This window comes from Schistocerca gregaria, chromosome 5, assembly GCF_023897955.1.
Source record: "Schistocerca gregaria isolate iqSchGreg1 chromosome 5, iqSchGreg1.2, whole genome shotgun sequence".
In the NCBI taxonomy this organism is placed as follows: domain Eukaryota; kingdom Metazoa; phylum Arthropoda; class Insecta; order Orthoptera; family Acrididae; genus Schistocerca; species Schistocerca gregaria.
Window position 1 is genome coordinate 334,407,938 of NC_064924.1, and position 72,089 is coordinate 334,480,026.

Genomic DNA, 72,089 nt, shown 5'->3' on the forward strand with positions numbered 1-72,089 from the left:
ATTTAAATTGTATATTCAAAAAAACAAATAGCAGAAGAAGTTGCATAATATATAATATTCAGGTAATTTTACACAATAAGTCTCTAGACATCTCGTTGCATTCTACTCAGAAAAGAAAGAAAAAAAATTTGATTGGCTCTCAGCACTATGGGACTTAACATTTGAGGTCATCAGTCCCCTAGAACTGAGAACTACTTAAACCTAACTAAGCAAAGGACATCACACGCATCCGATGCAGGATTCGAACCTGCGACCGTAGCAGTCACGCGGTTCCGGACTGAGCGCCTAGAACAGCTCGGCCACAGCGGCCGGTCCAGTCTGCTCACACGTAGGACGTAAGGTTTTCACTACCCAACACTAATCAGGTAATAACAGCTCGAGATTAAATCAAACAACTATAAATTCCTTCACAATATGAAAAAGCATCCTTATTTCGTAAAAACATCACGGAATGATCCATCATCTGATAAGACAAAGGACCCAGTGGTCACTAGACACGATGTAATACGCGGCATCTCCAATTTACAGAGACAGATTGCTCTTAAAATGTTCCGAGTCTACTACATGTTTCAAAATAGCAAATTCCTAATAAGTTACGACGCACATGGCTGAGAAGTGGCAACAATAACGGCATTTGAATTCGTAGAGCAGGACATTGCAAGAAACTCCAACACACATCTTGGCACAAAACATTACGCATACAGAAAAGGATTACAGTAAAATACTGCAAAGCAAGGCATTTATATGATGCAAAAGCAAGACAGTCTAGTAACTAACTTGTTGGCCACATAGATTAGGAAGAAGTACTAGTCAACGAGAGATCCTAGTCACTAATTTCAGAAGTTAAATTTACAAAACATTACACAATCGTACACTAACATTACAATTATTGGTAAGATTTAAAAACGCTGTGTAGTTGCTTAAAAACGTCGCTGATTTTCTCTGAATTTGGTTATTAACTATTATGACGCATTTCTGGTTTAACCCATCATCTGACGACCTACTATAAACATGCAAAAGTAACAGATGTTACGTTACGAAATTTACAGAAACGCAAGTTTCTTATAAAATCCAGTTCTAAATGTAAAACAGTGAAGAACAAAAGGCTTTTTGATACAAAACAACGTGCCATTTACGATACAAATACATGGGACTGTAATTATATTAATAATTGTTGCAAGCCCAATGAAGGACTTTCAGTCTGATTTAGAACGCACTAACATCGCCGCATTTAATCTGAGATGTGATTTGTTGTGTTTAAGGTAATTCTTAGCCGGCCGCGGTGGTCTCGCGGTTCTAGGCGCGCAGTCCGGAACCGTGCGACTGCTACGGTCGCAGGTTCGAATCCTGCCTCGAGCATGGATGTGTGTGTTGTCCTTAGGTTAGTTAGGTTTAAGTAGTTCTAAGTCCTAGGGGACTGATGACCACAGCAGTTGAGTCTCATAGTGCTCAGAGCCATTTGAACCATTTTTTAGTAATTCTAACTCAATGGTTTCTCTCTCTCTCTCTCCCTCCCTCTCTCTCTCTCTCTCTCTCTCTCTCTCTCTCTCTCTCTCTCTTTCTCCCTCCCTCTCTTTCCCTCCCCTCTCCATCACAAGTAAATTTAGAATGGCATAGCAAACGTCACTGAAGTACTCCGTAACAGAGTCAGTATGGTCCGTCTAAAGCAGCATCTGCTACGCAGGAGTCTGTGAGACAACAGTTCCTTTCTTCACCTTTCTCTGCTGAGTAACCAAGATAAACCACTTCTGCTGTAGTCACAGACTCTGCTTACACTGACCGTCAGTTGTCTTACTGACCCAGTGACATTGTGACCAACAGGATTGCCAGAATACACGCAGGAAATGAAAACCTGTTTACGAGAAACGGGAAGCTCTCTCTCCCTCTCTATACACATACAGAATGTACAGGCGACTTGTTATTAAAATAAATGCGAACACTAATAAGCATCCTAAAAGCCCGATTATTCGCTGTTATTGAGCCAGCTTCATCGTGCTCGCCCCGGATCGAGCCTACCCAACGGTTTAACTACAGGAACTGGTGGGCTGGCCAGCCTGGATGTAATCTTTCGGCGGTTTCCCGCATCCATATAGATAATTAGTGGGGTGGTACCCACGTACTGCTTCAGATCCACGCTACGCAAACGTTTAAATACGTTCTCACACTTCCAATGATATTTAGACGACGAAAAGCAGGGGACATGAATTGTGTTCATGTGGAAGGGGGAGGAGGGGGAATTTCATGAACGGCATTCGGCCTCCAACTATCATTAATATTGCCGCAATCCACCTAAGTATAACAATGACGGCCATATAGGGATACGGCAAACAATAAGCCAGACTCCCTGGATGAACGTTTCATATTGTGTCTCTCTGTAGTGTAGCCGCAGACTACGATAGTTAAAAGGAAGTGTTCTTTAGGGCGAACAATATATGGAATCCACCTACAACAGAGTCGATGGGGTATTGAAACGTCCCCTTAGCGCAATTATACAAGACTGTGCTTAAACTGACACAATATTTTTTTAGCGCAACGCAATCTGAATTTCAGTAATCCCTACAAAAGAATGGCCCTGACTAACATTAACCTATACCTTTCACAAGCCACTTACCTCACAAAAATCTTCGTTACTCGAACTATTGCAATACAGCGAGCGCCACTACTGCCAGCTAAATAAAATATTCAAACTACTGAAGGCACTAACTACTGATAGGCATAGTTAGCAAATGAAAGATTTTAATAGAGAACAAACAAAGTATTTACCTTAATAGTCATAATATATATAGCAGTTCATGACATCCATTCTTACAAATGTACTGTTTCTGTCCAGATCATCCGCTCTAAAAAATCTGCCGTCTCACTTCCCCACATCCACCACTGCTGGCGGCTCACCTCCAACTGCGCAACGCTACGCGTTAACAGCCAACAGCTCAACACTACAATGGCAGACAACAATGCAAACTAGCCACAGACTGCACACAGCACAGCCAGTGATTTTTATACAGAGCGCTACGTGGCGTTACCAATAAGAAAACCTAAACAGTCTACTTACAGTATTGTTATTCAATAGAACAATCCCTACAGCACTGTGAGTTAGTAGTCAGACTGTAACAAGCTAAGGTAGGTCTGTGGGCGGCGCAGTCATTGTATCTTTTTTGTATTTAAGAGCGGTTAGTTAGTTTCCTAACACTGCAGGGCCACTCATTTTACATAATTCACAAAACGTTTCTTAGCGACCTGTACAGTTTCCAGCAAAGTTACATTATTTCTATCTCCGATATGTATATCTAAAATTGGAAGTTATTATAACAAAGAAATCATCTGTCAATAAGGAAGATACCCGTACTATAAATTTGTCTCCCGAACTTACTGATCTGTGCATAACTAACTATTTTATCAGAAATGGTTTGAGGTAATTTGCCATTAACCGCTATTTGCACACATTAAAAAGTTTTCATCACCTCGCTTCCTAGAGTGTAGAAAATTGGAATAGAGATCAACATAAACATCATTTTCGCCTGTTTTATTGCTCATGAAAACCACACATTGCATGTTGTACCACCATACAGCGAGACCTTCAGAGGTGGTGGTCCAGACTGCTGTACATACCGGTACCTCTAATACCGAGTACCACGTCCTTTGGAATTGGTGCATGCCTGTATTGGTCGTGGCATACTATCCACAAGTTCATCAAGGCACTGTTGATCCAGATTGTCCCACTCCTCAACGGCGATTCGGCGTAGATCCCTCAGAATGGTTGGTGGGTCACGTCACCCATAAACATCCCTTTTCAGTCTATCCCAGGCATGTTTGATAGGATTCATGTCTGGAGAACATGCTGGCCACTCTAGTCGCGCGATGTCGTTATCCTGAAGGAAGTAATCCACAAGATGTTCACGATGGGGGCGCGAATTGTCGTCCATGAAGACGAATGCCTCAACAATATGCTGCCGATATGGTCGCACTATCGGTCGGAGGATGGCATTCATGTATCGTGCAGCCGTTACGGTGCCTTCCATGACCACCAGTGGCCTACGTCGGCCCCACATAATGCCAGCCCAAAACATCAGGGATCCTCCACCTCGCTGCACTCGCTGGACAGTGAGTCTAAGGTGTTAAGCTTGACCGGGTTGTCTCCACACACGCCTCCGACGATTGTCTGACTGAAGGCATACGCGAGACTCATCGGTAAAGAGAACGTGATGTCAATTCTGAGCGGTCCATTCGGCGTGTTGTTGGGCCCATCTGTACCGCACTGCATGGTGTCGTGGTTGCAAAGATGGACCTCGCGATGGACGTCGGGAGTGAAGCTGCACATCATGCAGCCTATTGCACACAGTTTGAGTCGTAACACGACGTCCTGGGTCTGCACGGAAATCATTATTCAACATGATGGTGTTGCTGTCAAGGTTCCTCCGAGCCATAATCCTTAGGCAGCGGTTATCCACTGCAGTAGTAACCATAGAGCGGCCTGAAAGAGGCATGTAAGCGATAGTTTCTCTGTATCTCCTCCATATCCGAACAGCATCGCTTTGGTTCACTCCGAGACGCCTGGACCCTTCCCTTGTTGAGAGCCCTTCCTGGCACGAAGTAACAATGCGGACGCTATCGAACAGCGGTATTGACCGTATAGGCATGGTCGACCTTCCCGGTGGAATAACTGTAACTTATCGGCTGTCGGACCCCCTCCGTCTAATAGGTGCTGCTCATGCATGGTTGCTTACGTCTTTGGACGGGTTTAGTGACTTCTCTGAACAGTCAAAGGGACTGTGTCTGTGATACAACATCCACAGTCAACGTCTATCTTCAGGAGTTCAGGGAACCGGGGTGATGTTCGTATTTTACCAATAAGTTCGTTGACTAATTTGAAATTTGTGTGAGAGAATTCACATACTTATGCTTGTAAGTCAGCTGAGGTTACTAAACTCTGAACTATGTTTCATTAATGGTTTATGAAAAGAACGTTACCTGCAATTGTTGTAACAAGAAAACGTTGTCTAATTTCATATTTTTCTTCAGAGTTTTTCTGTTTCGTAATTCTACTGATTTTTTCAATTCTGTTAACTGAAATAAATTCAAATCCTCTATCATAATTGTCAACAGCAGATTAGGTAAAGATTGATTTACGTAAACTCTACAGTGAGGTGGCACGACGGACTTAATCATAAACGCTGCAGCTGTGAATTTATTCATATTGAGTGATCAATTTTATGGTCTGTATTTAAATTAATTTAAATTGGTAGGTGAATTTTACTGGCCGCTTAAGTACTAAAGATGAAATTGTTACGGCAAGTGTAAGAATGGATACTATGTAAGATAATAATGTAACTAACCTGTCGGCTCTCAAAGGTGTTTGACGTTCAGAACAAATGACCGTAAAATGTTAATATGGCACATATATTTCTGTTAAGCTCGTTTCTGCCATACCAATTTTGTTATTCAGTGTACGTTTGATTGGTCTTAGAACTAAATTATTTCTTATCCAATTGGAGGAGTGGCGGTAGATACGAGTACTATGGCAATAGTTGTACAGTTTCTCATTTTGCCTGAGGATTTATCCATTTCCGTATGAGGTACGGCAGGCAAATTTATACGCACTCAACTGTGACAGGCAATCGAAGTGGGCTGCAACATTCCGAATTATTAAAATTTTTCGGGTTATTAAGCGGTCATCGAAACGATTTTCAAGGTGAATCTAACATTTCATTCCCGCCCTCTGAGGAAATTTTCAAGTCGGGAGGGGAGAAAGGAGTAATATGATTTTACTCGACACAGTAACTTGCTGTTGGCTGAAGTGAAATTACGCAGCGACGAACATTCTCAGCTCTAGTGCAGTTGGCGTTGTATGTCGTCATAACCACTGCTACTGTCGCGCTGTAAGAGAGTGATAAAATTACCGTCATTACTGATTCTGATTCAAATTATTTTCCTATTTGATAATATTTATTGCCTCTCTGTACACCAATAATAGCATCCCTTGGTGTCTGTCTGAACTTCAATCTTAACTAATTGAATCCTGTGACTTCTTGACTGCAAGTGTGTTTCCCTGTAGTTGATCCTTCCGTTTACCCCGTTCGACAATTGTCTTTTCCACCAGTGTCTTCTGACTGCTCAAGTACAGCTGTCGACAACTATACTGTTACAGGTATAATTCAGTTTTTTTTTCGTAGCGGTTGGTAAGCATCCTTGCCCGATCTTAAGAATTCTCGTGTCTTACTCGTGGCTTATTAATGCTGCAGTGGAACCTCGTTTCTCGTAATCTCTCCCATAACATTGGTAACATCTTTAATGAATGTTAAAAATAGAATTTTTCAGACGGCTGTATGCTGTTGTGACTTTCCGTGATGATCATAACGTCGTTCGTTTGTCCGTGGAAAAATACTCATTCTTCAACAGTTCGCTGGTGAAGTATTACATTTCTTCCCCAAACAATTCTTTTCTGTCGCCGGCCGTTAAAAAACAAAGGAAGCAGGAAGATTAGGTAATTAGAAACGCAGCGCAATTTAGAATCGGATGAGGGTATCAGCCGAATCCTTTCAAAGCAACCATCTGGCATTCATCTTAAGAGTTTAGGGAAGTCACAGAAAACGTAAATCAGAATGTCCGGACAGGATCTGAACTGCTATACTCGCGAAAAGTTGGTTTTCTTCTCACTACGCCATCACAATCGATCTCTCCGCTAAGGCGTTCATAATTTTGCGCTCTCGCCGTGGATGGTGATTTAAGACTCGAGGTAAGTAACCTTCGGCGTGTGTGGGTTTTCGATTCAGTTTGCGGTCCAAGCTGCTATTTCATTTCATGAAACGATGCGTTCCAGGCTCATGGATGTAGTCTGGCGTCTAACTTCAACTCCTTGCTGATTTCTACCTTTAGATTAATTTTATTGAAGTGTCAGTGAAAAAGACCTGTGTCAGGTTTTCACGTCTTTTTATGGGCGGTACCCCGTGCCTGTTGGTTTATTCATTTTCTTTGATGATGTTTGAAATGAATGAATTTTAAAAGACCTCCCGTTATGACGCTGTCCATGTGTTCAAAAAAATAGTTGTTCCACTTGAAGTATGTGCCAGTGAAAAAATCTGCACTATCGTCAGAGAAAAATCGATTAGCGTAGTTGCTTCAGAAAGTAAATTGCCATGTTGTCTCACGATAAGAGCATTAAGCAGCAAGCGTGGTGCATTGTCAAAAGACAATTCGTGTTTCAGGTGTTCTGCAAACACGGAACGAATAACAGTTTCGTCACAGCTTGCGAGTGGAGGAGCGTGACAAATGGAACCGCACTCCAGAACTGAAGTACGTGAGACAGTACACTTCTCGTGGAACAAAACGCTTCAGTTATACATTGATTTACTGTGAAATTTTGTTGGTGCACGGACCAAATGCAATGTCGCGTCGACTCATATTGAATTGGAGCCAACAATTTGACCAAGGCCTCACGGAAGTGGGTGATGCTGATCAGCCATACTCTTGAGACCGTGTACCATGCGATTTCCATTTTCTCCACCAGCTGATACAACATACGAAGAGAAAGAGATCTTCCAAGTATAAGGACTCCCACACAGCAGTTCTCGAATGGATCAGAAACCGAGGAGTGGATTTCTATCGTCAAGAAACTGAACGATTGGGCAAAGTGTTCCGATCGTTCTCTTCGGAGACTTGGTGCCTTTATTGAAAGATAGTGTCAACTACTGTCTCACTTTGAAGTGTAGTGCAGTATTCAGTCAAACTTACTTGGCTTGGCGTGACAGTGAGTAACAAACTTTTTGAAGTCCCTCGTATCTTTCTCCACAGATTGAGACAAACATCATATAGAAGCTAACCAACATGTTTTCTGGCTGCACCATTATGTTGTTTAGTTTATTAACGAAATTTACTGATTCCTTGATGTAGGAGACCGATTAACAAATAGCGCACTTCCAAAGACGTACGACCTCCGATTGTCAGTCTTAACATGAATACCCTGTTATCAGTCAGACACGCAGACCGCTAAATTGCTGCTTAATTGATGAATGGAAGTGCAAGGGCAGTACAGAGTTCGTGGAAAGAAGCAACGTAGTCCTTAATTCTTGCAACAAACAATCAGGGTGAGTGGGAGTGAGGCCACGTGGCTGCCACCTTCGTCTTCATGCACAGACACTCTCCTGAATTTCGCTGTCTTGTAATTTACCTTTTCTTAAGGTCTGATGGCTAAGGACATCTTCCACAAACTCTCTTCTTTGTAGCTCTACTTCATGGCAGGTGGCTTAGTATATCCATTGTGCTTTAGTCCGGCCACAGAGGAAACAACTCTAGGCCGGCTGCCTCTTACCGTCTCTGTTATTCTGCATTGACCCTGTTAGAATTCTAATTCCCTTCCAATATCCTTGGCATCGACTCCCGTCGACCATGTGACTAGAACTCGATACATATCCATTTATTTTTCTGGAGAATCCCTCTGTAAAGTGCAACAGTGCAATAACTGCCGACTTTTTGGACTGTCTTCATCTTCGACTGACTTCCATGACACTCAGTCGCCCTGCATACGACCACTTAATTCATCCTACACGTAATACTCTCTGCATCCTGTGCGTTAGTACTGTGAAAAGCGTTGTGATTGAGTACGTGAACGAAACAGTTGCACCCACTACGGATCTTAGCGGAACCTTTTGTCCGTGCTCTTACACAACTCTTTTGTCCTCTTTGACAGAGCAACTGACGTAAAAAGTCGCTCTTTAGTTACAAGTATAACTGCAGATATTGCCTCCAGTTGATAGGTAATCATGGTACGGTAGTTGTACCCATTTAACTCTACCGTTACTTCCCCCTAATACTCTTATAGGCTCTGTGTGGATTTCTTCAAACGTCACCAGTTTAACACCACAAATTCCAACTGCTATACTATGAGGTAGCTAGCTATGCTCAGTAGATACAAATAGCCACGTAACGGGAAAATTTCTGCCCTTGGTAAGCACAGATACCTTGTCATCACAAAATGCATGGTAACTAATAACTAATAATTTGATAACTGTATGGAAATTATCCAGCCACTGCTTTTTCTGAAAGGGTTACAGTATTTTACACTTCATCTTCGTTCTGTTTAACTTAAGTAGCATACGTTTCGCTATAGTAACATGCATTTGTTTGTTAATTTTACTCAAGTCGCCATTCACATTGGTGACTTCTACAAATATGTAGAGACATCAGCTTACATTTTGTAGTTGCAAATTTCACTATCTTAGCTGGTATTTTTCTAACCAAGTCAATATTGAGACAGATGTGTTTATGATTGAAAGTCTCGGCGGAATAAAGTGCTAATCCTCTATTTAGTGATATTTAGTCAGATCAAAAATCTGTCATGGTTTCAGCAGTAACAAGTAGATCCATGTATTTGTCTACACTGTTTTGCCTTCAATAGTTATGTTCTTGTCTTTGGATGAAAACAATGTCGTATGAACGTGGCAGTGATGTCGAACTCTTGTAATCCAGTAGTGATATGGATGTTTGAAGACGTTGTTAATAAGAACTGTGATCCATTTTCCGATGACAGTGATGCAGAACACGCACCGGGAGAGAACAATTACCTATTTTTTGATGACAGTGATGCAAATGACAAACCAGGAAATTCATCAGTTTTCGATGTCTTGTTGTCATGCAGCTTAGCATCAAATTACCATCAATATAATTTCTTTAAGTTTAGAGTTAGCATATGTTAAAATGTTGGTGAATTCTTTTTAATGTTAGCCTGTAAGGTTGTTACAGTCACTGGCTTGCTTTACTCCTAACAACAGAAAAACTTATAACAAATGTGTCTGAGGATTAACATTGTTTTGGCCCTAGAGTTAAATTTGTGACGTAACACTATTTTTATCTTCTTTCATTTTTGTACAAATGTATGAAGACATCAAATGAAACTATATGGTTCGGCAGAACTTTTCTAGTGTCAAGCATCTACGATGTATGTACATAAACTGAGCTGACAAATGAAAATTTCTGCTGTAGTGACATTCCATTTCAGCTGTAGAGCCACTCCAGTGCTGTTTGGGTTAGGGTGAATACCACGTGGACTGAGACGAGGATGGGAATTTGGACTGAAGAGGGAGCCGTGCTAGGGTAGTCCATGCCGTTGTGCAAAGCCACTGTGCAGGATAGCATAGTGGTTAGCGCATTTGCATCCTGGCAGTCGTAGAGGACACTGCTCTGGCCCTCGATAGTATTTACTTTCAGGAAATAACTCGATGTACATCCACTGAAAAAGAAGTAGGAAGCAACGGACCTTGTCAGTGAAGATCAAACGTCGAGAGAACGCAGATATTTAAATGTCTCATTACAAAAAGGAGCTAAAGAGGCAATTCCTACCACCTTAGAAATATAAATAAAACATGATGACCTACATCCTATTAACAACAAAAAAATGTTGCTGACGACACAACTCATTTTTTAAAACTATTCAAGTGAATAATGAAGAAAACTCCGAATTGGTTTATTAGTCTTGTGACTACACTTAAGAAAAGCTCACATAGTTTCTTCTCGAGAGTTTCACACACAATGAATTGTAATTTGTTGATTTGAGAAGTTTTGTTTCTTCAGTATTCTGTTTTCTAATACAAAAGAAAACTAACAAATACCAGAAAATCCTTCGTGTATTTATCCAACCACAACAGACAACCTGACTGTAACTTTGTGAAAGGTACTGTAACAGTTTTCTTCTTTCTCCTGTTTAGCGTCTCTGACATACTATTCTCTTATGTGAGATACTGAAAGTCACAGTTCTGCTCTCAAAACTTTTCCAGGTAATTTTTGATGGAGCCTGTACTAATCCACAACAGCAGGAATAATGTTGAAAGCCAAAAATCTTCTTGTTTATTAACGATTTTTGTACCCGTAAGTCAGATACCAGAGCTAGAAAAGGTACAAATAAGTGCATTGTGGTTTACAATTTACAGATTTATCCAAACATATTACTCAGAACTATGAACTCGTGGGTTAACAATTTCTTCCGTTGACGCCATCAATTCCTCTTTCTTTTAATAACAAGATAGTTATTCATCTTGTAAGACAGTGTAACAATTGTAAGTGTAGGTTTGAAAAGATTTCCTCAATACTATTTACTTTCATAAAATAAAGAATGAAGTCTGAACTATGTACTGACACTAGAGGTAACATTGTGCTCTAGTATTGTTATAAAAAGTATTCTATTGCTGTTTAAACTGTTCTGTTTCACTCAGTGAATTACTACGAAGCTGAAACACCGACCACTCCAGCAAGAAGCGTAAAAACAAAGTAAAACCAGTACTTGTGTTTCAGGTCTGTGCAACGAATATTCTCTCTTTTATAGACCGCTTGCTTTGAGAATTCTTGATGACTGTAACATCTCTTACAAAAAGGTGGAAAATATAACAAGCTGCAAGGACTATGAGGAGTAGTTCTGATGTTTTTTAATTTGTGAAATGTGCTGAGACAACAAAAACTAAAAACAGAATTCTAAAATGGGCATTACGCCTTTCAAAGGTATTCGCAAGTGCCTTATCGTACGCGTTCTTATCCTACGTAATCGCAGAAGACTCGAGTAAAGGGCCACTGTGTACAATGACGTACATTTGTCTCTCGTTGTCACTCAACATTTGTAACTGTTCTGTGTCTTATTACTCCGAACGTCTTGAACGATAACGTACCAAAAATAGTTGACACATTTCCAAGGTGTTCCTGCAGGCTTACTAATGGGACAATTAATTTAATTATGGATTTTTGATATATATAATTTCTTTGCGTAGTTACAAGTCAACAATAGGTTTTAATGGCGTGGTTCGGTAGTGTCATCTTTTGCTGTGAAACCCATACTGTACCACCCGTAGTTAAAATGCGTAAAGACAAGCGACACAACATTACATTGTCTGACCAAAACATCCGTGTTATCACGAGAGGCGGACCCACCATTATAAAAGGAAGCGGGGAATATTTTGTTGTCAGCAGAGAAGCAGAAGACAGAATGTGTCGCTCAGAATAGCTCAGTGACTTCGAACATGGACTAGTCACTTGAAGCCACCTGAATAAAACTCCATCAGAGACATTTCAATCCTTCTAACGCTACCCAATTCGACTGTTGGTAATGTGAATGTAACTTGGAAAAGTGAAGGAACAACCACAACTAAGAGAAGACCAGAGAGACCTCATGTTTTGATGGGCAGGAGCCGTCGAGCATTGCAGAGGTTTATTATAAAGAATTGTACGAAATCACCAGAATGACTGGGTGACGGCAAACAAGTGATTTAGAGAGGTGACTCACGCTATAACATGTGGCAGTTCGCTAGAAGATTTCGAGTTTAGCGAATGCATGGAGACCTTCACCCGTCATTGTGTGTAGTGGTCGAAACATGGTGTAGTTGGTGTTGTTCTGTGGGGCTGTTTTTCGTTCTTAGGATATCTCCCATTTATTTCTACGTCTGCAGCAATATTTCGAAAGTCACTCGACGGTTTGTAGCGGAGGGTACTCCAAGTACTCTTAAGAAAATGCTAAATGCGGAAGGATATCACTGAAAGTTTCCCAAACAGAGTTCAAGTCGTCATAAATTCGAAGGGTGGACACAATCCATTTTAACGTCTAGTGATAGGTGTCTAGATACTTTTGATGAGCCACTATGTATCTTAACTGTTGTTGTTGTTGTTGTGGTAGTGCTCAGTTTGAAGTCTGATTTGAGGAAGCTACTGTCAATTATTCTGAGCAGACCTTTTACCTTGCACACTTCTCTTTATTACCAAATTGACAATTTCTTGGTACCTCGGGATATGTCCTATCAACTGGTAGTTTCTTTCAGTATGTTGTGCCATAATTTATTTTACATATCACTCGTTCCAGCACATCCTCTTTAGCTATGCGATCTACTCATCTAAACTACAGCATTCTGCAATGGAACAATAATTATTAAGCTTTTATTCGTTTTCGTCTAAACTGTTTATCGTCACGTTTAACTTTCGTACAAAGGTGCATTCTAGACAAATATCTCAGAAAATATTTCCCAACACTTAAATTTATGTCCGTCGTTAACAAATTTCTCTTCTTCAGAAATTATTATTATTATTTTTTTGCTGTTGCTAGTCTGCATTTTATATTTTCTCTACGTCAGCATCAGCAGCTATTTTGCTGCCACAATAGCAAAACTTGTCTACTGCATTTAGTGTCTCACTTCCTAATCTAATACCCTCGGCATCGCCTGATTTAATTCAGCAACATTCCATTACCACTCTTTTACTTTCGTTGACATTCATTTTATAACTGCTTTTCAAGACATTATGTTTATCGTTCAACTGATATTCTTAATTCTTTGCCATCTCTTAAGGAATTGCAATATTACCAACAAGTCTCGAAATTTTAAATTCTTTTCATGATATTTAGCTTCCCTTTCAAATTACTCCTTGGTTTCTCTTATATTCTTGCCGCCAATCTGTTGTGTCCAATGAAGTTGTAAATTTTGTTGGCTCACTGAGGCTACTCTGGCAAGCCTTCTAGAATTATAGCTACAGAAGAAACAGTGCACTATTCCAATGACACGCTTTACTGAAAGAATACAAGTACTCAACTTATAGTTTGGTGTACCACGGAAGTTACAAACAGTCCCGTCGAGGTTGAAATCTACTGGTACGATGCAGTCTCTCTCCTGCCGAACAGTACCCTCTCCTGTCTGATGGACAATATGGCTGGAACTGGCGTGTTCGGCAGCGGATCAATTCGACTGTTATTAGACTCACTCCGAGAGAGCAAAATCGATGAATAGCAACCGTGAACCCCGAACCGTGAACTGCCAGCTAAGCCGTGGGAGCGACATCAGTAGCAGCACAGAGTGACACAAGGTCTCCTTGCTATTGGTTGCTCAGTGACGTGACGCCATGTCTCCCTTTCAATTGGCCGCTACGCAGCGTCGTAACACGACACGGCTCCATTGGCTGCACGTGAGGTGACGTGCAACATGGTCCATCGCCGTTGGCGACCTCTCTAGGGAACCGCAGGAAATCAGATGTGATGCTTTCGCCTAATGCATATACCGCCCGCTCACCAGTCACGACAGAAGACTGGACTAGACCACAGGGACTGTGACTCGGGATACCGTAATTGCATTCACAGTTTGCTCAATGTACAGACTGAATAACACAGGAGATAGACCACAACGCTCTCTCATTCCCCTTTCAAATACTGCTTCCAATTCATGATTTCTAATTCTTATGTCTGGAGTACGTTTTGTGTACAAGTTGTAGGTGCCCTTCCACTTCCTGTATTTTATACTCGCTACCTTCAGAATTTCAAATACTGTATTCCAGTCAACAATGTGAAAAGTCTCTAAATCTACAAGTGTTGTAAACGTGGATTTGCTTTTCTTTCGCCTCCAGTCTTAAGATATATCACAGGCCAAGCAACACCTCACGTTTTCTTGTGTTTCTCTGGACTACAAACTGATCTTCCCCAAGATTGGCTCCTACCAATTTTCCCATTCTTTTGCAAATATCTCGTATCAGTATTTTGCAACGGTGACTTATGTATTAAACTGATGGTTAGGTAATATTCACACTTGTCAACATCCCTATTGTTCGAAATAGAAATTATTACATTCTTGTTGAAGACTGATGTTATTTCTCCTGTCTCACAAATCTTGCATACCTATTGGAATAGTTTTGTAGTGTTATGTTCTCTAAAGGGGTTCAATAATTCTAAGGGATGGCTTTCACTGCCTTCTATCGCGTTTGGCCTTTCAGAGCTCTGTCAAATTTTTCTTGCAGTATGATATCTGCCACCTCAGTTTCATCTACTCTCCCACCTTCCGTTCTATAATATTGTTCCAATTCGGTTCGTTTATATAGCTATTACTTCTATATATTTCTATCACCTTTCAGCCATTGCTTCTTGATTTACCATCCGACCACTTAAGGATTACACAACTGTTCCTTTTTCCTCCAAATGTCTCATAAATTTTCCTATAGGCAGCATCAATCTTTCTCATAATCAGGAATACTTCAGCGACTTTGTATTTCTCCTCTAGCTGTTCGTACTATACCATTTTGCACTGTCAGTCTCATGTTTTAGCCGTCTGTATTTCGTTTTCCCTGTTTCATTTTCTTCTTTCTTCTACTTGTTTTATCCTTTCATTCAATTCGTTTCAAAAATTACGGTGTTATTCACGGACTGCTACAGGATCACTTTTCTGTGTTTGACGTTTTCAGTATTTCTTCTTTCATATTTACCCATTCAGATTCTATTGTATTCCTTTCCCCTGTTTCAGATAATCGTTGCCTAATGCCCACTTTCACTTGATGTCCTTAGATCTATTTCAATTATCCAGCTCACATTTCCTTAATTCCCTACCTTTCCCCAGTTTATTTATTTTTAGTCTTCAATTCATCACAAATTTTGCCATCTGTGTCATGCTATTATGTTATCTGTTTGAAACCTTCCGATGTCTCCAGATCTGTTTCACAAATGAAACTACCACGTCTTTTAAAGCAAGTGTTTGCAGTGATTAAATTATGTTCTTCTCAAAATTCTGCCTTGCGGCTTCCCATTTCGTTCGTTCCCCTCTGTTTTCATTCCCTTACTATTGTTTCCATTCCTTTTCCTCCTATCAGATTCTAATACCCCACTGCAATTAAACTTTTGTCTCCCATATCTATCTGGATAATTTCTTTCATTTAATAGTGGCGAATCTGTTTATGGAGAAATTCGAGGATGAGGCACTTACAACTGCTGCCCACCAGCCGACGTGTTTCTTCAGAGACTTTTATGACACATTCGTCATTTCGCCACAAGGCAGGAGAAGACTCGATGAGTTCCTGGACCATCTGAACACAAGACATCCTAACATCAAGTTGACCATGGAACTAGAGAGTGATGGTCAGCTCCCATTCCTCGATGTCCTGGTAAAGAGGAAGGCAGACGGCACCTTAGGCCACAGTGTGTACAGGAAACCAACACACACTGACTTATATCTACAGGCTGACAGCTGCCATCACCCAGCACAGAAGCAAGGAGTGTTGAGAACACTCGTACACCGAGTCAAATCACTCTCTGACCCAGACAGCCTGACAGCGAAATTAGGACATCTACAAAAAGTGTTCACAGACAACGGTTACTCCACCAGGGACATCCGCAAAGCTCTCCAACCCAGCAGCGACCTGAGGCAACAGGAGAGGAGCAGGAAGAACAGACCAGGAAATAAGCCTTTCTGCCATGCTGGGCCTATATCTGCCAAGATCAGCAGAATCTTGAAGAAACACAATATCAAGAGTGTGTGGTGCCCATCTAACAAGATAAAGACGCTCCTTGGAACAGTCAAGGATGGTTTGGGGTTAAGGAAACCTGGTGTGTACCATATACCCTGTGAATGTGGGATGTCTTACATCGGTACACCAGAGGCATACCAGGCTAACAGGTAACTAAATCTGCAGTAGCAGAGCATTGCCTGGACCTTGAGCACACCTGGCTCAGACCCCCCCGATTCTGGGCTAGTGTCATTAATGAATCGATTGAAATCAAGATGGCGGAGAACTTGATCAACCGGAAAGCAGGATATCAGCTTAGTACTGCGTGTAATCCTGCTTTGGAACTACTACAGAAACAACAGAAGAAAGTTCCCTCTTCCAGGAATGAACTATAGACGTCCAAGGGCGTAAGTAACGGAACAGAACGACATACGCGATACCAGGCTCCACCAAGCTCCGTGAAGGATGGCCATTATAATATGCAGCTCCAACAGCAGCCGGATGCTGCAGGAAGCGTACCTCAATGGCACGTACCGGGTTCAGAAGGCCAGGCGAATGTCTCGGCCACGAGAGAAACTCGCCGCGGTCGCAGCATACGGAACTTCAACAGAGCCGTGATAGTGGTAGGATCGCGCCTATCGGGCACGCCTTGGGAACGCCTTGGGATGTCCGGTACCTCAGAAGAGAGCCGCAACGGGCGCGGACCGAAGATGGAGGGCCTAGAGCAGAGATCGGCAACAGGCGGACCCAGGTACGTATACGGACCGCGGAAGGTCGAACCTCGGATCGCCAAATATTCTAAAATACAGTCCGACGTCCAACTAAGTATCCTAGCCCCTCGTTCGCACTAGGCTAGTAATTTAGTCGAGTACTGAGTAATTTAGTAACCAAACGTGTCTCAAAAACAGCTGTGGCTTTTCTGAAGGATATTCTGAAGTATTTAAATGCGCTCAAAACAGAGTTACAAGGGAATGGAAAATTAATATGTGATCTGATACAAAGCGTCTCTGCTTTTCGTCGTAAGCTCGATAATTTTGAAAAAGATATTGCAAGGCACGAATTTATTCTTTTCCCAACGATTCTTGAATATAAAAAAGAGAACTCTGAAGAAGACATTGCAGTGATTCTAAGATTTCTGTTCAAACTAAGGGACGAATTTGCTACAAGATTTCAAGACTTTGCAGAAATTGCAAATCGTCTCAATTCCTAAACTATCCTTATGAAGTTGATGCATCGGCAGAATGGACTGATGTGGCTGCTAAGTTGTTCAGCGTTTCAAAGTCTTCACTTCAAGTGTAGATAATCGACTTGCAAGAAGATATTTCTTTGCAAATGTATAAAACTGTATCCACTGAAGAATTTTGGGGTAAACATGTTTCATAAAAATATGAAAATTGTAAGAAAGTAGCTATCAATCTGGCCACAATGTTCTGTTCAACATATATATTCGAATCGTCGTTCTCGAAAATGAATTTTTCGAACACATATCGGTCAAGGTTGACGGACGCACACGTCGAAGACGTTCTCCGCATTTGCTGTATCCCTCGTACACTGAACTGTAAAAAACTGGCTCAAGAATGTCGATGTAATTTCTCACATTGAATATATTACAATATTAACTGAGAACTACTTGTTTTACTTGGTTTACCCTTTTTTTTTGGAAACTAACTCGACTTAAAAACAAAAAAAGCAGTACCTTTTAATTATTAGTTTTTTTTCTGGACCTCTATAAAATTTATTATACCGAATCTGGACCCCGCTGAAAACTACTTGCCGACCCCTGGCGTAGAGGCTGATAAGACCGCCAGAAATGGCCACAGTGGGCGCGGAGGGCATAGAGAGCGCCACACACCGCCTACGCATAAATGTGGGGAGGTCAGCTCGTCAACCAGTCTCAGGGAACATCTGATGAAGACGCCGAGTTACGACGTCGAAATATCGCATTGGGAAGACGCAGACCATCGGCAGTACACACAATTATACGAGATGGCAACAAATCGCCGGGGAAGTCTTAGAAATTAAAGACGGTTTTCTTTGCGGCAAGATCTATTTACGAAATTTCAATCACCATTCTTCCGAATGCGAAAATATTTTGTTGACATCCACCTACGTAGGGAGAAACGATCATCATTACAAATTAAGAGAAATCAGAGCTCGAACGGAAAGATTTAGGTGTTCCTTTTTCCCACGCGCCATTCGAGGGTGGAATGGTAGAGAAGGAGCATGAAAATGGTTCGATTAACCCTCTGTCAGGCATTTAAGTGTGAATTGCAGAGTAACTATGTAGCGTAGATTCTTTGTCGATCCATACACTTAGTTTTTTTATTAGAGGGGACAGATAACTCTCTGACCGAACACGCTGAGTTACGGTGCCGCCACTTGATCACAAGTGGAAAGCATTCCAGTGAAAAGAAAGTGGGAGATATGTTAAATGATATTTTTATAAAGGTAGTTGCAGTATCTGTCTCGAAGACCGGATTCCTATACAAAAGCTGTATGCACTTCCTCGGAACGACGGCTAGCGCACCTAGCGGTTATCGTGCAAACTTATGCATTTCGCAAGCCCATCGCGCGACAGCACGCGCGTGCCATCTGGTCACGAGTGAAGTAACTGTCGACACTAATGTGTTTCGTGATTCTGTGCCTTCTCGTGAGAGATATCTATTCCGCCGTGCCATGTGCTCATGGGTCACGTTATAGCCACTACGTGTGTCTGCGAGCTGGTGAGACATTGTCTATAGCTTTCTGCATAAGGGCTGGAAAGAAACTATAATGCAGAAACGAAAAAAAAACTTTTCAGCAAATAATCCAGCAGGATGGCTAGAAGATGCATTTTGTAATTGATAGACAGTTTCTGGTGCTGAAACTGCAGCCTTTGTTTGAAATGGCTGGTTAATCTACCTCTTCCACCATGGAAGTCGCGATTACCACCAATCTACCAGGTAAGTGTCTGAAGTGCTACTCTGCACGTTGGGCATCACACCAGTGCAGTGATATGCTGAAGTAAAAACATAGACAACCACTGAGCAGGAGAACCAGAATTCTCCATGGCATCATCCTGCAGGTGCAAACCGGCTTGGTTGTAAGTTTACGATCCATAATGTCTTCTGTGCGATAACGAGAGCTATGTAACTTAATCTAGAAAGGTCTGTCACAGCTATTTTGCCATGCAATGTGTGTATTCCCTCCCACCTTTAACAAACGTTCCTTTAAAGCTATAGTCTTCCATGTCATATACACGTGTGTAGGCTTCATCCTAATTTGTAAATGTACTTTACTTATGAAGAAGAAGAAAAAGAAACAGCAGTCATGTGGCGCAATGAAATCAGATGCATGTAACATAGGTTCCCAAACCATTTTAACGGCTATAGCGATGCTGTCTAAGGTATTCCATTCCATCATTAAAAATATTCCATTGAAGCTACTGTCTTCTGCACCATATACATCCCATACCGATTTTTGAAATGTACCCCTGCATCGCTAGCATTTAGAGGGGATCAAACTCAGGCAGCACATTTCAATAGCTATAAATGAGAGTTTAAAAACCAAGTTCCTTTTAGCGGAGGAAGATGTAAACCTTATGTCATCGCACATATCCATTCTGATAAGAAAAAGATCTTGCATTTTATCCGAGTCCATAGGGTGGTAGTCATCTATAGAAGACATTGTAATAGTACAGCCTGACGGTGCATTTCAACTAAAACCAGTTCTGCTGTAGATGGATCTTTTATATCCCCACTGCATCCATACAATTTATTCAAATATGCATCATGCACCTGACTGTGGAATGTGGTATAAAGTCTCTAGAGACCATGGTCTTCCCCTTATTAAAGTACTGATATATGACATCATCCTTCCATCTGACACATAGTGCATACATTAAGAAACCAAGCACCTTGAACTGATAATTCAGATTATATCCCCTCCCCTTCCCCCCTCCCCAAACACACACACAGTGCAGCACCTGCTGTATTGATGGTAATCGCTTTTTGTGTAGTGAAAGTGGTACATCGACTAGCCATTTCAAACAAGGTCAGCAGTTCGAGCCCCAGCAACCAATTAAAAGCTGTATCTTCAAGTCATCCCACTACATCACAATAATTTGCTGAAAAATATTCTTTTTACGCTCCTTCATTACCTTTTATATCCAGTCCTTACGCGGAAAGCTATGGGCACAGCCCTTGGCTGCATGGTTTCACATAAATCAGTTATTAAAGATCACTCTATCTGACACCAGTGTCATCAACTGAACACACTGCACACACACAACTGCTTTCATACCACCAGCTCAGCAGACTGACCTTTTTCCACCAATTTCCAGGTGGACGAAGAGAGAGGAGAGGATGTGGGGGGGGGGGGGGGGGGGGAGGGTAAGGATGGTATAGGGGCGGGCGGAGGGTAGAGCTGGGGATTATCCAATTCTGCAGGTCAATGACAGATTTGGTGGGAACTAATAGGAACCCTTCTACAGAGTAGTAACATATGAAAATCCAGGTCTGCAAAAACAAATACATATGGAATGGAGTGGTTCAGAATATCAGCATTTCCGGCGTTTTTCGGTCTGCAGAATGCATTTCACTCAGCGTCCAGGTGTTCCAGGAATATCTGTGAAACTATTGCTACAAGCCCAAACTCTTAACCGTTTGCAGGTGTTCGCAAGATGTTCTATGTAGGAATATTGTTTACGAAGAAAAATAGTGTTTAGGGGAGGTGAACTGTTTGCTTTCGACAATTTGGGGCAGGTATTAACTCTTTCATAGCTGCAGGTGCAGTTTATGAGAGAGAAATCAAACAGTTCGCAAAGCAATTATGTTGATCCTGTGTGGGGATTCGCTTAAAATGTAGCGCTAGCTTGGAGTCGTAAGATATGGTACAAAATCCTATGGCTGGTTGACCAATAATCTAAGAAATGTTGCCTGTAACTTGGCATCGGAAGTGATGAATTCAATCACACGCTTGCATTGGATCATATGTCGAGATCTGACCAGCTTTCGCACCAATGCAGTGGCTATCAGATGTTTCAGGACAGACGAGAGGTATAACACACTACTCTCGATAAGTAAGTGTTCAGTGTTGTGCTTTCCCCTTCTTTAAGTGTTGCGAACGGACACCATACTAGGTGTGTTTTTTACCTTTAACATAACGCAGCGCTTCATCAACCGTGAATTGTTCAGAGAATAAGAAATTCAGCCTTCAGTTGCAAGGTAATTTTCTTTTAGTTTAGCTAGATTTCGATGCCTATAATGGTATCTTCTTTAGAATCTATAAATTAACCCATACGGACGTATATTAAACATTGAAATACATCATTAATCTAATGATTTTATAATAAGGAGAATCATGAGACTTACGAAAATTATTCCTTTACATGGCCAAAGTTTGGCCCACAAAATAATTTGATTTTTGTTAGTGCCACGATTTTCCTTATCATGAAATCATTAGATTGATGATGTATTTCAATGTTTAATGTATGTAAGCATGGGTTAATTTATAGGTTCTGAAGAAGATACCATTATTGGCATCGAAACCTAGGTAAACTAAAATTACCTTGCAACTGAAGGCTGAATTTCTTACTGCCTGTTTTTTACCTCTTGAAAACAGGAACCAGACTGTCACCAAGTTTTTTAATTGTGATTGTCTAATTTCTGTGTGTTTTGATCAGCACCACCAACCCTTTGTTTTTATTTTCTCTTCCGCAACTTCTCGCCGTGTTACATTTATAAATAGTCACCGTTTTATGGCCTGTTTTATTTGTTGTTATCTTCTCATTATGTTTTTAACTCATCTGTAGGCTGCAGAGCAGCATATTACACTGCTGCCAGCCCGAAATTCAATAAAGAAAAAAAAATCAGAGTAGCACCCATATGGTGGCTATTTTTGCAAGTGAGAGAGTGGGGCGACATCATCAGGTGACTTCTACAGTGCGACATTTTCATATCTACCACCGCCATCTTAGATAAATTTGGCAACAATGCACACTGCGCCAGCTCTCTTCTGATCTGTGTGCCGTGGTAAACTGACTGAATTCCTATTGAAAGAATAAATTACAGTGGTAATACCCGAATTAGAGGTAATACCATTAGACATCACTATATCACAGGATGAACGAAATGTCGCAAATTTGATAGAGACATGTATGCACAGTTTTAATTATTCATTAGTTGCCGTTGTTCTACATGACTTAAAGCAAGAAGATGCTTCAGTCCATATTTCACTGTTATTTTTGCTATTAAAATCCTGAGTACCATACAAACTCTAAGACAATTCGTAGATATAGTACCTTCAAAAGTCATTAGATGGCTGGCCGATCAAAACATCGAACCGAACTCGAGATTTGCTGAACTGTGACATAAACTGTTCAAGCAGTTCAAGTTGTGCTCGAACACAGCGCTACTTGTAACAGTGAAAACTGGACTGAAACGATAGAAGACAAATTCTCCAAAAACACAATGGGATACTTATCGCAAACTGTAACAAGAGACAGAACAACTAATCATCTTTTCATATTGGTGAAGGCGCATTCATTCGTCGCATTCCATTGACACCTCATGATTCAAATATGCCCTTAACTTTAAAGCGATTACAGTTTCCTATGCTGGTAGCATTCACTATCATTACCAGAAAGACACAGGACGAATCACTTTGTGTGGCGTAGTACGACTCTACTGGTCGACGTCGGACCCATTACCTTTGGTGCATCAATAGGCTCCCCGTCATCCTTCTTCCTGTGGACTGCATCCTTCAGATGGGAGTCGAAAAGTGGGATCTCTGGGCTGCAGGGCTATCAAAATCACGAGCTGGATGGAGGTCCCTAGCCACGAGGCTCCAACGTCCCGATTGGGAAGGTATTCGGCGACTTTGTTGGCTAAGGCAGTGTTTGGCATGGATGAAGAGAAGCAATGGAAACCCTCGATTTGTGCGGAGGGCATTATATTGCTGTAATGTGAGCCCAGGATGGCATCCCATGAACGGCAACAAAACGGGGCGTAGAATATAGTTGACGTACCACTGTGTTGTAAGATTACCGCAGATGACCACCAAAAGGATACGTCTGTGAAAAGAAATTTCATCCGGACTATCACTCCTGGTTGTTGGGGGTGGGGGGGGGGGGGGGGGTAACAGGTTAGCTTCATGCCATGGAGCGTCTCCAGTCACATCTTCGCTAGTCATTGTGTTTCATTTCGATGCAGAACTCATCACTGAAGACAACTCCTCTCTAAGCTGACAGACCTATGTGGAGACACCCTGGACTGTGGTGGGGTGACCGTATCGCCTGACAACCATGGGTGATGGTCTGGGGTGCCACCTCATTTGATAGGAGGACATGCACAACGGCATGTTTTGTTGCCCTTTGTGGCTGGCCGTCCTTGCCTTACGTTTCAACAAGATAATGCCCACGTGCACTCGGCGAGGGTTTCTACGTCTTGTCTTCGTGCTTGGCCAACAACGTTGCCACATATCTTCCTTGCCGGATATCTCCCCAACTGAAAACGTTAGGAGCATTATGGACAGTGTCCTCCAACGAGCTATGGATTTTGACGATCTAACGCACCTCTTGGACAGAATCTTGGACGATATCCGTCAGAAGGATATTCAATAACTCCGTCAATCAATGCCAAGCCGGATAACTGCTTGCATAAGGGCCAGACGAGGACCAACGTGCTACTGATTTGCAAACTTTGTGAAGCACACTTGAATAAATCATCCAAAGTACATCGCGTCTGCCGCGCGGGACTAGCAAGCGGTCTCGGGCGCTGCAGCCATGGACAGTGCAGCTGGTCCCGGCGGAGGTTCGAGTCCTCCCTCGGGCATGGGTGTGAGTGTTTGTCCTTGGGATAATTTAGGTTAAGTAGTGTGTAAGCTTAGGGACTGATGACCTTAGCAGTTAACTCCCATAAGATTTCACACACATTTGAATTTGAGCATCGCGTGTACCGATTTCGGAGCCATGAGGACAATTCCTTCATAGTACTTTTTTTCTTTTTTCTTTTTTAAGAAGAGCGTATTTAATGCAATAATCTCTTTTATAAATTCTTTAGTTGAGTACAGCTTAGATACTCGTGAACGTCTGTACAAACTTTCAATCTAAATCTACATGATATTTCCACCGTACGGTACATGTCGAAGGCTACCTTGTAACACTACTTGCCCTTTCCTTTACTAACCTACTCGCAAAGTGAGTAAGGGAAAAACGACCATATAGATGCCTCCGTAGGAGCTCTAATTTCTCTCATCTTCGTGATCTTTACGCGAAATGTACGTTGGTGGCAACAGAGTCGTTCTGTAGTCAGTTCAAATAGCAGTCCTCTAAATTTTTCAGTAGTGCCTCAAGAAAAAACGTCATCTTTCTTCGAACGATTTCCCCATGATTTCACAAGGCAGCTCCGTAATACTTGCATGTTTATCGACCCTACCGGTAACAACCGTGGCAGATAGCCTGTGAATCCCTTTAATCCGACCTAATTGCGTTACACCCATTCGAGCAGTACTGGAGAATGGATCGCGCTAGTGTTCTACACGCCATCTCTTTATAGACGAGCTGCACTTTCTCAAAATTTTCCGTATAAACCGAAGTCGACCATTCCCCTTCCCACTACAGCCCTTCGCTGTAGTCCTTATATTCTCATTCCATTTCATATTGCTTTGCAACGTTATGTCTAGATATTCCACCGACAAGACTGTATCGGGTGATACACTATTAATGGTGTACTGGAACATTAAGGGATTGTTTTCTCTACTCGTATGCATTAACTTACATTTTTCTACACTTAGAGTAAGCTGCCATTCATCACACCGACTACAATATTTGTTTAAGTCATCTTGCAGCCTCCAAGAGTCACTTAACGACGATACCACCCAGTATTCTACAGAATCATCAGCAAATAGCCGGGGATTTCTGCTCACCGTGTGCATCAGAACAATAACGTATATACAGAATAATAGCGCTCTTATCATACTTATGTGGGGCACTCTTGACGTTACCCTTGTCTCTGTTGAACACTCTTCGTATTTCTATTATTTAAGGAGTCTTCGGGCCACTCACGTATCCGGGAACCTAGTCCGTAGTTTCGTACCTTCGTTCATTGTCTGAAGTGGGATTCCATGTCAAATACTTTCTAGACATCTGGGTATACGGAATCTGGCTGTAGCCCTTCATCCATGGTTTTCAGGCTGCCATGCATAAAAGGGAAAGCGGTTTTGCATGAGCGATACTTTCTAAATCCACGCTCATTTGTGGACAGAACCTTTTACGTCACGAGGAATTTTTTTTATATTAGAACTCAGAATATGTACAAGAATCCTCTAGCGAACAGATGAAGGAGTTTGGTCCGTAATTATGCAGGTCCGTTCTTCTTCGATTCTTGTATACGGAAGGTATCTGTGCTTTTTTCCAGTCGCTTGGGGTTTGCGCTTGGTGAGAGATTCGCGATAAACGCAAGCGTACTGTCTGTAAAACAGAAGTGATATTCCATCAGGACTTGGCGACGTATTTATTTTCAATTCTCTCAGCTGCTTCTCCACGCCAGGGATGCCTGTTTCAGTGACCTCTATGCGGGATTATGTGCGACTGTCAAACGACGGTATATTTGTTCGATCTTCCAGCGTGAATTATTTCTTAAAAGTAAACTTTAGAACATCACCTTTCCTTTTGCTGTCTTCTACAGCCACGCCAGATTTGTCGACAAGTAACTGGATAGGAGCCTCCGAACCGCTGAGTGATTTTACGGAGGACTAGGAAACGGTATCTACAGTAAAATATATAGGTGTAACTACCCAGAACGACCTTAAATGGAACAAGCGGTTCTTGAGCACTGTTCATCAATATCTGGTCCTTACCAGATAGAACTGATAGAGAAGATCCAACGAAGAGCGTCGCTTTTCGTCACGGGATTGTTTAGTCGGCAAGAGAGCGTCACGCACATGCTCAATAAATTCCACTGCCAATCGTTACAAGAGAGAGGTTTTGCATTACGGAGAGATTTGCTTTTGAAATTTCGAGGCAACAATTTCCAGGAAGGCTCGAACTGCATATTACTTCCTACCACATACATCCAGCGTAATGAGCACGAAGAGTAGAGGGGCTTACCGAGAATCATTCTTCCCACGCGCCAATCGCTAATGGAACAGAGTAGGCGGATTAGTTTATGGTACCAGAAATACCTTTCGCCACACACCATTAGGTGGCCTGCGGATCATGATACACATGTACATGCAGATGGACGGCATCGCGCATCCGTCTTTTAACAGACTGTGTACATACTTTTGCTTGTCGAGACTTTCGTGTTTTTTACCAGCCGAGAACGTAACAATATCTGCTTCCACAGCAAGTTTATAGTTTTCGTACTAAACCAAGGTCCTGATCTTTCTAGCATAAATCTCTCCTAGTCTTCTTGATGGATTGTAAATATACGCGGTGATTCCATGATCGTGTCAGAAAATTTCAGGGATGACGTCGGATATGTGTCGGAAACGACCAAGTCGAAAGGTATAACCGAAACTCTACTCAAGTTCCGCCTCAGTCTTCGGGAGCGCTCAATCTAATGGGCTTCAGCTTCCGAACCCTGAGCATGACTTACAGAATTTCCGCTGAATACTCCCCAGTGCCTCCAGGTAACTTCCTGTGTTGGTGGGCTATAGTCTGCGACATCGTTATGACCTCTACACCGGGAATGCGCAGTAGATAGCTGCGGAGATGGCCTATCAGCATTCAATCCGTTTCCAAGTTCCGTAAAGTGTAAACTTTCGTCGCATTTGAGCGTTATCGTGTTTTAAGTGCGGGAAACTGCCACTAACTGATTTATGTGTTTCTTGTGTCTTTACATACTGGCTGAAACATCAAGAAGGCGCCCATTGTAAATAGGCAACGGACATTAGTTTAAATGTGTACTCTTTCTTCAAACGCGAGGCAGATTCAGGTGAGCCGGCCTGCGAGGTTGTCAAAGCGCAGGAAAACACTGCAGCTGTCTCAGCAAGCAACTGGAAATGTGGTATTCCTATCTGAAGGGAAGAAACACAGCGTGCCAAATCGGGCACAGGAATTGACGACTTTGATTAAGATTTTATAATTGGGAAGCTTTTCGAATGTCACGAAAGAAGTGAGTTCCAGGTGGCGCGAAATAGTTCATTGTCCTTGGTGAAGTTACTGGGTCCGAAGGAATTGCAAGGTCAGTCCAGAGAATACTGAAGAACATCGGATTTAAATCTGTAAAATCTAATAACAGACGGAAAGTTTTAATGGAGCTTAGTGATATCTTTGCTGGTAGGATGACGATTCTGAGAATAATCCATGAAGTCAGATAAAAAGGAATGTTAACTGTGTATTACTTGGACGAGACTAGGGTAAATCAAAACCATACAAAAATTTTGTTAGAAATACAACAGAGACACAAGGCGGCTGGAAAGTTCCATTGGGAAAGGAGGGCGTCTTATAATCTTCCGCTGCTCCCGGATTTATGCCTCAAAGTAAATTTGTATTCCGATCAAAATCGAAAACTAACTCTGACTACCATTTCGAAATAAATGGAGAAACATTGAGAGCGTTTTCGGAATCAGGTGTTGCCTTATTGGCATCCAGGCACTGTCATTTCTATGGACAATGCAAGCTATTACTCTGTTATTCTCGAAAAGCTACACACTACGAACACAATAAAAATCTTATATCCTTTCATGCCTGCGAAGTAATAATATAAAAATATTTCAAAAGGCAGCGGTGAAAAATACGAAATTCATTCCACAGCTCTTCAGCATGATCGCGGGATGTACGAGTATCTCCTTATTATTGACATTTTAATCCAATAGAAGTTGTGAGGGCACACGTGAAGAGATATGTGGCTGATGAAATTACTACGTTTACAGTTGTCTACAGTGAAAGACTGATCCATGAAGCAATGGACAAACCCATCGTTGCTGATTGGGAAGCGTGAGTATGTCACACTGACAAGATTACTGGAACGAAGTATTTAGAGACGAAATAATAGATTCGTTAATTGTCAGTCTGGCACCCACATCCAGCGGATCCAATTCTGAAGGCAGTTACAGTCAAACATATGAATAAAGAGGTATGTGAATGGTTTGCAAATTTATTTTGTAATTTTCATGGAACATTTTCTTTTTCGTCAAACTGTCTGTGGAGTAGAAGATATTTCGGAGCACACTCCATTGTGTAATGGATATTTGATTTTACTTAACTCACTGTTCTGGCTAAAATACAATATAATTGAGAATAGTGTTCCTCCTGCTCTAGATATTTTATGATTTAGTGTTTCGTCGTTCCATTAATAAGAGGCAGCAAGAGCTGTAATCCGTTCTTTAAGGAGGGATTTATTATAGAATTCATTCTACAGTGCCAAAACCTGTATTACTGGTTTCTCTTTATGTCATTATGGCTGGGAAAGATGGAACACACATTCCATTCTGCAATGTTATCACCTACTTATTACCAACACTTAATAAATCTATCACGAAACGGTTTGTAATCCACAACGAACCAAACCGTGGTGACGTAGGTTAAGATTCTGTTATTGCAACTGATTAGATGTCCTTTCAACCGAGTTTACCACGCAGCATTCCTTGTGAGCTTAGCGTTTAGAGGCCATTAACGATGTCGTCGACTATAGTAACGGCACCCGTAACGTGATGTCCGAGAGACCAAAAATCTTAAATGTGCAGTGCAATAATAATGAATTCTATTTACCTCCGCATGTTTCAGATGCTGCTAAATTTACAATAGCACTTGAAAATGGGGTCCTCCAGCGTCAATGAAAGCATGATGTCATCGCATAAAGTTCCATCGTAAATGTTCTAATATCCTCAGTATTGCGGGCTGCGAGAATTCTTGAAGGAGATCATCTTCAGTCTCGACAGGCGTCCGCACATAAGGCTCTTCACATGGCCCCACAAGAAGAAATCAGAGATCAGCGCCACCTTTGCCTATCCACTTTTCAGGCAATGTTTGCTCCAGGTAATTACGAACCCTCAGTCCATAGTGAGGTCGGGCTCCATCATTTTGAAATCACATCCATTGACTAATGATAAGGAATCTGAATAGCAAGTCGCTGATAGACACTGTGTACACTGGAGTGGAAGAAGACATGGGACTGGCACGTAGTCGTTGATTATGCACGCCCACAGTTTGAATGATCATCTGTTCTCATGGCTGTTCACAACTGGAGCGTGGGGATTCTCATTGGTTCAAATGTGACTACTGTGAGTATTTAGCATTCCGTCTCAGGTGAAACAGGCTTCATACTTCAAACGTTCACACGCAGGAAAGTAAGAACCGATTATAAGGCGCTTCAGTAATCACTGGCTGAACACGACACGAGGTCCGAAGTCAGCAGGAACCATACTTACTTTCTGAGGATTGTTGGGGGACGGGGGGAGCTGAAATACTCGCCACACAGTACAGGACGTTGTCCTGTTTTACTTAATCGTTGGAACAGTTTTGGAACAGTGGTGCGAGGCATCTGTCTTCCATGCGGATATTTGGTTCTGCACAATCTTTACGCCCACTTCTGCTTCCATTTACTTACCCAACACGAAAGTCATGTCTGCAAGTTCCGTCACTTGGTACAACTCCATTTGGTTAGGGCTGATAGGCGTTAGTACTACAACATGTAAACATAGTCTATAGTCTACTACAGTACAAACATATTACAGCTGAAACGTCCCCTTAGAACAATTTATGCAAGACTGTGCTTAAACTGACTCACAATATTTTTAGCGCAACGCAATCTGACTTTCACAAATCCCTACAAAAGAATGGCCCTGACTAACATTAACCTATACGTTTCACAAATCACTTACCTCACAAGAATCTTCGTTACTCAAGCTACTGCAATACAGCGAGCGCCAATACTGCCAGCTAAATGAAATATTAAAACTACAGAAGGCTCTAACTACTGATAGGCATAGTTAGCAAATGAAAGATTTTGATAGAGAACAAACAATGTATTTACCTTAATAGTGTTCAAAAGTCTTAATATATATAGCAGTTCATGACATCCAGTCTAAAAAATTTCAAAACTCTGCCATCTCTCTTCCCACATCCACCAATGCTGGCGGCTCACCTCCAACTACGCAACGCTATGCGCTGTTCACATCAATCTGCAGAACGCTACAATGGCGAGTATTACAGCAATGCCAACCAGCCACAGACAGCACACAGCACAGCCAGTGATTTTCATACAGAGCGCTACGTGGCGTTACCAATAAGAAAACCTAAACAGCCTACTTACACAGCAGGACCGCTCATATCAGTAGACAGTACGCCATGTGCATTGGTTTAGTTGAAATATTACCCCAACTTCTACACCTAAGTGCTCTTCGGGTTTGCCTACTCTATAATCACCCCAACAACTGTACTGGTACATGCATTATACTGTCAGAGACGTCAGAACGATTATGGCTTACAACTTTCAACTCGGTCGTTTTCAGACCAGTATCCCTTACATCAGATTGATACATGTAGCCTCTTCCCTCATCCCTGAAAGTGTGCAGCATCATCACGGAATCGCCCTGTATACACTATCTGATTAAAACGTGTGCGAACACCCCTTTGTATAGATGTTGCAAAAGTCGGACTCGTCAATATAAAACGAGGCGGGGAGTATTTTGTCGTAGGTGGGGAACCGGTGACATCAGAACGGATCGATCAGAAGAGATCGATGACTTCGAACGTGGAATGGTCGCTGGATGTCACCTGCGCAGTGTATGAAACAAGGACGTTTCAACCCTTCTAAAACCACCCAAGTCGATTGTTGGTGATGTGATTGTGAAGTGGAAACACGAAGGGACAACCACAGCTGAAATGAGTTTAGGCAGACGTTATGTACAAACGGCACGGATTATCTCTCATAGTTTGGGTAGTTGTAAAAAAATCGCATGGAATCAGCGGATGGAGCCATCCGTGAGTTCCAGAGTGCTACTGGCAGTCCAGATAGCACAATGACTGTACGCAAGGGGTTAGAAAAAAAGGGTATGGTGTTCCAGCATCTCTTAATAAGCCACTTTTTTCTGTAGTGATGAATCACCCTATAATATGCGATAGTTCAAGAGAAGGGTCTGGGTTTGGTGAATGCCTGCCGAATGTCGTCTGGTATCATTTGCAGTGCCTACACTGAAGTACGGAGGAGGCAGTGTTAGCCCGCATCTCGTGGTCGTGCGGTAGCGTTCTCGCTTCCCACGCCCGGGTTCCCGGGTTCGATTCCCGGCGGAGTCAGGGATTTTCTCTGCCTCGTGATGGCTGGGTGTTGTGTGATGTCCTTAGGTTAGTTAGGTTTAAGTAGTTCTAAGTTCTAGGGGACTGATGACCATAGATGTTAAGTCCGATAGTGCTCAGAGCCATTGACGCAGTGTTACGTTATGGGCGTGTTTTTCGTGATTAGAATGTAATTCCCTTATTAAGAAACCACTAAATCCGGAAGGATAAGAAGAAATTTCCAATAATGTGTACTGAGTAAAGCAGAGAAACAGCACGGAAACGATGACTGATTGTAGCAGCATGAAAATCGATCCTGTCATAACGCAAAAGATGTGAGACAACGGTTTGCTGAGATTAAGATTAGTGCAATGGACCGGCCTTCCAAGAGTCTCGACCGATGGAACACCTTTGGGAGAGTTCGTGGTTGTAGAGGCAACATCGCTGTTACAGGTAGTCTGCGGAAACCAGTTATAAATGTTGGCCACCGATGCATCGTATATGCGGATGGTTTAACTCCTTTGGCATCAGCTGCGGCCTGAAGATCGTGTACTGAAGCACCAGCACTGGCAGCTATGCAATAAATGGCATCATCAGGACGGCTGTAGGTGTTTCATTTTATTACATATCTTTCGAATGAATTAGAACGTCGCCCTCCCACCAGAACCCAGCATCTAACACCATTACCATTTGTTGGTCCGGCTCAAGACAAAGAATGGTCTGCTTTTTGTCCACAGACAATCAAACACCTGAATCAAAGTATGTCCAGGAGAGTTCAAGCCGTCATAATGGGGAAGGGTGGACTCACGTCATTCTAATGTCCACTAATTGAGCCCGGATACTTTAGGTCAGACAGTCTGGTCTTTAGGTTCAATTGTAACAATAGTAATATTCGAACCACTCCATTGAGAATGGGCGCTAATAACATCGGTGTTTAGCGCCCAAAAGTAAAGCCTTCATTTCGTCCATCCATCGTCTAAACTCTAATGTGTCTGTGTAGTCGAAAATTCACGAAATAAAGGTATTGCCGAATTCCTCCTGAATTAGACGACCCTCGATTCATTTCACTGATATTCGTTTACTGCAGGTTGCTGTGGTGTCACATAATTTCTAGCTGTCCATGTTACTACAATCCGTCCCGTGAGTCCGATTTCGCTAAATAACGAAGGACACTTAATGCCCAACTACAGGAAGGCAGCTGGGTGCTCTGCGTTGTGTCATACGCTCAAACAAATACCTGTCCACCGCATACCACCAGAATGGGCTGCAGTTTCTACGGGGTATAACAATTTTTACCTCTATATTTGCAGTATTCCAATTCATATTTTCGTTTAGTGTCATAAAATTGAACAATGAATGCACAGCTAAAAATTCTGATTTGTAGATATTAAAATATTCATATAATAATAGTTATGGAGAACAAAATTTGTGATACCGCTACAGATTACGTAATGCAGTAGAATCAACGTTAATGTAGATTAATTCTGTTTCTTTCCTTGTAGCATTTATCCAGCCTATGGCCGGGTCCAAAATTTTTAGACCGAGTATCTTTCCGCAATTATTGTCTTTTGTATCTGTGTAATATTGGTAGGTTGATGAATGTTGCTGTAGATTTACCGTTAGTACCAGAGGGACAGTGACAGATATAACGTGCACAATGTGTTAACCGTTTCTGTTAGAACTGAAAAGAATTACAATATTTCTGGACGAAAGTCTCGTTGGATTTCTATTTCCTGCATTCTCAAAGGAATAAAGGATATATTTATCTTAACCTATTGATCCGCTGGCATTAATGGTAAGTGGGTGTAATGTATTGAACGAGTATATTTAAGAAAAACAAAGACCGTCTAGATACCGTACAGGTTACGTAATGTAGTAGAACCAACGTTAATATAGATTAATTTTGCTTTTACCTTATAGCATTTATCCAGCCTATGGGCGGGTCGAAAAGTTTTAGAACGAGTTGCTTCCGCAATTATTGTGTAGATCACTTTTTGTTTATTTCGTTTACCGGTAGCGGCGTGTGCTAGAGGCCATCTTCAGATCCATGTCGGAGCTGGTCAACAGGGTGAAGATTCGATCAACTGAATTCGATTATACACGGAATGTGACTCTGACGGTGTTTGTCTTTCTTCAATAAATAAAAAAAATATTACCAAGATAAAGACAATTGTAGAATTGTTTGGAGACGGCCTTAAAGAGAATAATTATTCTTCCTTCTGACTCATTCAGTACCTGCCAAAATTTGCTACTTATCTGATTTGCTGAATTATACAGACTCTTTGTCTGTATTCCAATATATTTTATAGACAGTGGTTCGCAGCATGTTTTTTGTCTAGATTATTTTGAGAATATTTCACTAAATACCAGTAAAGTGGGCAATTCCATACTTTACTGCGGGGAATGATAAAACTGCCGAAAATGGATGTACTCCTTTCTGTTGTAATTAAATTTTAACAGACAGAAAGGAATGTGAGAGATTCAGCTGAGAGCGAGTACACAGAAAAGCTGGCGCCTTGCCGCTTAGTTTGTTATAAATATATTACGAACTGAACACTCATGTAGCGATTCTGGCCTCTCGAATTTACAACACGAAAGTAAAATATGGAAGAAAGTTTTTCCAATGGTTAAGTAGAATGTCCCGTGACTCACTGATAGACATTTTACTGTTCTACGTCACTTCAAATATATTTAACTCAAAGTAAGTGCTACTGTGCCATCCGCTCCATAGTTATTTTGTCTACCTTGCGGGAATGTTATAAGCTACTGTTTGTGTAAAGTGCAACACCCCGAAGGATTCGTTCCAATCACTCCAACACCGTAGGATATGTAGAACGGTCCGCAGCTCGTGGTCGTGCGGTAGCGTTCTCGCTTCCCACGCCCGGGTTCCCGGGTTCGATTCCCGGCGGGTTCAGGGATTTTCCCTGCCTCGTAATGACTGGGTGTTGTGTACTGTCCTTAGGTTAGTTAGGTTTAAGTAGTTCTAAGTTCTAGGGGACTGATGACCATAGACGTTAAGTCCCATAGTGCTCAGAGCCACTTAAAAAAATTATGTAGAACAGCGGAACCATAATGGGGGATTAACATTGCAGAGAGATGGTGTGCACCCAGAGCCCAGCAGCGCCCTATTTAGTACGACGGCAGGTCATTGATGCATTAAGCTCAGTCGGTGCAGAACCGTCAAAGCAAGTGAAAACGTTCGTGCAAGTGCGGGCATTCCTACTCGGCGTCAAAGGGCGCAGTATCAGCATGTGAACGAGTTCGAATGCGGCAGAATGATTTTGTCTCCGGAAGCGAGTTTGTCGTGCCGTGACATGGCGACTCTGTAGAGTGCGCTGCTACAACAGCGAAGAATGTATGAAAAAAGTGGACAGAAGAGAGTCTTTCACAATGAAAAGTGGGAAATGAATCACAGAATGTGATCACATCGTGGTATGGTCGTCATTTTATCTACATAGCCACAACTAACAAAACAGCTTCGTCCACAGTGTTCGATCGACGCTGGAGCACTGCAACGAGTGTGGACATATCCGAGTCAACTGCTCTACGCTGTCTGCGAAGAACTGCACAGTGGTACCCATGCCACTGCGTAGGCTTCCACGAACAAGAAACCACCAGCAGCGGAACGCAGTCACTGGTGTGCTGAGTTACCTATAACATGCAATCTCGCCTTCTGCGCAGTGAGGGCAATCTGAACAGCAGCCGTTACATCGGGGAGGTTTCGGAGCCCAGTGTGCAGTCACTGCAGCAGGCGGCTCCATATGCCGTATTTGAACTGCAAAATGCGCAGCCATATCTACTGTAGGTGGCGAGGAACGTGCAAGCCGTCTACGAAGAACCACGGTACCAGTGCTTCTTAGCCTGCATCAAGTCCGCTCCACGTTTCGCCCATAAACATGTCTGGGATATGATCTGTCGGGAATGTGTTCGGTCTGGTCCTCCTAGAACCAGTTCGATGTTTTGTGAACTTCCTACAGCGTGTTACTCAGCAGCCTATACAGATACTCGTTAATTCAAGGCCACGACGTCTTGAGGCTCTGACTGCAGCTCGCTGTCAAAGAGCATGTGCGAGGTTTGTAATCGTAATCATTTATGTACTGTCAAGCATAATGTGCGAAATAAATTTTATTATAACCACATGTCTCCTTCTTGCGGTGTTTTCACAAACTGCAGTATGTAATACATGATTATCACTTATATCACTTATTACTATTTCTTAATATTTGCATGTCTAGTTCCGTAGGACCAACTGAGCAGCCATTCTCCATACTTATGGAACGAATCAGTGCTTACAATTACATAAGTTAATAATAAATAAAATATACACGAACCCGTAACAGGCGACAAGCTGCATACGGTGTATTCCCAAAAGGAACAGTGTAACACAGCAACTTCCTCAAAATTTTCCAGGAAGTCCCCAACAGAATAAGTGTGACCTATGAGGAAATTCTTGAAAGAGCAAGGATTACTTCAAAGATATTTTAATCCTTGTGGTAGCTTGGAGAAAAGGGATGCAGCAGAATATTATAAGCCTTTCTGCACAGAGGTCAAGAAAGTTCGTAGAGGTTAGTAAGGCAAGAATGTTCCTTCTCAGAAGTACTGTGTGACTTGGAAGTTTACTAAAAACAATAGGTCTAATTTGTCCCTTTTAAACCTCTACTTTTGTTGCCGCCAGTTAGATTTTGTAAATGTTGCAAAGGGAACAGTATTGTGGATTGAGACATCTTATTTCACTTTATCTGTGAACGGTTTTCACCAATTTCAGAAATGCTACTAAAGATTTCTCATATTTAACCATTGATGTGTTTACTTGTCCTTTCAAGAGTTAAACTTGTCAAGACCTCACTTCTGACCAGACATCCTCAGTAATTAAACAATATGAAAGTAATATGTGTAGAAAGAAAACTTAAAACAATACTATTTAAATGCACTTTGTTGAACATCGGCTGGCCCAATAGTGCCGTAACGTGAATAGTAATAATAATAATAATAACAGTAATAATAGATGCTCTTTTTGCAACAAGGATTTTACTTGATCAACACATAATGATAATAATAATAATAAAAATAATAATAATATATAGTGATGAGTACACACTATTTTGGAAATGTCTCTCTACTGAGCGCTGTGTCAAGTACTATGATGAAGTAGCAAGAACTCGCTACATTATCGAACTTCAACCTAGAGAACGCAAAATATTTTGTCTGCATTTTTATCCCAGCACAAAGGGCACAGACTTTAGCGCAGACCTGACGGTTAACAGTAAGACGAGGGTAACATAAGTATTGCGGCCTGTAACATCCCTCCACGGCGCTCACGGGGCAAAGCACTATATGAAGAAGCAATATTTTTATTGGTAAACTAAGAGGTGGGAAGCTATAAGGTGGCCTGCTAGTGAACAAGAAGATTTAGTAACCGTTATGTGGTACTAAAATAACAACCATCTAGAACGTCTGCCCGTCATTATAGAACTTGTCCTCGATGTACTTGCACGAGGAAGAATGGTTCGACACAAAACTGATTTCTATTGCGTCTGGATGCCATGTTACAACCATACTGCTAAAATTAATTGTTATTTAACCAAGTAGCTCATTACTGTCTACCATGTCAAGTAAAAAATAAACAGTACTCATAAAAAGAAGGGTGTGGTATTTCACACTCCTTGCATTACATGGAGGCATTCATAAAACATACTTACATACTAAGGACACATGCAATAATTAATTAATTTATAATTGACTTTTCCTATATTGTTCTAAGACATAAGCAGAGGTCACTGTACATTATCAAGTTATCCGTTAGAAAGGGAAGCAAGACTCGTAATAAGACGTCATTCTTGTATTGGATGAAGTTAGAGATGCAGTAACCGAGGAAGACTGTGTTCAGCTGTCTTCATTATATGTCGAATTTTGGAAGCACGAGAATAAGAGAAGAGAGTCTGGATGCATATCGAGGCACATATATGGTTTTTTGCTCGTGTTATACGGAAAAGACAGGGCAGAAACCACTAAGGCTAGTTCAAACTACACCCTGTCATGCACTATGCAGTGGCTTTCGGATTATATGTAGATGTATGACTCTGTATAGACAATCATGATAATCGAGGATTAAACCTTCGTTGACTCATCATAGTAAGGGCTCCTGCAGGTCACCTAAAACAACAAGACACTTTCATTTTCTTTGCATTCTCTGCTCCTGTCAGCTAGCACTCCGTCTCTAATTGTACGTCAAACATATCACCAGAATTCTTCGATGTGAATGACTATGAAAAACAAATTTTTGTCTCTAAGTTTCACAAAATAAAAAAAAAAGAATGCAGTCGCTGTATCTTGTAGCGGACCTCAATCAACAGCTGTAAAGTTCGAACTTTTAAAGTGATTGATACTGGTATTTTGCGCAGTTCCATTGTATTATGGACGTAACAGGAATAACACGGTTTATTGCCTCTGGTTTCAGGCTAATAATGCATACACAGCACACCACCACCAGTCAGCGAGGCAACGATCCAGTACCGTTACGTTTTTCATAAGAGAGAAGCCGATAACAACATGGAAGAATTTGTCAGTTTATGAAATTACTGTCGGAATTTCTATGCGTGTTCACAGAATACGCGAATATTTATATTTTCAGATCGTTACGACGATGTTGTAATACGGGATATAATATCGGTATTTAACATGCGCAGCTATGCAATATTGGGTCACTGAGCAGTTGTGGGCGTGACGCGTTGCTACGTAAATATGTCAGGACACCCCCCGAGCTAGACTTCGACACAGTACACACAGGATATTAATACAGTCTGATAATGGCTACATACTCATAAAGAGCTTAACTAGAAACAGTCGCTGATTTGGAGACAGAGAGAGAGATAGACAGAGAGAGAGAGAGAGAGAGAGAGAGAGAGAGAGAGAGAGAGACAGAGGCGAGAGGCAGACAGAGAGAGAGAGAGCACCCTTGTTACCTTGAAGAATGAAATAATTTGGTTTGTTAAGTGAATGAGATGTCATAACAGTTTGTACTTGTTATCAGAGTATCTGTCTAAAACTACACTGTCGAAAAAAAGTAACACACTCAAGAACAAAGTCCTTTTATTGACAACTGGTGTGATTCATTGTAGAAGTATATGACAGAAAATTCAGACCAAGTGAAACACCTACGAATTTCACAGTAAAGTGTGCCTAAAGAGCCACATCAATAGACAGCGTACACCTCTCTGGAGGCAATGCAGGCGCACATTTCGCATAAGCAAACGGTCATATGCCTGTCTAAAACCTCTTGTGCCTTTTGTTGCAATTAAGCAATGGTTATTGCAGGCTCTGGAGAAAGAGTAAGTTCCAGTTTCATCATGTCTCATATGTGTTCAGTTGGTGAGAGACCTAGTGATCTCGCCGGCCGGGGCAGTTGTTCACCACGAAGTGCACGTGGCGTAGCAGCATCCGTATGTGGACACGCATTGCGGAGATGCAAGAAGGAAATCGTCTTCTAAATTACAACGCGGATTTAAGTGTGTTGATTGATAGTGACAGATGATAACTGAAAAGGATTGTGACGAAAAATGAGAGGACGGCAGCTGCAAAAGTCACTGCCGAACTGCTTGTCGCATTCGCGCATCCTTTCAGCATCAAAACAACAAGAATGGGGCTTCACAAGCCGGGAATTGAGGGGTCATGTGCAATTCCAAAGCAACACATTAGTGATACAAATGCCCGTAACATGTAAGCGTGGTACCGTGGATTATGAAGCATTGGAAGAACGCCTTTTTGCTGTGTAGAGAGCCTAGCGGACACACCTCTGTCTGAAGTCAGAATAGCTGTTGGGAAACTGTGATGCGTCAACAACACCAATAGAACGTTATTAGAGTTCAGTTATTTATTCACAGTGTTTACAAGTCGTCGTTCTTCTGCAGCCGTCTTAGTTGTCGCTAATTCAGCTGCATGTTGGATTCTACGTGACGTCCGTCGAGTCAACTCAGCGTTTGCACGACCAGGGGCTGTCAGCGACTCTGGCTGCGGCTACCCAGCGAAAAGTGGTTCTCGCGCCGGCTGCGGAGTGCTCTCAGTCCCATTCAGAATTCTACTGTGACCCTTGATGATTCACGGTAAATGATAACAGCCATGTTAAATTCTTAAAATCTTGACCCTTGATGACCTATCCGCGATTTACTTGGTAGTCAAGTGGTCTCCTCCCTACCCCTGGTAGTTCTCCAGACCGGAAGGCACCTGACTGTTCAACTGGAACGTGGACCCCAAGAGGCCCTGTTGCTGGCTTCCGCGTTGAAGTCCGGTATTGGCAGCACCCTGTGACGTGGTGTTATCGTTCTCCATCAGTAGATGGTAGGTTGCGAGCAGCACGATCAAGTGAAGGCTATCATCTTGAATACATCTTCGGCTAGTTCATTTACTGTGTTGCAGCGTCTAGGACGTAAATTCACTAAAACATCGTAATCATGGACTCGAGTGTTATTACTGCGAAAGCCGTCGATGCCAAAGGTCATCTCATGACAAGAGCTGGAGGAGTATTTAAAGGGGGTGTATGACGCAAAGCTCGGTTCATAATGACCCAACGTGTCCGCATTATTCTGCTACATTCACTTAACAGGCTGTTACCTGCTGCCTTCGTCCCTGGCTGTGTACCCTTGTGAAATATATGCAGTTTCTTGCAACATGGCTTGCGAGATAACGAATTTGCTTGTTTCGCTTCCTTTGGTTTTTCGTCCTCGTTTTTGCTGAATGCTCATTCCTTACACGGCAGACAGTGACGTCGGCCTGACCCACTCCCGACGTAATGCCTTGCTTCACGCTTCTCTGGCATGAATGTACCTCAGGCAGTGTGAGTGAGTTTTAATTTTTTTAATCTAATTTCTTCCCCTTATTATTCGATGCCACAACAGTTGGAAGAATGTCGTTTCACACTGTTTCCAACATCTGGCCGAGTTTATGTCACAAGAGTAAAACAAAGAGGGAGTTTGGGAGGTTCGGTGGTGATTTGGGCAGTAATATTGTGGTATTCCATGGCATCCATGAGTCCTCTACAAGTCCCCATTATCGACGAAGTTTATGTACCCGTTTTGGCTGGTCGGTTTCAGTCCATGGTTCATTGTTAGTTTTCCATTGGCGATGCTTTGTTTTTAGACGACAGGGACAATATTCTCACAGTTCATCTCGCCCAGTACTGGTTTTGTAAGCACGCGAATGAGTTGTCGCTTCTCCCCGTTGTGGTGCACTTAGGAGGGAAGGACATGTACTCGCTAGCCACCTCCACCATCATTACCTGTGCTTGCCTCAATTCTGCGGGAAGAAAAGTATAAAATTTCCTTCAAAATTTTTGAGGATCCATATTTATCCATTACGAGACTGGTATCTGTTTCCATTGGTAATGTGTTTTCTACATCCTATTAGACGTGGTAATGTGTTGTGTTTCCATATTTTTGTGTACCACCTGCAACTGCCGTTTATCTGCTATTTCTAGCTTAATATTTATATGGTTCCACTGACATTTTTCAAAGAAAATGGTAGCCCACATCAGTAAATACAGAGACCTGTTTACAAACACAACTACTTCTCACGCTGCTCTTCAGTGAACATGTCTTTTTCACAAATAGTTAGGGCTTAACTCTAGATAATCAGATGATTTCTGTTCCGGCTTAACGACAAGCGCCGGCAACAAGATGAAGAACACTTGAGCAGAAAAGGCTCTGAGGTGACTTCAGCTAATAGTGCGCTGATTAGGATCACACCACGACAGGAGCGACCTCTAGCCGAAGAGAATATAAGGACCGGTCCTGCCAGCGTCGGCAGGACAGTAGAAGGCGGACACCAGTAGACCCAGATAGAAGAGGACACTAGTAGAGCTGTTCATTGTGATCCATATCCACTACTTCCGTGGACTATGTATATAGCGAAAATCATTGATTATTTGCATGTCGCCAATTGCTTGCGCTTGCGACACGACATTGTAAGCCAAAGTTGAGTATTGTCAATCTACTTTATTGTAACAAAAACCATTAATGTGATTTGCTTGAATTGTTGTCTTCGTATCCGAGAAAGCAACATCCTATAGGCGGCACCTTATTAGAGAAGAGCTGACAGGACACCATAATTTCTAGAAAGGCTGGCTATTAGTTTTAATTCTCTTTTGAACGGTTGCGTATTCCTAATTTCTTGCTTTATCTTAAGAGTTTGTTGAATACTTCTGAACCATAGTACTTAGCTCTCAGCCTGAACTTTGAACAAGGAGGTAAAGTTTACAAGAAACTATTTTTCTTTCTTGTGTTCTGTCTGTGCATATCAGAATATAGCTTAAACTGATTTTAATTTTCAGTGAGAGCAAGCATTAAGAAGTTAACCTGTTGAGAAGTGAGTCTAAGATTTCCAAGATACCATACTTCAAGACATCTGCAAGGCTTTTAGGTTATTTATTTTATACATTATTCTTGCATCTTTATTACGCCTCTTCAAACTTCAGATGCACTACTCAGAAGATAATTCCATAAGAGAACAGTGTCGCCAACTGTAAAGGAGTCATAGTGAGATAGGTAGCTAATGTGGGATGTGTCAGCTGTTGGCTGAGGTGACAGCTACCGGGGGAAAAATGTATCCCTTTCATTTCCTCCATAATATATAACGATATTGTTGCCACATTAAGGTAAGCATTACAGGTTTTGGAGCTGTGGGTATCATTTAAGAACCCTACTCCGGTGCAACAATACTTTACCATTTGACCTTGATTCAGGCGGCAGCAGAAAATGGCACGCTGTGGGGGAGGGACGAAGCGGGGCAGCTGTAATGTTCTGACACATCCAAAAAAACTTGCGAACTAAGCCGACTGGCGTTCTGATTATAAGAAAGCGGGTATCTCTCGTATCAGAGCCCTGAAAACTCGGAATATTTCAATGTCAGTTGGTCTGCTCATCAAATCTGACTCACAGGCACGACGGTGCGTGCTGGAATTGTCAAACGTCAGACGGCCGACTCAGGACGCATAAGTTCCCTCTTGTGACACTTGATGTGACCGAGATGAAATGCAGTTCCACTGCCAGTACAGTTGGAAACTGCCACTGGCTCTTAGCCCACCACAAGTTGCATACCACATTTTCACCCGCTAGGGAAAGACCTGCCAACGGCCTTGCCGCAGTGGTAACATCGGTTCCCGTCAGATCAGACTAGGATGGGTGACCACCCGATCTGCCAAGCGCTGTTGGCTAGTGGGGTGCACTCAGTCCTTGTGAGGCAAATTGAAGAGCTACTTGACTCAGAAGTAGCGACTCCGGTCTCAGAAACTTACATACGACTGGGAGAGCGGTGTGCTGACCACGTACCCATCCACACCTGCATCCAGTGACGCCTATTGGCTGAGGATAGTTCGGCGGCCGGTTAGTACCGTTGGGACTTCATGGCCTGTCGGAAGGATTTTAGTTTAGTTTTAGGAAAAGACCTGAAGTTCTCCATCAGGGGAGGACCAGAAGATAAAGAAGGCAAAGAATCAAAATAACTTTCCACCAAGCCCCATACAATTGCGGATTAGCAGAAAAAACCGTCCCTACGTTGTACAAACTAGTCTACCTGTCCTTCACTCATTGAATCTCCCCTCTTGACTGTTCTGCCGGGCTTCCCACGCTGGGAAAACAAGCCTATGCTTTGCATATCCAGAGGGGAGTCAATCAACGACTCAAAATCTGTCTTGTCTGAAAAAAGAAGACTTTAGACTAGGGAGGTGTCGTTCTCACGGTAAGCATGGCCATGTTTCAGCAAGAAACGTCTACCTAGATTGGACCACAGTCCCTCATCTTTCCAGGCTAACCATTTCTAATTTCTGAAAGAAGACAGTCATGCCTGCAAAATAACACAAGCACACATGCACCAGCTGCTCTGATCGTTTCGTCCCAGCTTCTAACATGAGAATGCTTATAGGTTTATGACCGTCCTACCATTTTCAGAAAATGAAACGTCCCCTTAGAAAAATTATACAGGACTGGGCTTAAACTGACACACAATATATTTTAGCGCAACGCAATCTGACTTTCAGTAATCGCTACAAGAGAATGGCCCAGACTAACATTAACCTATACGTTTCACATATCACTTACCACACAAAAATCTTCGTTACTCAAGCTACTGCAATACAGCGAGCGCCACTACTGAAGGCGCTAACTACTGATAGGCATAGTTAGCAAATGAAAGATTTTAATACAGAACAAACAGTGTATTTACCTTAATAGTCATAATATATATAGCAGTTCATGACATCCAGTCTTACAAATTTCAAAACTGCACCATCTCTCTCCATCCGTCCACCACTGCTGGAGGCTTACCTCCAACTGCGCAACGCTACGCGCTATTAGCATCCAGCTGACGCTGCCCAACACTACAATGGCAGACAACAATGCAAACCAGCCATACACTGCACACGGCACAGCCAGTGATTTTTATACAGAGCGCTACGTGGCGGCGGCGTTACCAATAATAATACCTAAACAGCCTACTTACAAAAAGCTCAGGTTACAGCAGTCCCTCTTAAACGACTTCCTCCAACCACTTTCTGCCATCTGGCCGCATTTGCGATGGACTGTCATCTGGCCCAGGTAAAAGGTTTGGCGAGCCGGGGCTCTCCTGTTCCGAGAATACGTGGGAAGAGTGGAGTGCCACAGCTCGAGGTTCCTGTGCAGGTACTACTAACAGAACGCTGGCTTCCCAAATCAATCGCGCAGCCAGGTTGCTGGACAGAACATTTATGGCCCACAATCCCTCTTCCTCCCTGTTCTCCGTCGCCTGCACTATGGCTCTCAGGTAACTCTGCAGGCTACACATGCAATTATAAGAACATTTTGCTCGCAATTTCCTCATGCAAAAAAAGGTCATAAGCCACACATACGGAATGTGGGACACGGAGATCATGATGTAAAATATGAATACTAATCATACCGAGTTGTTGTTGTTGTTGTGGTCTTCAGTCCAGAGACTGGTTTGATGCAGCTCTCCATGCTACTCTATCCTGTGCAAGCTTCTTCATCTCTCAGTACCTACTGCAGCCTACATCCTTCTGAATCTGCTTAGTGTATTCATCTCTTGGTCTCCCTCTACGTTTTTTACCGTCCACGCTGCCCTCCAATACTAAACTGGTGATCCCTCGATGTCTCAGAACATGTCCTACCAACCGATCCCTTTTCTAGTCAAGTTGTGCCACAAGCTCCTCTTCTCCCCAATTCTATTCAATACCTCCTCATTGTTTATGTGAAGTACCCATCTAATCTTCATCATTCTTCTGTAGCGGAACATTTCGAAAGCTTCTATTCTCTTCTTGTCCAAACTATTACCGAGCGAGGTGGCGCAGTGGTTAGCACACTGGACTCGCTTTCGGGAGGACGACGGTTCAATCCCGTCTCCGGCCACCCTGATTTATGTTTTCCGTGATTTCCCTAAATCGCATCAGGCCAATGCTGGGATGGTTCCTTTGAAAGGGCACGGCCGATTTCCTTCCCCATCCTTCCCTCACCCGAGCTTGCGCTCCGTCTCTAATGACCGCGTTGTCGACGGGACGTTAAACAATAATCTCCGCCTCCACCAAACTATTTATCTTCCTTGTTTCACTTCCATACATGCCTACACTCCATACAAATACTTTCAGAAACAACTTCGTGAGGCGCTACAGTCTGGAGACGAGCGACCGCTACGGTCGCAGGTTCGAATCCTGCCTTGGGCATGGATGTGTATGATGTCCTTAGGTTAGTTAGGTTTAATTAGTTCAAAGTTCTAGGCGACTAAGGACCTCAGAAGTTAAGTCGCATAGTGCTCAGAGCCATTAGAACCACTTTTTTTGAAACGACTTCCTGACATTTAAATCTATACTCGATGTTAACAAATTTTTCTTCTGCAGAAACGCTTTCCTTGCCATTGCCAGTCTACATTTTAAATCCTCTCTACTTCGACCATCATCAGTTATTTTGCTCCCCAAATAGCAAAACTCCTTTACTGCTTTAAGTGTCTCATTTCCTAATCTAATTCCCTCAGAATCACCCGAGTTGTCTCAAATTCATTCGTTTTCCTTTTGTTGATGTTCATCTTACACCCTCCTTTCAAGACACTGTCCATTCCGTTCAACTGCTCTTCCAAGTCCTTTGCTGTCTCTGACAGAACTACAATGTCATCGGCAAACCTCAAAGTTTTTATTTTTTCTCCATGGATTTTAATACCTACTCCGAAGTATTCTTTTGTTTCCTTTATTGCTTGCTCAATATACAGATTGAATAACATCGGGGATAGGCTACAGCCATGTCTCACTCCCTTCCCAACCACTGTTTCCCTTTCATATCCCTCGACTCTTATAACTGCCATCTGGTTTCTGTACAAATTGCAAATAGCCTTTCGCTCCCTGTATTTTACCCTTGCCACCTTCAGAATTTGTAAGAGAGTATTCCAGTCAACATTGTCAAAAGATTTCTCTAAATCTACAAATGCTAGAAACGTATGTTTGCCTTTCCTTAATCTTTCTTCTAAGATAAGTCGTAGGGTCAGTATTGCCTCACGTGTTCCAACATTTCTACGGAATCAAAACTGATCTTCCCCGAAGTCGGCTTCTATCAGTTTTTCCATTCGGTTGTAAAGAATTCGCGTTAGTATTTTGCTGCTGTGACTTATTACACTGATAGTTCGGTAATTTTCACATCTGTCAACACCTGCTTTCTTTGGGATTGAAATTATTATATTCTTCTTGAAGTCTGAGGGTATTTCGCCTGTCGCGTACATCTTGCTCACCAGATGGTAGAGTTTTGTCAGGACTGGCTCTCCCAAGGCCGTCAGTAGTTCTAATGGAATTTTGCCTACTCTTGGGGCCTTGTTTCCACTCAGATCTTTCAGTGCTCTGTCAAACTCTTCCACCTTTCTGCTTTCCCTTCTTTACTTAGAACTGGCTTTCCATCTGAGCTCTTGATATTCATACAAGGTGTTCTCTTTTCTCCAAAGGTCTCTTTAATTTTCCTGTATTCAGTATCTATCTTACTCCTAGTGAGATAAGCCTCTACATCCTCTAGCCATTTGTCATCTAGCCATCCCTGCATAGCCATTTTGCACTTCCTGTAGATCTCATTTTTTAGACGTTTGTATTCCTTTTTGCCTGCTTCATTTACTGTATGTTTATATTTTCTGCTTTCATCAATTCAATTCAATATTTCTTCTGTTACCCAAGGGTTTCTACTAGCCCTCGTCTCTTTACCTATTTGATCCTCTGCTGCCTTCACTACTTCATCCGTCATAGCTACCCATTCTTCTTCTACTGTATTTCCTTCCCCCATTCCTGTCAATTGTTCTCTTATGCTCTCCTTGAAACTCTGTACAACCTCTGGTTCTTTCATCTACATCTACATCTACATGACTACTCTGCAATTCACATTTAAGTGCTTGGCAGAGGGTTCATCGAACCACAATCATACTATCTCTCTACTATTCCACTCCCGAACAGCGAGCGGGAAAAACGAACACCTAAACCTTTCTGTTCGAGCTCTGATTTCTCTTATTTTATTTTGATGATCATTCCTACCTATGTAGGTTGGGCTCAACAAAATATTTTCGCATTTGGAAGAGAAAGTTGGTGACTGAAATTTCGTAAAAAGGTCTCGCCGCGACGAAAGACATCTATGCTGTAATGACTTCCATCCCAACTCGTGTATCATATCTGCCACACTCTCTCCCCTATAACGCGATAATACAAAACGAGCTGCCCTTCTTTGCACCCTCTCGATGTCCTCCGTCAATCCCACCTGGTAAGGATCCCACACCGCGCAGCAATATTCTAACAGAGGACGAACAAGTGTAGTGTAAGCTGTCTCTTTAGTGGACTTGTTGCATCTTCTAAGTGTCCTGCCAATGAAACGCAACCTTTGGCTCGCCTTCCCGACAATATTATCTATGTGTTCCTTCCAACTGAAGTTGTTCGTAATCTTAACACCCAGGTACTTAGTTGAATTGACAGCCTTGAGAATTGTACTATTTATCGAGTAATCGAATTCCAACGGATTTCTTTTGGAACTCATGTGGATCATCTCACACTTTTCGTTATTTATCGTCAACTGCCACCTGACACACCATACAGCAATCTTTTCTAAATCGCTTTGCAGCTGATACTGGTCTTCGGATGACCTTACTAGACGGTAAATTACAGCATCATCTGCGAACAGTCTAAGAGAACTGCTCAGATTGTCACCCAGGTCATTTATATAGATCAGGAACAGTAGAGGCCCCAGGACGCTTCCCTGGGGAACACCTGATATCACTTCAGTTTTACTCGATGATTTGCCGTCTATTACTATGAACTGCGACCTTCCTGACAGGAAATCACGAATCCAGTCGCACAACTGAGACGATACCCCATAGCTCCGCAGCTTGATTAGAAGTCGCTTGTGAGGAACGGTGTCAAAAGCTTTCCGGAAATCTAGAAATACGGAATCAACTTGAGATCCGCTGTCGATAGCGGCCATTACTTCGTGCGAATAAAGAGCTAGCTGCGTTGCACAAGAGCGATGTTTTCTGAAGCCATGCTGATTGCGTGTCAATAGATCGTTCCCTTCGAGGTGGTTCAAAACGTTTGAATACAGTATATGCTCCAAAACCCTACTGCAAAGCGACGTCAATGATATAGGTCTGTAGTTAAATGGATTACTCCTACTACCCTTCTTGAACACTGGTGCGACCTGCGCAATTTTCCAATCTGTAGGTACAGATCTATCGGTGAGCGAGCGGTTGTATATGAGTGCTAAGTAGGGAGCTATAGTATCAGCGTAATCTGAAAGGAACCTAATCGGTATACAATCTGGACCTGAAGACTTGCCCGTATCAAGCGATTTGAGTTGCTTCGCAACCCCTAAGGTATCTACTTCTTAGAAACTCATGCTAGCAGATGTTCGTGTTTCAAATTCTGGAATATTCCATTCGCCTTCCCTGGTGAAGGAATTTCGGAAAACTGCGTTCAATAACTCCGCTTTAGCGGCACAGTCGTCGATAACAGTACCATCGGCACTGCGCAGCGAAGGTATTGACTGCGTCTTGCCGCTTGTGTACTTTACATACGACCAGAATTTCTTCGGATTTTCTACCAAATTCGAGACAATGTTTCGTTGTGGAACCTATTAAAGGCATCTCGCATCGAAGTACGTGCCAAATTTCGCGCGTCTGTAAATTTTAGCCCATCTTCAGGATTTCGCGTTCTTATGAACTTCGCATGCTTTTTCCGTTGCCTCTGCAACATCGTTCGGACCTTTTTTGTGTACCACGGGGGATCCGTTCCATCTCTTACAAATTTATGAGGTATGAATATCTCAATTGCTGTTGCTTGTCTTTCAGTTTATCCAGGTCTCATCTCCTTAAATTCCCTCCTTATTGCAGTTTCTTCACTTTTAATCTACAGTTCATAACCAATAGGTTGTGGTCAGAGTCCACATCTGCCCCTGGAAATGTCTTAAAATTTAAAACCTGGATCCTAAATCCCTGTCTTACCATTATATAATCTATCTGATACCTTTTAGTATCTCCAGGGTTCTTCCATGTATACAACCTTCTTTCATGACTCTTAAACCAAGTGTTAGCTATGATTAAGTTATGTTGTGCCCAAAACTCTACCAGGCGGCTTCCTCTTTGATTCCTTCGCCCCAATCCATATTCGCCTACTACATTTCCTTCTCTCCCTTTTCCTACTCTCGAATTCCAGTCACCCATGACTATTAAATTTTTGTCTCCCTTCACTACCTGAATAATTTCTTTTATCTCATCATACATTTCATCAATTTCTTCGTCATCTGCGGAGCTAGTTGGCATATAAACTTGTACTACAGTACAAGTGTCTATTTTGGCCACAATAATGCGTTCACTATGCTGTTTGTTTTAGCTTACCCGTACTCCTATTTTTTTTATTCATTATTAAGCCGACTCCTGCATTACCCCTATTTGATTTTGTATTTATAACCCTGTATTCACCTGACCAAAAGTCTTGTTCCTCCTGCCACCGAACTACACTAATTTCCACTATATCTAACTTTAACCTATCCATTTCTCTTTTTAAATTTTCTAGCCTACCTTCCTGATTAATGAATTTGACATTCCACGCTCCGATCCGTAGAACGCAAGTTTTGTTTCTACTGATAACAACGTCCTCCTGAGTAGTCCCCGCTCGGAGATCCGAATGGGTGACTATTTTACCTCCGGAATATTTTACGCAAGAGGACGCTATCATCATTTATTTAATCTTACAGTAAAGCTGCATACCCTCGGAAAAAATTACGGCTGTAGTTTCCCCTTGCTTTCAGCCGTTCGCAGTACCAGAACAGCAAGGCCATTTTGGTTAGTGTTACAAGGCCAGATCAGTCAATCATTCAGACTGTTGCCCCTGCAACTACTGAAAAGGCTGCTGCCCCTCCTCAGGAACCACACGTTTGTCTGGCCTCTCAAAAGATACCCCTCCGTTGTGGTTGCACCTACGGTACGGCTATCTGTATCGTGGAGGCGCGCAAGCCTCCCCACCAAATCTTACCGAGAGAGTAGTTAAAGTGAGAGAGTGGGTTGCCACCCTCCAGTGTACTCGCATGAGATAGCGTTATTAGTGCCTGACAAGGTTTGAAAGGGGACTCATTGTTGATCTCCATCTGGCCGTGTTATCGAATCTGAAGTGTACTACAAGAAACACATGAGCATATAGTTCACACTCTATATTTGAGGAAACAATGAATTCAACACAAATGGTCTGCGTTGACCACCACAGAAAAGTAACCAAATTTGTAACTCTTTCCAAACAGGGGAATAAGTTCGCAACTAAACTCACGTACTTGTAATACTACTCTTTGTTGAGGAAACAACAAAAGGAAGGTTATCACAGGCAGAGTTCGTTCTCTACTAATTTCACCATTAAATATTTAAGTCCTCGCTCCTTGAGCGGTGCACACTGGAACAGATTAACACTCTAGTTATGGTTTGTACAAGTTCATAGTTTCTACAGTCTTGCAAAGTGAGTCTGACAAGCCTGCCGCGGTGGCCGAGCGGTTCTAGGCGCTTCAGTCCGGAACCGAGCGACTGCTACGGTCCAGGTTCGAATCCTGCCTCGGGCATGGATGTGTGTGGTGTCCTTAAGTTAGTTAGGTTTAAATAGTTCTAAGTTCTAGGGGACTTATATTAAGTCCCATAGTGCTCAGAGCCATTTGAACCATTTATTTGAGTCTGACAAAATACCAATAGGCCTGCGAGCAGGTTCAAGGTCCCTTGGCAGCGATGACGGCGTGCAGTCGGCGGCGCTAGATCCGGAGCAGACTTCTTCATTCGGATGCCTGCGTCGTAACTCAACTCTGTGATCGTCGCGGACGCGGTCCTAAACACCCACACGGCGGCGGTACACTCCCTCTTGTGACATTGGCGGATATAGCAAAAGGTTCATGGTATGAATGACCTCTCTTACTGATTTACAGTCCATCTGTACTATGGTCCAGTGTACCCGAAGGCTTCTGCTGGTCGCGCTGCAAATGACGGAGTCGGAAAGTTGTGTAGGTGCTGAGCTCACAAACCGACGGTAATGTGTCGCCGTATGGCGCGTGAATGCTTTTGTGACGCGCTAGAATCTTGCAGTGTCCAGATTTGTGGCAACATACCAGCTGAATTTCGGAAAACATCATCCACACAATTCTGAAGGCTGCAACAGCTGACAAGTGCGAGAATTATCGCACAGTCAGTTTGGCAGCGCATGCATCAAAGTTACTTACAAGAATAATGTACAGAAGAATGGAAAAGAAAATTGAGGATGTGTTAGATGGCGATCGGTTTGGCTTTAAATGGCTCTACGTACTATGGGACTGAGGTCATCAGTCCCCTAGACTTCGAACTATTGAAACCTAACTAACCTAAGGACATCACACACATCCATGGCCGAGGCAGGATTAGAACCTGCTACCGGAGCAGCAGCGCGGTTCCGGACTGAAGCTCGTCGAACCGCTCTGCCACAGTGGCCGGCTTGGATTTAGGAAAGGTAATGGCAGTAGAGAAGCAGTTCTGATGTTATGGTTGATAATGGAAGCAAGACATTTTCATAGGATTTGTTGACCTGGAAAAAGCGTTAGACAATATAAAATGGTGCAAGATGTTCGAGATTCTGAAAGAAGTAGGGGTAAGCTATAGGGAGAGACGGGTCATATACAATATGTACAACAACCAAGAGGGAATAATAAGAATGGACGACCAAGAACGCAGTGCTCGCATTAAAAGGAGTGTCAGACAGGAATGTAATGATTCGCTCCTACTGTCCGATCTGTTCATTGAAGAAGCAATAATGGAAATAAAAGAAAGGTTCAGGAGTGGAAATAAAATTCAAGGTGAAAGGATATCAATGATACGATTCGATGATGACATTGCTATCCTGAGTGAAAGTGAAGAAGAATTACCCGATCTCTTGAATGGAATGAAAAGTCTGATGAGTACAGAATATGGACTGAGAGTAAACCAAAGAAAGACGAAAGTAATGAGAATTTACAGAAATGAGAAAAGCTAGAAACCTAACATCAGGGTTGATGGTCACAAAGTAGTCGAAGTTAAGGAATTCTAGTACCTAGGGAGCAAAATGACCAATGACTGACGGAGCAAGGAGGACATCAGAAGCAGACCAGCACTGGCAGAAAGGGCGTTCGTGGCCAAGCGTAGCCTACTGGTATCAAACGTAGGCCTTACTTTGTGGAAGAAATTTCTGAAAATGTACGTTTGGATTGCAACATTGTATGGTGATGAAACATGGATTGTAGGAAAACCGGAACAGAAGATAATATAACCATCTGAGATGTCGTGCTACAAACGAATGTTGTAAAGTAGGTGGACTGATAAGGTAAAGAACGAGGAGGTTCTGCGCAGAATCAGAGAGGAAAGGAATATGTGGAATATACTGACAAGAAGAAGGGACAGGATAATAGAAGATCTGTTATGACATCAGTGAATGACTTCCACGGCAATAGAGGGTGCTGCAGAGGACAAAACGGTAGAAAAGACAGAGATTGGAATACGTCCAGCAAATAACTGTGCACTTGATACTAAGTAATTTGTAATTTCTGCTCGTAGTTGTAATTACGCATATAACATTACGTACACCCTCAACCATCAAGTTTCCCCTCCAATGTGGTTCCCATTTCTTGTAGGGCAGTGGGAATTCATCACCACACAAAATGGTTTTCTAATGCAGGGGCTACCAAAAAGATCACTATGAACTTACTTTATCTAGGGAAGAGAACCCTGGTTGCTAGATGTAGAGAACATCAGCGAAGAAATTTGAGAGAGGACTGGATAAGGTGGCCTCATGTAAGAAGCTCTGAACAAAGTGAAAGGAAACTAATGTTGTAACAAAACTGACTATGGATAGTGCGTATTTAGGGAAATAATAGCTGGGGCAATAATAACAAGGGGAAGAGGAGGAGGAGGAGATTAGTGTTTAACGTCCCGTCGACAACGAGGTCATTAGAGACGGAGCGCAAGCTCGGGTGAGGGAAGGATGGGGAAGGAAATCGGCCGTGCCCTTTCAAAGGAACCATTCCGGCATTTGCCTGAAGCGATTTAGGGAAATCACGGAAAACCTAAATCAGGATGGCCGGAGACGGGATTGAACCGTCGTCCTCCCGAATGCGAGTCCAGTGTGCAAGGGGAAGATAATATGGGATATCAATAACCGCTTTGAGAAAACACGGCAAAGATGACAACAGAAACAAAAATATTTGGTAAGTGTCTTATTTTCACCGTTATGTTACACGACTATGACATCCAAACAAAAATAACAGAATAAAAAATCATTTTTCTTAGAGATAGTCTAAAAGTAACGTATTTGACTTCTAATCAAAAGGTCCTGGTCTCGTGTTCTAACGCGGACAATGCTTCAATTGTGATTAATGATCATGAACAATGGCGGCCGAAGACTTCCGGCTTAAGAAGTCACTCTTTTTTCTGCAAACGTACTTGTTAAAGACAGTGGAGGAGCGGACAGAGGTTCAGGGCACTTTCTTGCAATTTGGGTGGGAAACTGTCCTTACAAGGAGGAGGAATCAGCACGAGGATGAGGATGCACAAGACAATGGAAATCACGGCGTTGAGGACACGGAATGAGTATAAACAGTCCATGTGGCCTGTAATTGAAAATGTGTCATTATGATCTCGCCTTTGGCACAAGGTTCCGGATTAGTCTGCGCTTCGGGACTATGGGAGGGGTCTGCCAAGAGGGAGGTGGTCATGAGGAAAAGATGAAATAATCAACTACGCGATAACATTCTACCAGTCGGAACCTGCAAAGTCAGAAGTTTGAGAATAGTAGAGAAGCTCAAAAGGGAAATGCAACGGCTCAGTTTGGATATGGTGGGGGCCAGTGAAGTGAAATGGAAAGATGACAATGATTTCTAGTTAGACGAATATCGGGTAATATCAACAGTAGCAGAAAATGTTATAACAGGAGTTGGATTCGTTATGGATAGGAAATTTGGGCAGAGAGTGAACTACTGTGAACATTTCACTTATATGGGTTATTCTGACCGGATTCGACAATGATAGTTCAGGCATACATGCCGACGTTGCAAGCAGAAGATTTGAGGCTATTGGACGGGTAATTAAGCACGTAAAGGAAGATGAAAATATAATGGTCATGAAGGACTGTAACACGGTTATAAGGGAAGGAATAGAAGAAAATGTTACAGTAGATTACGGTTCAAGTGGCTCTAAGCACTATGGGACTTAAAATCTGAGGCCATCAGTCTCCTAGATTAGAACTACTTAAACCTAACGAACCTAAGGACATCATACACATCCATGCCCGAGGTAGGATTCGAAGCTGCGACCTTAGAAGGAGCGCGGTTCCGGACTGAAGCGCCTAAAACCGGTCGGCCACACTGGAGATTACGGATTAGACAGCAGGAATGAGAAGAGAGAGACTAATTTAGTTCTATGATAAATTTCAGATGGCAATAAACAGCAAATACAGTACAGCCAAGGTGAAATGGCTGTAGGGAAGATGAGAAATAGTTAATGGGAGAACAGACTCAGTAAACAGAAAAGTCAAAACATACTCCTGTGAAATTAAAAGCAAGGGGGTAATAATCATAGTGCAGTTGGAATTCTACTATTAGGCATAAAGGAGAGAGCAGTTAGGTGGAAAGAGTACACTGAAGGCCTTTATGAGACGGAGGCTTGTCTGATGACGTGATAGAAGTCGATGTGGATGACATACGGGACCCAGTATTAGAATCAGACTGTAAGAGAGGTCTGGAAGATTTAAGATAAAATGAGACGGGAAGGATAGAAAATATTACTTCGGAATTTGTAAAATTATTATGAAGAATCAAGGATTTGTCGATCCAGAAAAAGCATTGGAAAATGTTGAACTGTGCAAGGTGTTCGAAATTGTGAGGAAAATAGGAATAATCACTAGGGAAGGACGGGAACAATGACATTGGGAGACCAAAACAGCAGTGCTCGGCTTATAAAGGGTTTAAGGCAGAGATTTTGTCTTTCGCTCTAATGTTCAGTCTATACATCGAAGAATCAATGACAGAAATAAAAGAAAGTCTAAGAGTGAGATTAATACTGAGGGTGAATGATATCAGTGATAAGATTCGCTGTTTACATTGCTATCCTTAATAGATACGAAGAAGAATTACGCGGTCTGTTGGATGCAATGATTACGAATTTTACAAAGTTAAGGATTTCTGCTATCATAGAAGAAAATTATCCATGATGGACGAAGCAAGGAGAACGTAAATATCAGACTACAAAAGGTGAAGAGGGCATTCTTGGCCAAGGCCTTAATTTAAGGAAGACTTTTCTGAGAAAGCACAGCATTGTATAGTAATGTATCATGGACAGTGGGAAACCGGATCAGAAGAGAGTTTGAGTGTTTGGTGCTACAGTGGTGCTGCAGAAAATTAGGTAGACTGACAAGGTAAGGAATTTGGGGAGCGGAGGGGGGGGGGGGGGGGGGGGGGGAAGGAGGAAGGGTTCTCCACAGAATCGGCAAAGGAAGGAACACATGAAACACAGTGACACGATGAAGGAACTGTTGGATAGAATATGTGTTACATCAGTTAAATACCTCAATGGTACTACAGGGAGCTTAGAGAGGCTAATGCTGTAGGGGAATATAGAGCTTTCAATACATCCAACAGATAAGTGAGGACATAGGGTGCAGTGTGATGCTCACAGACGAAGACGTTACCGCAGTAGAGGACTGCGTGGCGTGACATATGAAACAAGTCAGAGAATTGGTAACAGAAAAATATCTTGAATGTTTCCCGCAGAAAAAGTGAGATGGGAATTTAATCTTAAAATATCATTCTAAAGATATGTAGAGATGATGTAAAAGAAAGAAGGTAACTGAACAAAACGGATCAGGACCCTCCAGGCTGTGAAGCCGCTCTGCGGACATCCCTGACATGATGAGTGCCAACATACACTGCTTTCCGATGTCCTGTCTCAAGCTGTGCTGCAAGAACGACATGGATTGTGATAGATACTATTATGGACACTGCAAATTTTAAACGGCATAGAGGACAAATGCTAAATACTATCTTTTGTGGGGGCACTGCCTATGACATGTGATCTAAAGTCTTACGTATTGAGAGAAATCTGAACAGCAATCGCTACATCAAGTACGGTAAGATCCCAAGCAACTGCTCCTTCTTCAGGCAACTCATCATGCCGTATTTCAGCATGACAATGAATAGTCACATGTGGACAAGACGGTACAAGTTTCTTTCAAAGAACGGCGAATGTTACAGGTTTTCTGGCCTGTACGTCCAACATGTTTGGGATATGGTAGGTTGATTTTATGTTCAGTATTGTCCTCCAGCAACCACTACTGACGCTGTATGGATTTCATGGTACATCAGGAAGCATAAGTACGGCAGTTATCAAAATTTGTCATACAACTTGTAATAAGTGATTAAAGTTTCATTCTTTACGAACTGATGCCCATCATAAACATCAGTGCGAGTCGTGATCTACATGGCCACGAACACAGTCTTGTATTCGTCATGGAAAGGAAGCAGACAGACTACGAATGTCATCTTGAGGAATATGTTGCCACATCTGAAACATATGACGACTCAGCTCGTGATTTTCGGCTGGAGGCCGGTGAGAAATCATACTTACTTTCATCACACGCTAGACATACACCATAAGTGACAAAGAAGGATTGTCTCTGAACATCATAGCATACCACCCAATTTCCAAGTTGACTCTGTACCTACAGCATCCACTTCTCTGTATGTGTGGGATGGTGTCAGCGACAAACGACAAATGGCGACTCGAGATCGCGAGATATCTGACAGTAATCTGTTCCCGACGGTTAGCGGGTACACACTACCCGTAACCTCTTCCCGTAATTCAGTTGCGGTCATCCGTATGATGAACCGTATACGACATTATTATTTACGCCAAAGTGATTGCTCATCTAAAGAAGAGTGTTTGTTTGTTTGTTGGTAAATCATACAAATTTAGAGCTTTATTCTGATCTTGATTAAAATTTTGCTTACTTTATCTTCAAGACAAGAGGAAGATCACTGTGTATATAAGATTTCGTAATTTGACTTGAAACATATATGTGTACGCAATTCATTACTGGCCATTAAAATTGCTACACCAAGAAGGAATGCAAATGATAAAAGGGTAGTCATTGGACAAATATAGTAGAACTGACATGTGATTACATTTTCACGCAATATGGGTGCATAGATCCTGAGAAATCAGTACACAGAACAACCAACTCTAGCCGTAGTAATGGCCTTGATACGCCTGTGCATTGAGTCAAACAGAGCTTGGATGGCGTGTACAGGTACAGCTGCCCTTGCAGCTTCAACACGATACCACAGTTCATCAAGAGTAGTGACTGGAGTATTGTGACGAGCCAGTTGATCGGCCACCATTGACCAGACGTTTTCAGTTGGTGAGAGATCTGGAGAATGTGCTGGCCAGGGCAGCAGTCGAACATTTTCTGTATCCAGAAAGGCCCGTACAGGACCTGCAACAAGCGGTCGTGCATTATTCTGCTGAAATGTAGGGTATAGCAGGGATCGAATGAAGGGTAGAGCCACGGGTCGTAACATATCTGAAATGTAACGTCCACTGTTCAATGCGAACAAGAGGTGACCGAGACGTGTAACCAATGGCACCCCATACCATCACGCCGGGTGATACGCCAATATGGCGATGACGAATACACGCTTGCAGCGTGCGTTCACCGCGATGTCGCCAAACACGGATGCGACCATCATGATGCTGTAAATATAATCTAGATTCACCCAAAAAAAAAAAAAAATGACGTTTTGCCATCGTGCAACCAGGTTCGTCGTTGAGTACACCATCGCAGTCGCTCCTGTCTGTGATGCAGCGTCAAGCATAACCGCAGCCGTGGTCTCCGAGCTGATAGTCCATACTGCTGCAAACGTCGACGCACTTTTCTCTCAAATGGTTGTTGTCTTGCAAACGTCCCCATCTGTTGACTCAGGAATCGAGACGTGGCTGCACCATCCGTTACATCCATGCGGATAAGATGCCTGTCATCTCGACTGCTAGTGATACGAGGCCGTTGGGATCCAGCACGGCGTTCCGTATTACCCTCCTGAACCCACCGATTCCATGTTCTGCTAACAGTCATTGGATCTCGAGCAACTTAAGCAGCAATGTCGCTATACGATATACCGCGGTTGGCTTCAATCCGACCTTTATGAAAGTCGGAAAGGTGATGGTACGTATTTCTCCTCCTTACACGAGGCATCACAAGAATGTTTCACCAGGCAACGCCGGTCAACTGCTTTTTATGTATGAGAAATCGGTTGAAAACTTTCTTCATGTCAGCACGTTGTAGGTGTCGCCACCGGCTCCAACCTTGTGTGAATGCTCTGAAAAGCTAATCATTTGCGTATCGTAGCATCGTCTTCCTGTCGGTTAAATTTCGCGTCTGTAGCACGTCATCTTCGTGGTGTAGCAATTTTAATGGGCAGTAGTGTATATAAAGGGGAAAGGTTGGTTACCAGAAGTCTTTATATAATACTTTTCGTGTCATCAGTCTTCTGACGGTTTTATACAGCTCGCCAAGAATTTCTCCGCTGCGCCAAACTCTTCACCTCAGAGTAGGAGTAGCACTTGCAACCTACGTCCTCACTTATTTGCTCGAAGTATCCTAGTCTCTGTCTTCCTCTACAGCTTTTACCCTCTGTAAGGCTAACTCTTTGAAAACTGCATGTTGATGACTATATTCACTTACGGGGTGCTGTAGACAATGACCACAATCTCGCCAATATAGAAAGGATGACCTCCTACGAGTTGCCTTCATTGGCAGTCTGAGGCACAAGGACGAATATGCTCAAGAAGCAATGTCCTACGAGTATGTCCGCAACCGTGGCCGACTGGATCCTTTTGTAACATTTACGTATAACCCTAAATGGCCAGATATTATAGTCGAGCTTTTGGTAAGTCAGGCATATACTGATCGCCACAATTTAACACCAAGGGTGTTTTAGCAAAAACTTACCAACTTTATTGACGTTTTACGGAAAGCCACATGTTTGGAGACACCCATTCTTAGATGTATTCGGTTGAATGGCACGCCGGATAGTTTGTTTTCTTGCGCTCCAGACAAACAAATGGAGAACGTTGTGTACCATCAAGCTTCGCGATAAGAGTTTTATTTTAAAGTTCCTTTTTATTCGAGCTTGGTAAAATTATACGTTTACTGGCTGTAAATATAATTTCATTATGTCTTCGTGAAAGGAAAGTTTCGCAGCTTTCACTGTAGAAACAGCTTTTGAGGTAATTAGGGGTTTATCGCCCCTGCTGACTGCAAATATGTATTCACATTATATAAAATATTAATTAATATGCGGAATATTTATCCATTGTAACATGTACACTTATATTTTGAGTAAAAAGATTTCTTGCAGAAAATTAAATCTATTGAAATGATATAAGTATGTATTTAACAGTTAGATCTAGGTACGTTGTGCATTACAGATATATGACTTCAATTTCCAATTTAAGAAAGAACTGAAGTATAATCTATGACGTTACTGTTGTTCTTAAACTTTTGATGTGAAATTGAAGTATATTTGCAAAAGTCAGAAACGGAACCCTAGAACCTGATTTATATGGATGCCACAGGTGATGACGCATTCATTCGTAGCATTCCATTGACATCCAATGATTCAAATATGCCCTTCTACTTCAGTTTCCGACGTATCTTACATTCCCTATGAGTATCAACAAGGCACAGGGACTATCACTGTTTGTCACAGATATTAAACATCTCGGCAACGCCGGGCACTGCAGCTAGTTGGATATAAATGGATGTAGAATTCTTGAAATCTCTTTGCGACGGTATTTTTTTTGCTAAAACATTTGATACCTGATATATTTATTGTGTTCATTCACAATAGGAGTTTCCAGCTGATATTTGTTGAAATGTGATAGTTGCGTCGTCACAAAAACTTTGGTGAACGATAGGCGTAATACCGTCAACGTACAGTCAAATAGAATGTGCGTAGACGTTTATATTATTGGCACCAATACGAGCCGACAGAATAAAATTTCAAGTAACATTCTGTATGAATACTTCTTGATTAGTGAGAAGCGAACTATACTCTCGATTTACAAATGAGTGTAATCTCATTAGTAAGAAATAACAATCAGTGGAACTGTTTATTTATACTGAACACATTAAAAAGCTTCTGCGAGGAAAATGTTATGCAGTTTCCCGTGTGACGGCTGTAATTTTGATATTCAAATTAGATTTTTTATGCATGACCAAATATTCACACGCACAGTGTCCTAATTTGTCAGCTGTGATTCATGCGCATAAATTTAACAGAAAATTAATACAATAAAAAGTTAAATTGGCGTGAAGTTGTACTTTCCCTCTAATAAATTTAATTCTTTTCAAAAACGTGTATGTATTGTACATACCGGACGAAAGGACACGTTATTGAGAGAACCCTTTCTCCGCAGTACTATATGTCACAAAGAGCACATCGTTCAGGATGTGTATTTCATGTGCGACGTGTTCTTCACCAGTGCGCTGTTCCCCGAGAATCTAACCCTCAGCTATTGCAATGTGATATAGACGAGTCAGAAGCGAAAACTCGATTCAAACGTCGAGTAAAAACAGGTCCAAGCCTTGGAAGGCCCAGCGGTACTGACCAGTCGCCGGGTCATCCCCATCCACAGGCGTCACTGGATGCGGATATGGAGGGGCATTGATCAGCATGTCAGTTTATGAGACCGGAGCCGCTACTTGTCAGTCAAGTAGCTCCTCAGTTTGCCCCACAGCGCTTAACTTCGGTGATCTGACGGGAACCGGTGTTAACACTGCGGCAAGGCCGTTGGCTTTGGAAACAATAAGAGTGAATCATTACTCCGATATCCAGGAAGAAAACATAGTATTACAAGCGTGGTATCGTGATGAATGAGGCGTTGGGCGAGGGGGGGGGGGGGAAGGGGGGGGTGAGAGGTAGATACGGAGAGAGAGAATAACGAGGCCAACTGGTAAACTCTCTCAGAACAACAAGGATTTGCAATCAAGAAGACTGGATTTCTTTTAAGCCGAGGAACAAGCAGATGCTATTTGCAAGTGCGAGTAGTACCGGTTGTAAGTAGACTGTTTAGGTTTTTTTATTGGTAACGCCGCCGCCACGTAGCGCTCTGTATGAAAATCACTGGCTGTGCCGTGTGCAGTCTGTGGCTGGTTGGCATTGTTGTAATACTCGCCATTGTAGTGTTGGGCAGCGACAGCTGGATGCTAACAGCGCGTAGCGTTGTGCAGTTGGTGAGCCGTCAGCGGTGGTGGACGTGGGGAGAGAGACGGCGGAGTTTTGAAATTTGTAAGAATTGGTGTCATGAACTGATATATATATATTATGACTATAAAGGTAAATATATTGTTTGTTCTCTATTAAAATCTTTCATTTGCTAACTGTGCCTATCAGTAGTTAGTGCCTTCCGTAGTTTGAATCTTTTAGTTAGCAGACAATAGTGGCGCTTGCTGTATTGCAGTAGCTTGAGTAGCGAAGATTTTTGTGAGGTAAGTGATTTGTGAAACGTATAGGTTAATGTCAGTCAGGGACATTCTTTCGTAGGGATTTTTAAAAGTCATATTGCGTTGCGCTAAAAAACTATTGTGTGTCAGTTTAAGCACAGCCTTGTACAATTTTACAAAGGGGACGTTTCACGGTAAGTGAATTTATGCTTGGTGTTTCTTCTTAACGTTTAAAAACCGCTGACGCGACGTAGTTGATGCTGAGACAAACAATTTAATATAAGACGTGTGAAACCGCAAATATAGGGAAATACACGAAAAGTAGATGACGAATGTTGAACTCGTAACGTCACCAGATGACACACCTTGCCGTACACGCAGCGCTTCAGCTTATTGATCTGTTCCATCTGATCATCCCAACCCAAGTCGCATACTCACATCGGTGTGGCTCTGGGCCTACGTGCACTGCTACAGCTCGTGTGGCTCACGGTTCGAATCTTGCATGAGGCAGGAAGCATTTTATTTTTGCTTTGTTTAGACAGTTATCTATTTACATTAAGGAAACATTTACTATTTCATTTGCCACTCACGCAAACTCCGTTGGTACATTTCATAGTACAGTAAAAAGGAAGCTAGCGTTTTGCGTCATAAGTAAATAAGTTTTCGAATTGCGTCGATACCAGCGAGTAACATACGTTTCTTTTTAAATAAAGTCAGTAAAAAAAAAAAGGGGAATAAAGAAAAACGAAACAAGAACAGCTTTCGCTTGGTTACAGAGAGGACAATAATTTTGTAGCTCCTACATATACAACACGTGTTCGAAAGAGGAGTACTCTAGCAGAGCGATTTGCAGCACCGCCCCTACTAATGACGATAGGAACGATAAGACCAACCGCTGTACGTGTGTCGAGGTACATCATCTGATGGCGTCTCACATGTTCAACATTTGTCATCCACTTTTCTGGTATTTCCCGACATTTGCGGCCCCATATGTCTCATATTAATTTGGACTGCAGCTTCATGTGGATTTTTTTTTAAGGAATGTTTTGCACTGAGCGTCAGCAGAATAAATATTAACAGCCCTTGGAAACAAAGCATTTACTCAACCTACATAGATGAGACAAAATATTATGACAACATGCTTCACAGTGTGTTGCTCCACTTTTGCAACGCAAAAAAGCACTAAGTTGTTGTGTGTTGTGGTCTTCAATCTGAAGACTGGTTGGATGCAGCTCTTCAAGTGCAGGTGTGTGTGTGTGTGTGTGTGTGTGTGTGTGTGTGTGTGTATGTGTGCGTGCAACCAAATCTGTGCAAGCTTCTTCATCGCCGAATTCGTGCTGCAACTCACATCCATTTGAACGTGCTTATGTATTCATTCCTTGGTCTCCCTCCAAAATTTCTAAACCTTTACCTCTCTCCACACATCCCTCCAGCCCCTTTATATCTCTGAAGGTGCTCCTTCTCTCAGTCAGGTTGTGCCACAAATTTCTTTAATCCCCAGTTCTATTCAGTACTTCCTCATTAGTTACCCAATCTGTCCATCTATCTTCGGAATTCTTCTGCAGCACCACATTTCAAAAGCCGTTATTTTCTTCTTGTCCGAACTTCTTTTCGCCGACGTTACACTACCGTATAAGGCTACACTCGAGACAAATACCATCAAAAAATACTTTCTAACACTTAAGTTTGTATTGGATGTTAACTAACTTCTCTTCTTTAGGAAAGTACTTCTTGCCTTTGCCAGTTCACATTTTATATCCTCTCTACTTCGGCCACTATGTTACTTTACTGCTCAAATAACAGAAGTCATCTATTTCTTTTAGCGTGACACTCCCTAATCTAATTCCCTCAGTTTCGCGCTATTTAATTCTAGTACATTCCGCTAGTCTTGTTTTAATTTTCTTGATGTTTATCTTACATCCTCCTTTCAAAACACAGTCACAGCAAGAAAACATAGTATTACAAGCGTGGTATCGTGATGAATGAGGCGTTGGGCGGGGGGGGGGGGGGGGGGATGAGAGGTAGATACGGAGAGAGAGAATAACGAGGCCAACTGGTAAACTCTCTAAGAACAACAAGGATTTGCAATCAAGAAGACTGGATTTCTTTTAAGCCGAGGAACAAGCAGATGCTATTTGCAAGTGCGAGTAGTACCGGTTGTAAGTAGACTGTTTAGGTTTTTTTATTGGTAACGCCGCCGCCACGTAGCGCTCTGTATGAAAATCACTGGCTGTGCCGTGTGCAGTCTGTGGCTGGTTGGCATTGTTGTAATACTCGCCATTGTAGTGTTGGGCAGCGACAGCTGGATGCTAACAGCGCGTAGCGTTGTGCAGTTGGTGAGCCGTCAGCGGTGGTGGACGTGGGGAGAGAGACGGCGGAGTTTTGAAATTTGTAAGAATTGGTGTCATGAACTGATATATATATATTATGACTATAAAGGTAAATATATTGTTTGTTCTCTATTAAAATCTTTCATTTGCTAACTGTGCCTATCAGTAGTTAGTGCCTTCCGTAGTTTGAATCTTTTAGTTAGCAGACAGTAGTGGCGCTTGCTGTATTGCAGTAGCTTGAGTAGCGAAGATTTTTGTGAGGTAAGTGATTTGTGAAACGTATAGGTTAATGTCAGTCAGGGACATTATTTCGTAGGGATTTTTAAAAGTCATATTGCGTTGCGCTAAAAAACTATTGTGTGTCAGTTTAAGCACAGCCTTGTACAATTTTACAAAGGGGACGTTTCACGGTAAGTGAATTTATGCTTGGTGTTTCTTCTTAACGTTTAAAAACCGCTGACGCGACGTAGTTGATGCTGAGACAAACAATTTAATATAAGACGTGTGAAACCGCAAATATAGGGAAATACACGAAAAGTAGATGACGAATGTTGAACTCGTAACGTCACCAGATGACACACCTTGCCGTACGCGCAGCGCTTCAGCTTATTGATCTGTTCCATCTGATCATCCCAACCCAAGTCGCATACTCACATCGGTGTGGCTCTGGGCCTACGTGCACTGCTACAGCTCGTGTGGCTCACGGTTCGAATCTTGCATGAGGCAGGAAGCATTTTATTTTTGCTTTGTTTAGACAGTTATCTATTTACATTAAGGAAACATTTACTATTTCATTTGCCACTCACGCAAACTCCGTTGGTACATTTCATAGTACAGTAAAAAGGAAGCTAGCGTTTTGCGTCATAAGTAAATAAGTTTTCGAATTGCGTCGATACCAGCGAGTAACATACGTTTCTTTTTAAATAAAGTCAGTAAAAAAAAAGGGGAATAAAGAAAAACGAAACAAGAACAGCTTTCGCTTGGTTACAGAGAGGACAATAATTTTGTAGCTCCTACATTTACAACACGTGTTCGAAAGAGGAGTACTCTAGCAGAGCGATTTGCAGCACCGCCCCTACTAATGACGATAGGAACGATAAGACCAACCGCTGTACGTGTGTCGAGGTACATCATCTGATGGCGTCTCACATGTTCAACATTTGTCATCCACTTTTCTGGTATTTCCCGACATTTGCGGCCCCATATGTCTCATATTAATTTGGACTGCAGCTTCATGTGGATTTTTTTTTAAGGAATGTTTTGCACTGAGCGTCAGCAGAATAAATATTAACAGCCCTTGGAAACAAAGCATTTACTCAACCTACATAGATGAGACAAAATATTATGACAACATGCTTCACAGTGTGTTGCTCCACTTTTGCAACGCAAAAAAGCACTAAGTTGTTGTGTGTTGTGGTCTTCAATCTGAAGACTGGTTGGATGCAGCTCTTCAAGTGCAGGTGTGTGTGTGTGTGTGTGTGTGTGTGTGTGTGTGTGTGTGTGTGTGTGTGTGCGTGCAACCAAATCTGTGCAAGCTTCTTCATCGCCGAATTCGTGCTGCAACTCACATCCATTTGAACGTGCTTATGTATTCATTCCTTGATCTCCCTCCAGAATTTCTAAACCTTTACATCTCTCCACACATCCCTCCAGTCCATTTATATCTCTGAAGGTGCCCCTTCTCTCAGTCAGGTTGTGCCACAAATTTCTTTAATCCCCAGTTCTATTCAGTACTTCCTCATTAGTTACCCGATCTGTCCATCTGTCTTCGGAATTCTTCTGCAGCACCCCATTTCAAAAGCCTTTATTTTCTTCTTGTCCGAACTTCTTATCGACGACGTTACACTACCGTATAAGGCTACACTCGAGACAAATACCATCAAAAAATACTTTCTAACACTTAAGTTTGTATTGGATGTTAACTAACTTCTCTTCTTTAGGAAAGTACTTCTTGCCTTTGCCAGTTTACATTTTATATCCTCTCTACTTCGGCCACTATGTTATTTTACTGCTCAAATAACAGAAGTCATCTTTTGCTTTTAGCGTGACACTCCCTAATCTAATTCCCTCAGTTTCGCGCTGTTTAATTCTAGTACATTCCGTTAGTCTTGTTTTGATTTTCTTGATGTTTATCTTACATCTTCCTTTCAAAACACAGTCTATACCATTCCCTTCCAACCCCATTTCTGTCTCTGACAGAATTACAGTGTCACTCACAAATCTCGAAGGTTTTATTTCTTCTACCTGAACTTTAATTCCTGTTTCAAATTCTTCTTTGGCCTCCTTTATTGCTTATTAAATGTACGGGCTGAATAACATCGAGGTAGGCTACAGACCTCGCTTAAGAAACACTGCTTCCCTTTCAGTCCCTTCGATTCTTATAACTGGTGTATGCTTTCTGTACAAGCTGTATGTAACCTGCCTCTCCCTGTAGTTTACCCTCGCTGCCTCCAGAATTCCAAATAATGTTTTCCAGTCAACATTGTCAAAAGCTTTGTCTATGTCTACAAATCCAACAAATTTATGTTTGGCTTTCTTAGGGTCGGTATTGCCTCACATGCTTCAACCTTTCTCCGGAACCCAAACCGATCTTCTCCGAGGTCGATTTCTACTGGTTTTTCCCTTCTTCTGTAAATAATTCTCGTCAGGACTACCTATTAAAAATATTCGTGTATAATAGCACCCTGGAGTTTTCCAGAGACGTATAGTTTTATTTGCTTTACTTATTCCCGAGATGTGAAGTACGATGAAGATAAAGATTCAAGTTACCTTGCTGCAATAATACAGAGGTGGCTGCGCATCAAAGAGGGGTGTGCTAGTGCGTAGAATGGTATATAGCTGAGGAAAGACGAACTCTCGTGCCAATCGTCGGAAAGCCGTCGAACTGAAAGTCCCACGTAATGAATTGGTCACCATTACAACCCAATTACGTCTTCAATACAGAAGAGCCTGAGCAGCAGTTAGCATACTAACCAAGAATATTGATCCATAGTCCGATAATCAGTCCAGAATTTGTAGCTATTTCATCAAAATGAGGTTCCAAAACGTCTTTCTAGACATGTGAAATTATTACCGTCCCACTGATTGCATTCAGAACTGGTGAATAGCACATGAAACAAAAATTTTGCGATCAATATTGATTCTATGCCTCATGCGAAGGATTGAATGAAAAGAAAGAAAAAAAAAGATGGTTAATCATAATTTTCTTACATGACTCAATTCCTTTTGCTCCGATGTGGAGCATAGGACACATTAGAGCTCTCCATCCGACCATATTCGTTGCCATCTTCTTGATGTTACTAGGGGTGGCAAATGGCTGCCATGTCAACTTTAAGAGTCCTGCGCCAGGTCGACCTCGGTCTACCTCTCCTCTTTGCTCCTTGTGGGTTTCATTCTAAAGCCTGCTTTGGAATATGTTGCGGGCCTCTTCTCAGGGTGTGTCCAACCCATCTCCATTACCTTTCTTTTACGGTTAGCTCGGCTGTCCGTTGTTGGGTTCGTTGCCATAGTTCTTGGTTTGAGATGACATTTGGCCAGCGTACTTCCATTGTAGTCCTCAAACATTTATTGATAAAGGTTTGTAGTCTTGTTTTAATCTGTGCTGTCACCTTCCACGTTTCACACCCGTGAAAGAGAATAGATTTTACATTTGAGTCAAATATTTTAAGCTATATCTTCAACAATATTTCACGAGATGTCCAAATTGCTCGCAGCTGAGCAAAGGCCCCTTTTGCCTTTTTGATCCTACTTTCGACGTGTTCTGTCGCCCCTCCATTTTTGTAAACAATTCTTCCCAGATAACAAAAGCTCTCCACCTGCTCAATCTCCTCTTCTTTCACGGCTAGTGCGTTCTTGTTCTCGCTGTTTATCCTAAGCTCTTTAGTCTTTATTTTTAATCCAACTCTCTGAGCCTCTTTTTTCAATTCCTTAAGCTTCTCACTCATATCCTTGAAAGTGTGGCACAGAAGGCAGATGTCGTCCGCAAAGTTCAGGTCCTCCAGGCAATCATATAGAGTCCACTGTATACCTCTCGTTTTCTCTCGGGTTATCTTCTTCTTGACAGCATCTAATGTCAGCAAAAACAGCAGTAGTGAAAGCAAAGAACCCTGCCTTACTCCAAAATTTAAAATGAATGGTTCTGAGATCTTTCCATCATGTCTGACTTGGCAGGTGCGAGGGTTGGAACTTTAATAGTGGCAACTATTTATTTACAGGTCGTACGAAATAGATACGTGTTTCAAAGTTGTACTGACCTTCAAAGTTGTCACCAGCATTGTGTATAACTCGTCAGCAGCGATGTGGAAGTCCTAAGATACTCTTATCAGTGCCAGTTGTGTTGAAAGTTCGAGCGGCACCGTCTATAGCCCGACGAATTTGTAGCAGTTCTGAAGCGAATGCCTTGAAGTGTTTCCTTCAGTTTAGAAATCGAGTTGAACTCACGAGGGCTTAAGCCAGGGGAGTGCAGCAGGTGGTATAGCAGTTAGCAGCCCCATCAGTCCAACAGATCAGTAACAGCTTGCTCTGTACATGCTTGACAATTGTCCTGCAAAATGATGGTCAGGTCCTGCAGGAAGTGTCGTCACTTCTGTCTCTGGTGGTCGTAGGTTGTGTTTCAAAAATGAACAGCATAGAGACAGAAGTTCTGCCCGCAGTTCTGAGCCGTATTTTGTAATAATGTACCTCTAGCAACTAACAAATTGGAAATTTGTGTTAAGTTCTATGGGACTAAACTGTTGGGTTCATCGGTCCCTAGGCTTACACACTACTTGCTCTAACTTTAACTAACTTACACTAAGGATAACACACACACACCCATGCCCGGAGAGGGACTCGTACCTCCGACGGGGGCAGCCACGCGAACCGTGGCAAGATGTCCGAGACATCGCAGGATCAGCAACTAACAGCCAAATCCAAAAAGTCAACTAACATTAACAGCTTTTTTGATAGCAGTTCTCCGGTTCAGCAGCAAAAGAAAGAGAAAACTTAGATAAATGTGCTTAATTTTAAAAGCTGTTGGTGAATTCGGCCGTAAGCTAAGTAAGGTTGGGAGTTTACACCAGGGTCAGCTGCGTAAGTAGCGTGGCGATTATGGGGTTAGAGGATATGACAAGGAGAATATTTTATAATTTGTCGTCCATCTCTGACAACGCATGGGCGTACACAGCTTGTGCCGATGAGCTGCTATGGCATAGATTTTGACAAGGAAGTATCATGGATTAATGAATATGCATTACAGAGGCGGTAATCTTCAAATGTGGTACTTATTTATAGCAATGAACATTAAATTAATTTAGGCTGTTGTAATACCACGCAGTAAGTTGAAGAAAAAATGACATTCAAAACATGTTGTAAACAGTTGTGAACTTGTTTCATATTGTATATTGCATTTACATGCACGGTGGCCACAAAAAGTCTGAAAACCATGTAAGGGTGTTGCAATTTAGGTTGAGCCGAAAAATAATTGTTAAGAAAAATTCGATAAGTTGCGCAGTTACTGAGTTAATTAGCAATGAATTTGGCCAATCAAGCCGATGAGCGCGCAAGTCAAACGACCCACCAGATACAATTAGTGTCAGTTATTTTCATAGAGTAGATGACAGCGCACGAGACTGCTCAGCCTTTGGCTCGGGTTCGATCCTTACTACCATCCCATGTGCAGTTTTTGTAACGCTCTCTTTAAACGTTTTCCTATACGTGGCAGGGGTGATATAGCAACCAGTAATATTCGATTAGAATTAGTCAGTTTTGGTTGCAGGGATGTATTTATTACCTATTTACAAATGGGTGGAGTTGTGCTCTACCAAAACTACGGTGCGGTACTTTTGGCACACTACATAAATGACATGTTAAATGGTAGGATTACTGGTAGTATTGGTAGCATTGTAGAGAAGGAAACATAAATGAATGTGTAAGAGAGAAACTAGGAGTGACGACTTGCCTCTGGTTTACTTTACTTTATTAATTTATTTTAAATTTCTGCAAATAGTTAGAACCGTACATCATTCAACGTTAGTCCATTTTTGTTTTTCAGGTTCATTTTGTTTTCCTTGTTGTTGAGGAAATTGCGTTTTCCAGCGCTATATGACAAATCTGTATTTTTTCTTTTATTTTGACTACAAAATCCCTCTACCTCACGTTACAAATCAACAATTTTCGAATAAAATCTGAATTAAACATTGACAATTTCATTTTTTCTATAAATATTGGTTACTTGTATGTAACAGAGAAGAGGGCAATTATGCTCAACAATAACGTTCCATAGGTTACCTGGCCCTTTGTATATGCTCACTCAGTTTATAGACAGTTCATAGTTTCCGGTTTTTAGGGGAATCTAGTAAGACACTGAGCGTATACGTAAATAAAGCGATTGTTATGATGTAACGCCCGACAGGTATGGAACACACATAATATACAGGTATAGCAGGTACGACCTTAGCTGACAAAGCCTCTAGGAAAAATACCGTAGTCTACTGTTTCTTATAATTGTCTGTGGTAGCCTACAGCAGTCTTACAGTTCTACCAATAACGTATTTCGCTTGATTCAGGTATATTCAAATTGGCTGAATGTTATTTAGTGTTAGGAACCTGGGATATTAAGTATTCGGAACGTCCCGGCAAATAACAGCCTTCGTCAAATTTTTGGAAACATTGCGCAGTGTCTTTGTTGAGAAATTCGACGTAGTCCAAATGAATGCTAAACAGGATAAGGTCTACAGACATGTGTCACTATGCAAACATGTCGGAGGTGTAGTTGCTCATGTCCTCCGAGCAACTACACTTCCGACTTGTTTACATGGTGATACATGTCTGTAGGCCCGATCCTCGAGACGTGTTGGAAAACGTTTAAAGAGAACAATATAAAAATTAGACTTTTGGCGGTAGTAGGAATCGAAGCCAATCCAAAAGCTGAGAAATTCCCGGGCTATCATCTACGCTATGGAACTACCGACACTAATTTTACGTGGAAAGCCCTAGCCGCTCGAATTCGCACTCACGATGGCCTGTTTAATGAACTCCAATGCTAATTAACCCGGAAAAGCGCAAAACATCGATTTTTTTCGCAACAGTTATTCCTACCCTGCAACTCACTTACAAGCATTTCATACTCCTACCACCTCGTATAGTCCCATCCGGAGCTCAGTGGTTGCCGGAAAGGCAGCTCATCTTGTTCGGTCAGGGAACTGGCCATTCTCTGGAATAATAGTAATAGTAATAATAATAATAATAATAATAATAATAACAGTAATAATAATAATAATAGTAATAATAATAATAATAATAATAATAGTAATAATAATAAAAATGGGTGAAACTGTCATCGAGAGAATCTGAAAGATGTTATGCGACACCCGCACAGAACCACTGACGACATAACGACGAACCAATAGATCGGAAGAAAGAAGACGGGAAAAAAGTCGTCAGCGAGCCTGGCTGCTTTTCTGAATTCTCGAATTTGATTCCCAGTATTGGTAGGGATTTTTCGAGAGTGGGAGGACAGGAACGGGTTACCCTCGGCCTCGCGACACTAAATGAGGAAGTACTGGAGTGATAAGTAGAGGCTCCAACGTGCAGAAAATCCACAAACGGAGTGATGACCCCTCGTTCCTCTATACCACATCTGATAACGCCTTTAGCAGAGGATGACCCGGCGGTCTGTCGGTTGGTCCTGATTGACCCATCAGAGACGGTTCTTTAACTATTTAATATAAAACTTGTGTGGGATGATTGAGGGTGGCAGCAGCCTGAAACTGAGAAGAGTCAGTAAGAAGTGTTTCGAATGGTGTCGGCTTTTAACGATTAGTACTTTAGGTCGGCGTGAACATATGGAAACCTTACTAGAGCTATTCTATTGTAGGATCATAACTTACATATTCATGCAGATCTCCAATTAATAATAAACTCAGTACATACGCGGTCCGAACTGGAGCCCCTCAGTGCCGTTATTGGCTTTTGAGCAAAAAGGTTTGACGACCACTGCTGTAGTATTACAATTTTCAACACCAGCGTCAAATGTAATTTCATTGTCAATTGATTGTCTACCGGTTACAACAATACAACAATACACTTCGTCATCACAGGCCCGAAAAGTAATATAAAAGCATCTGCATTAACAACAGTATTACATCAAAAGAAAGACAGTACCTAGGATTAAAATACATAATATATAGGTATTCTATTGTTTAAAAACAATCCATATACAACCTTAATGAACGTATTGTAAAATATAAGCCCTATATATACATATATTTTGGGATATAATCATCATGTCATTACTTCTATGCACACGTTCACCTACAGTTCTTCTTCTTCCGTATCCGGATGCACCAATTATATC